This window comes from Mercurialis annua, linkage group LG2, assembly GCF_937616625.2.
Source record: "Mercurialis annua linkage group LG2, ddMerAnnu1.2, whole genome shotgun sequence".
NCBI lineage: Eukaryota > Viridiplantae > Streptophyta > Magnoliopsida > Malpighiales > Euphorbiaceae > Mercurialis > Mercurialis annua.
Genome location: NC_065571.1, coordinates 38150204 through 38220539, shown reverse-complemented (window position 1 = coordinate 38220539; position 70336 = coordinate 38150204). Strand labels below are relative to the sequence as shown.

The window sequence follows — 70336 nt, the reverse complement described above, 5'->3', positions numbered from 1 at the left end:
CTGGTCTTGGGAATATTCGATCTTCATTAATCGTCCCACTAGATGAACCTATAGATCCTTCTTCACGCCTCTTCCTTTTAGCTCTCTTTTCGGGCAATTTTGGAATATAGACTTGACCTCCCAACTCTTGCTTCGTTTGTCTAAAGGTTTTGGTTTCTGATTGCTTCCACATTTTGACTCTGTTAGCCATTGAATGACGTTTGACATTCTGGATGTTGTCTGGGCACCCAATAGAGCAGCCAAAGGGATGGCTGCATCCACAAAGGGTTAGTATATGATGTTGGATGTTCAGGATGGATGATATGCATGATATGTGTGCTTATGCAACGCAATGTTAGTTAACAAGTAGCAGGTAGCAAGTAGCAAGTAAACAGTTGATATCACAGAGACAAATTGTTCCTTCCGACCTTATTTCTCCCACACACGTGCTCCAGGAGAGGTTTGATTCCTAGGAGTTTTGGTCTGGACCCTCGCATCGCAATGCCATAGTCGGCGTTCCTTCAACGCTCTCTTCTAGCAGTTATAAGGCAGATAGACGACATTTGTCAATGCAATGGTTCTTTATCCCTTTTTGGAAGGAGTTGAAACATGTAGGGTGGACGTAAAAGTCCGTTTTGAAATCTGGAATTTGATTTAGCCCTACGGCTATATCTAGTGAAAGGAGTTTTCACTAGACTGGTTATTGGAGGTTTGATCAAGTGAAGGAGTTTCACTTGATCGGATTTGTTCTTTTAGGTTTGGCCTAACAAGATGTTTTGAAAATCTGGTTTTGAAACTGAAAAATTTGTTAGGCCGGACCTAAGACTACGATTGAAATAGTAGTTTTTGAAACACTGGATTTAGAATCATTACATTGACAACATGCCTCAAATACAAACATTATGTTGGGTATTTTTCTAGAGGGTAGTGTCTAAGCTTGAATGCATGTGGGCTGAGTCATTGGGTTTTAATAGTAACCGGTTTAAGGTTCCCACACACAGATATACCTTTGATAGGTCTCCTCATTCACGAGTACAAACAACCGAGGTACTGGGCTGTGAGTGATACTGCTCCGCATAAGACTTCTGGTCGCTGGAAGTGCAGCGCCAGAGCGTGAGATCGGCTATGAGTATCGGGCTAGATAGAGACTCTTAGAGAGTAGGTGAGAAGAGAAATTTCTAACGCAATGCAACAGGTGCGAATATGTCTGGAAAATAAAGCCGGTGATTGATAAGGCGCAAGCCATACGGTTTAGGTCCATGGCAACCATTTTCGAAAACAATTATGAAAACGTTTTTATGTTTATGTTTTAATAACAGTTGTTTTAATCCCCAATGGAGTCGCCACTGTTAGCGGAGCGGGGTTCGGGGGCCGCTCCCTCAAGGCTTATGGCTGACTTCTCGATCCAGAAATGGTTTGAAAAATTGAGTCGCCGCCTAGTTCAACTAGAAAATGCCTTTTAACCGACTAGATAGCCTTACTCGCCTCCGGTAAGACTATCGTGCATCAGACCAAAGACTAGGGTTCGTGGACCTCCCCGGGACTCTTGTGTTTGGCTTATCTGTTATTGACTTTATTTACTGGACATATTCGTTTTATATCTCATGTCAACAGTATATTCAGTTCACAAGATATGAAATTTGTAAATAAACAAATATGAAAGCAGTAAACACGTTTGACGCGCATATGACTCGATCTGGACTGGCATTTGAGGCAAGTAGCATGTACTCCTAAACATACATCTAACCTTAGAGGTTTCTACCAAGTATCATAAGTCTGGCTGGTCTGGATTGATTACATGCACAAAGCCTAAAAATCGGATGTATAAGTATGATCAATTGATTTTATTAGGTGATCTTGAAAAACCTATACATCCATTACTACTTTTTCATGGTAGTCCTACGATATCTAAATGATGGGCTGGAATTGAATTAATGGGCCAATTTTAGGTGATTAGTCCGTTAACCAGTTATTATTGGATTTGGAATGCTTTTGGAAAGCAGTAAACATTGCAGGCATGCTGAGGGGCAGTTGGATATACATACACGGTTAAGAATACTTTTAAACCTCGTTAACTTTTGAGTGCCTGACACTCGACTCGATTTGACCGTCGGTCCGGTTGGATCTGGCTCTCGGTTAAGGCACGAAAGTTGACCGGCTCGTTGATATGAAACCACTGATTCAAACCGGAGTTGATTCGGAGTCTGGTTGAACCTAAAAATTGGTCTAGAAGTTGCTAGTCAGATCGGATCTGGTTCAATGGGTCCGGTTGACTGGGCAGATTACAATAGCGGGTTTCGAGGCCCTAATAATATCGGGTTAAGCCCATTTACTATTACACGGCGTCGGTGCCGAAAGGATGAAGTGGCGGCGCCACCACCTTGTTCTGGCAGCGCCGCCAGTCTGATTGGCGGAGACAGCAGACAGCAACAATTTCCAGCATTCGTTTTTGAGCCGGTTTTAGCTCGCTTCAGCTCATTTTGAGCCGGTTTTTCATGCAAAAACAGGTCGAAAGGCATAACAAGAATTAAACACTCTAAATACGACATGTAAGGAGTATTTACATCATCACAACTATCAAATCGCAGTAGTTATTAAATTAAACATATTATGTCAAATAGACTTGTAATTAAACTAAACATGCATTCTAAGCAATTTTAGTGTCTGGATTTCTGGATACAAAAAATACTAATTCACCTATTAACATGCTTCCTAGTCAATTTTTATGGAAATCATGACAATATTGTTAAAACCAGCAATTAGTGTTTTAAAAACCAAACCGGTAGCTGAACCGCCACCGGTTATCGGTTCAACCGGCGGTTCAACCGGTTAAGCAAAATTGTCAAAGGAAACAAATTGGGCCGCATACTTATTAGCCTACCCAAGTTGAGAGTGCAGCAGTAGGATTTCCTTCTTATTTTACAAGAGCATTAAATGTAGCTCTTTTACTTATATATCCTTCATATTTTTTTCTCTCCATTCCAATCTTCTGCAAACAAGTCTCCTTCCTTTTTACTTTCTTAATTCTTTTGGACTTTTTTTTATTTCTCTCTAACTTGTATTCTAACTCATGAACAAAAACTCATCAGGATAATGAAGTTGAATTGCCAAGATTAACTGGGTCTCATAACAAAAGTGATTTATTTTACTCCATACCGAAGAGAATGCTTTAAATATGCATTTTATTTTATTTTTATGGATGCTCATTTCTTTTTTACATTTATTTCAGATCTAAACTCTCGAGAACTTGTCATATTTTATTTTCTAATCTGAAATTTCTTGAAGCTTTTAATTTATTTTTTTTGGATTTTCTTGCTAGGATCTATTTCTATTTGAATATCTTGTATTATGGAAGTTTTTTTCTTATGCCATTAAAATTTAGGTGATTAAATGTAAATTATAATTTTTTTTATTTAAGTTTTATTCAAAACCATATTCCATAAATATTTATTGCTGAACTAAACTGTTTTTATCCTTCAAGAGAAAAAATTAAAGCCAAAATTATACAACCGGCCGGTTCAGTCTGTTTTTAGGTTTCCGATTCTATCTAGTTCATCCGGTTTGTTCCGGTTGAACCGTATTTTCGGTTCATATGGACTAATTGGACCGGGCAGATTGCCGGTTCCCGATTAAACCGGTTCAACCGGTCCGGTCCGGTTCTTAAAACATTACCAACAATTATGACAAAAACAGAATTTAAGTAATTTACAATAAAATAGCCTAAACATGCAGTCTAAAAATATGAAATCTAGCAATTCTAAATAATCATGGCAAAAAGTGATGGAAAGAAAATTAGAGTCCTCAGAGATACCGGTCTGAGTCCTTGGCTCGTTGTTGGCGAAGTGGATGCGGAATCCAGCTTCGAATCTGTGTAGGGCTTGCGTTCAAAGCGTTCTTAGTTGTTTTTCTGGTCTAGAATTGATGTGATTTGTGTGTGTTTTTGGTGTACAATTCGACTAGCTTTTTGTCTAGGGTGGTGGCCGATTTTTCTGTCTGTAATTTTAGGGTTTGCGTGCCACCTTTAACCAGGCTGGCTTAAGACTGTATTTAAAGAGGAATGGGTGACTTAGGGTAAGATTAGAGTCTTCTAGGGTTTAAATTGTTAGGATTAGCTTTAAACTCTTTTATTTAATTTTCGTTTTAATTTTTGGATTTAGACTTGCTAGCTAATTTAAAATGTGTTAAAAGTCTATTTTGGTGACTAAAAGTGTTAAAAAGGGCTACTAAAGTCCTTTAGGTTTGGTTATGGTCAATTTCATTCCGTAAAACATGCAAATTGGCCCATAAACTTCTAAAACATTGCAATTAGTCCAATTTCTGGACTTCGACTACAATCTCTTTGGATTTTTATGGGCTATTTACGCCTAATTGCATTTTAATCCTCCATGTTTGCAACTGTGCACATATTGCGCCTGCTTAGATTCCAGCAAGTAAATCGAAAGCTCGTCATCCGGATGGATTTCTCTGGAAATCATCATTGGACGCTTCAGTTCCTTATCACTTTTTACCTGTCCGAAAAATAGGTGTCTTTAAATGTTAAGATGAGATAATCAAATATGTCACTCAAATATTCGAAGTGTTCGATAAGTCAAGTACAAAAGTTTTAATAGTGTCTACAAATCCGGTCTTTTGTTCCAATGTAAGGTGGTCTCATTCAAAAGCGTGAGAGATCCATCCACTTAATAGAAGAGGCATTTTCTAACTTAGTTAAGTGACAACTCCATTATTTTCAAAACCTAAAGTATGAATTGTAAAGAACTTTAAAAGGCGGTAAAAAACTATTTTTTTTATAAATATAATAAGTCCTATAAAAAGCTCTTTAAAGATTCAATAGCCGGGTTGAACGGAATTGAAGTTTTTTTTTCTCGGAAAGACATAGTATCTTCATTGATAATCGACTATTACAGTTTCGCATCTAGCCACGCCAATTTATAGTCTAAAAGTTGGAGGTTTGTTTAACCTTTAACCATAGAAATAGTGCAAGTATGTTAATTATTGAGTAAAGGATCAAAAAAACCCCATAAATTTGACACGAAGTATCAAATAAGTCCAACCTCGTAAAAATGGATCAAATCACCCTAGAACTATGCAAAAATGTATCAAATACCCCCTCCCCCACTCTCACCTTAGAGAGTGAACACACTCTCCGGTTTTAGATAGTTTTAGGTGGTTAAAAATTTAAAATAGTGCTTAATATTTATTTTATTCACAAAATTGACATTTAATTATTTTCAAAAATATTTTTTTTTTAAATTTCAAAAGTTTAAAAATAATATTAATTTTTAATTAAAAAACAAGGACTATATTTAACTTTAACCACTTTAATTATTAAAATTCTAAACACCAAAATTCATCTTATCCATCAATCTTCTTCTTCTTCTTCTCCGTCAATCTTCTTCGCCGCCCGCAACAACCGCTGTCCGCCACTCTTTAGAACGAACCCAAAACAGACCCACATGGGTCTGTTCTTTGTTTGTTTGAAGAACAGACCCATGGGTCGCCGCCGTCTCCGATTCCTTCCGTTATTGCTGCTTCTCCTACTCCGTCGATGGCTCATTTTTTTATATAATTTGTTTGTTTGATTTTTGAGTTTAAATTTTAATTTTGAATTCTTAGTTTGGGTGGTTTGTTTGTTTGATTTTAATAGCAATGTTGTAATGATGGTGTTTACTGTTTAATTTGGGTTTAATTGTGGTGTTAATGTTTAATCAAGGTTTAATTAGGTTTATTTATATTTAATTAGGCTAATTAGGAAAAAAGGCATAAAAAGTCATTGTTTTTTTTATTAATTAGAGTTTTAATTAATTAGGATTAATTATAATTATAATTAAGATTAGTAGGAGTTAATTAGAGTTAATTTTTTAGATTATGTAATCCGACTATCTTTTTTGGTTAAAAGGGTGAAACCGATCCGATTTTGCCAAATTCTGGGGTGATTTGATCCGGTTTTACGAGGTTGGGCTTATTTGATACTTTATGTCAAGTCCAGGGGATAAATTGATGGGATTTTTAGAGAAATATCCACAAAATAGATAAATATTCTCAAACATACCAGTTGACTAAAATTTATTAAAATTTACGGTTTGACCGTTTTCAGTTGCAAAACTATATTTTCAGCTTTTAAAATATACGATTTCTTCCAAATTGAACATAGAGACCAACTGTTTGGTCGTGATTCAGGAGGTTGAGTTTGAAAACAGTTCACACAATTCAATCAAATCAAATCCTTTCTCAAATGATCTTCGCGAGTTTCGTCAATGAGAATTTTGCTGCTAGCAAGCTTCTCATGTCTGATACTCATGCAAATTTCATTTACATCAGTCACTCTTATAAAATCTTCAACATCATTAATGACCAAAGTGCATTTTTTTTGATACAATGATGAGATTCTCTAAATCATAAGGGAAATTGATTTATTGTCGTGTGCGGCACATGGATTTTGATTTTGAGGTCTATGTGGAAAATACTTTGATCAATATATTTGTGTTTGTGGGAACTTGAATCATGCTCGCAATGTGTTTGATGAAAGTCCTGTGTTAGATTTTGTTTCTTAGAATTCTATCTTGTCGGGTATGTTTCAACGGGTGACATGAAGGAGGCTAAGTGTTAATTTTTTTTTATACATGTGTGTCTTGCAAGATTAGTTAGAAAATGAGTAATTCTGATGATGAAATGGTGTTTGATATTTTCATGAAGGGATTTGGGATGAGTGTAAGTACATTTGGGGTATTCTAATGGTTAATGAGGTTCCCATTGCTTTCCTGATATGTATCAAAATGTTTGGATTGTTGTTCATGGCCTTAGAGGCATTGCTTGATGGAGAAATCTTCATCTTATCACTTCTTGAAAGATGATTTTTTTTAAAAGATGAAAATAATATTTTGGTAAAAAGATACAATTTTTACTGTCAATTTATTAAAAAATAAAATTACTGTTGATTTACTGTCAGTATTATAAATATATACAAAATTAGTTTATCTTTTGATTTACTAAACGGGTAATTAACTTACGGTCTGTTATCGGTTAACTAATAGGTAGTTAACTATTGGTTTGCTATCAATATACTAACGGTCTACTATCAGTTAACTAATAGGTAGTTAACGATTGGTCTACTATCAATTTACTAACGGTCTACTATCAGTTAACTAATAGGTAGTTAAGGTCTACTCAATTTATTATATTTGTTTGTCTTTTACGATTGCGACTTTGCTGGATATTTTTCCTAAAAGATGAAATTAATATTTAAATGAAGTGGAATGAATCAATCAATAAACTTTTTGATTGATTTAGGGCCGTTAACTCGAAGTGATTTAGAAATATTCTTGTTTATCGATAGTTGGTAAAAAGATATAATTTTTACTATCAATTTGTTAAAATTTACTATTAATTTACTATCAGTTTTATAAATATATACAAAATTAATTTATCTTTTGGTTTACTAAACGAGTAGTTAACTTACGGTCTACTATCAGTTAACTAATATATTACCAATATATAATATAAAAATTTATCAAATTATATATCGAAAGTTTACTAATAGATTAATCAAATATTTACCTATAATTGTAATAAAATAAAACATATTACTAAAATGTAGTTTACTATTAGTCAACTAACAATGTACTAAATAGATAATAAATTTATAAAACTAAACAAAAATAACATTCAATATTCATAGGTTTAGAAAACAATCCTATACAACAAAATAATTCAAACAAACAACGAAAACTGAAAATCCATATACTAGACTATCACAAGATTTAAATCTTTTTCTTCATTTTTGCCTTTCTTGCTTCCACATTCGTCTTCTTAACTTCAACATCTTCGTCACTCTCAATATTTTGAGCCATCTTCATGTTCCCCTATTGATACAAAAGAAATGCAATACGCTCCCGCTGTTGATCAGCAAAAATATATAAAATTAGTAACCATTTAGTTAACTGTTAGAAACTATTTAGTAAAAAATAATATATATAATTAAAATAAAGAGATACTTTTCCATGACTGCAATTGAAATGATTCAAAAAATCAAGTTGCACATGTGAGTAAGATTTTGGAAAAAAAAATGAGCATAAAGTACAATTAAAATGACATACATGAGGAAAAAAATATAGAATCTGGTAAACATAAAAACACCATTAGAAAACCTATAGCAAACCATTAAATCTGGTAAATAGAAAAAACACCATTAGAAAACGTATAGCAAACCATTAATAATAACAGAGAAGTGAATTCAATCCCTTCACAAGTTTCACTTTTTATTTTGCCTTGACAAATATTGGCTTGGCATTAGGAACTTTATAATCAGAAGCTATCTTCAAAATTTGCTGAAATTTTAAAAAATATATAAAATTAGTAACCCTGTAGTGAACTGTTAGAAACTATTTAGTAAATCATTACTATAAGCAGTAATATAAGCACTAGATAAAGTAACACCAGAAATAAATAAAATCTCAATGAACTACAAGTTTAAAAAAGGTAAACTCAAATTTGAATCAACAACAAAAGAAGAATGAAGACCTTCATTCTAATAACTACACTATCATTCCATCTCAAAGTCAAATTCCTATAATCAAGAACTTTAAAAGAAAACAATCCAGATTTTAGAACATTCAGTATCAACTGTTATTTTAACCCTAAACATTCAGTATCAACTGTTATTTTAAGCATTCATAGCCAAATGGACTGATTTTTGCATATAAAACCAATGCAGATTAAGCAAATATTCTTATACTCATTTATAAGTTATAAATGATAATATAAATCAAATCTACAATTTGACATAATAAGCGAATCTACAATGGCAGCAAATTAGTGTGACATGTATCAAATTATTCAATTTACATTTACAAGATACCATCATTTAACAATAACATTTGAGTTAAGCAATTGTTTAAGCATTCATTTCATTTTCAATTAATAGTAAAGACTTTTAAACTAATTAGTATTAGAGAAGGACATATCAGTATGATAGTGATGTTTAAGGCACAATTCTGACTTATCCTCAAAGCCATCCAACAATTTGTACAATAAAACACCGAATCATTCATATTCTATACGATTCAATCAAGTGATAAAATAACATAGAATAAAATGGATATTGATTAAATTAATAAAAACTCAAGTAAATCACAAGAACTAACCCAAATTCGGAGTGAAACCATGCTCGCTTTCCATACCCAGTCTTCGTCTTCCTCGTCTGAATTATTCATATTTATAAGATTCAATTAATGTCTGCTTAGCCGTCGCCGGTGCCGGCATCCCAAGCTAAGGAATTGAATTGGGTGCGACGATCGGCGCCCAAAAACAAACGCCAGTAAGATGGAGATAATTGGATTTAGATCATAGTGCTATTAACAGTAGGAGCCTCATAAGAAAACATATCTCAAATTTTTTATCGTAAAAAACATAAAATGAAAACATAGAGTTGTAAGCGAAGCAAAGTTAATCGTATTTTTATAAGAGAGAATGCCGCACTGTATTAGTGAGAATATTTAGGTCTTTAGTGGTGCTGGGCCTAATTTCCTCTAAATTGATCCTTTACTCGTTAAAGATTCTAGAGTGTTCCGATATGAGACAAGCAAAAGGGCAATGAGTCGTGATCTAACGGTGTAGATTGAGTAGAAGTTTCAAGAGCAAAAAATGGAACAAGTAGCAGAATATGATAAAAATAAGAATAAAGAGCACCCGAAGATAACATAACATAGCAGCAGTGAAAGGATAAACCTCTTTGCCCAAAACCCTAATTTCTCGACAGCCACCACAAACCCTATCTGGGTCAGTTCTTTGCTCATCTTCTACTAGCTCTTTACTTTCTTTGCTTGGTCCAGTTATAATTAAGCTTCAAATTTGGTACTTTGAACTTCTTCTGCTCACTTTTTGTGTTTGTAGAAATGGGTTAATTTGGTTTTTTACTTTGTGAATTTTGTTATCTGTACTGCTTCAGCATTTCTCTGTTTGAGTTGAGACTCACTTCATTGGGTATTATTACTGTTGACCAATCTGTATTTTTTAGCTTCTTTATAGTCAATTCACTACTGTTATCTGAACCCAAATTGAATTCAAAAGTTTTATAAATGAAAAATTTAGTCTTTTTATTGGATTTTGACAGGTTTTCATATCTCAGAGGTCGAATAAATGGCGTCAAGCTTTACTGCTATGTCCTCAGTTGGATCCCTGGTTGCTCCTAGTGTGGATAAGAAGCTTGCATCTACTTCAAACAGGTTGTCATCTTTTGCCTCCATCTCTGCAACCTCATTAGATAGAAGGCACAATGTAGTTTTACGGAAATCGCGTACTCTCAAAGTTTCTGCCATGGCCAAGGAGTTGCATTTCAACAAGGATGGGTCAGCAATCAAAAAATTGCAAGTAAGTTATTGGAATTTGACTGTTGGCTCCGGCTTTCAGGCTGGTTCTGTATAGTTCTTGTGCTTATTTCCAAGTTTTGTTTCCCGCAGACTGGTGTCAACAAACTGGCTGATCTAGTTGGGGTTACCCTTGGACCTAAAGGACGGAATGTTGTTCTTGAGAGCAAGTATGGCTCCCCAAAAATTGTGAATGATGGTGTCACTGTTGCTAAAGAGGTATGCTTGGGGTTTGAATTAGGGCTGCATAGTCTGCATATTTTTCACCAGAATTATTCAGTCACAGTATTTGTTCAACATTTCTCTATGCACAAATAGTTTTTCTAAATTTGTAGCTATAATCTAGAAAGTATCCAAATGGAGAAATTCTCTCATAAATGGTTTGCTTCCTGTCTTGGTACCTGTGGGATTACTGCGTTAAGTTCTCGCACATGCTCTATCAAGATCATTTTAGAGTTTTTAATAGATGCAGATTATATTTTGAGACTATTTGTGAAATTTTTAGGTTGAATTGGAGGATCCAGTTGAGAACATTGGTGCCAAGTTGGTGAGACAGGCAGCCGCCAAGACGAATGACTTGGCTGGTGATGGGACCACTACATCAGTTGTTCTTGCTCAAGGCCTTATTGCTGAAGGTGTCAAGGTTTGTATTAAGTCTCTTTTCTTATTTACACTTTTTAGATGCAGTGGTATGTGTCTTATTGGATATGCTGTCTGAATTCTTGTTTTAGGTTGTTGCTGCTGGAGCAAACCCTGTATTGATCACTAGAGGTATTGAGAAGACCTCAAAGGCTCTAGTTGCCGAGCTTAAGTTAATGTCAAAAGAGGTAACACAGGAATATATATTCTGGTCTTCATTTTTCATTATATGTTGTTGTTTGAATCTCGTTGGATATCTCTGCAAAATCCTGTCTGGGAGGTTCTAAGTTACAGTAGTTTCGTGTTACAGGTTGAAGACAGTGAGCTTGCAGATGTAGCAGCTGTTAGTGCAGGCAACAACCATGAAGTAGGGAAGATGATAGCTGAAGCCATGAGTAAAGTGGGTCGTAAGGGAGTGGTAACTCTTGAAGAGGGAAAAAGTGCTGATAACCACCTCTATGTGGTTGAGGGAATGCAATTTGATCGAGGTTATATCTCACCTTATTTTGTAACGGACAGTGAAAAAATGGCAGTTGAATTTGAGGGCTGCAAGGTATGCGATCAATGATAGCTAATATTGTTTATTGCAGAAAATTGCCATATTTGTCAATTTATATATACTAATAGAGCAAGTGGTTTCTGCAGTTGCTTCTCGTTGATAAAAAAATAACAAATGCAAGGGATCTCATTAATGTTTTGGAAGATGCAATCAGAGGTGGATACCCAATTCTTATCATTGCTGAAGACATCGAGCAGGAGGCTCTGGCAACTCTAGTTGTTAATAAGCTTAGGGGCTCATTGAAGATTGCTGCTCTGAAAGCTCCTGGTTTTGGAGAGCGCAAGAGCCAGTATCTTGATGACATTGCAATTTTAACTGGAGGTCTGTGCAAATGCCGTATTGCTTGTACTTTTCATTCTTTATTTTGTTTGTCAGTCTTGCTCCTACTTAATACTTTTTGATGTCATGAGATTTCAGTGTCCAATATATTGTAGTGTTTTCAATTCTAGTTATTTAAGTTGGGAGATTTGGACTGGCTTACAGGAACTGTTATCCGAGATGAGGTAGGGCTTGCATTAGACAAAGCTGGGAAAGAGGTCCTAGGCCATGCTTCTAAAGTAGTACTTACCAAGGATACTACTACAATTGTTGGCGATGGAAGCACCCAAGAAGCAGTAAACAAGAGAGTTGCACAAATTAGAAATCTCATCGAGGTATAGAACACCTAGCCTCGACTGACCCTACTGTAGCTCTTTCTGGGCAAAATTTCAGGCTTTCTTATTATATTTTCATGTTTCTTTTTTCCATTTCAAAATGGATTATGATCAAATGAGTGAATTCATTGTGCAGGCTGCTGAACAAGACTATGAGAAGGAAAAACTCAATGAGAGAATTGCAAAACTATCAGGTGGTGTTGCTGTGATACAGGTAAATTCCAAGTGCCAGTCAAGAGGTTATAAGAAACTATCTTACCATTTATTGTTTAACTGATGTTCTTTGCTCAAATTATAGGTTGGAGCACAAACAGAGACGGAGCTTAAAGAAAAGAAGTTGAGAGTTGAAGATGCTCTTAATGCAACAAAGGTGACTTTTATATAAATACCATTATGGACCGTGGTTTCTATGTTGGTGAAAACTTTATCGGACCTGACCCGCATTATTATCTCAAAATGATTGTCAGGCAGCTGTAGAGGAAGGTATTGTGGTTGGCGGTGGGTGCACCTTGTTGAGACTTGCATCAAAGGTGGATGCCATTAAAGATAGCTTTGATAATGATGAGGAAAAGGTAACAGCTAATGAATGCCAGGGCTATTTTATTTTTCAATTGTCTTTTGCTGGTTGGCTGACTTATTTTTGGCACATTGCAGGTTGGAGCAGACATTGTGAAGAGAGCTCTTAGCTATCCACTGAAGCTAATTGCCAAGAATGCAGGAGTTAATGGAAGTGTGGTTAGTGAGAAGGTATGCAGATTTACCATTATTGAAGAGTTATGTGTTTTCTGCTTTCTTATCATGAGTCATAACTGGGTTCAATTTATTTCTTTAACAGGTGCTCTCCAGCGACAATCCAAGATTTGGCTACAATGCTGCCACTGGGAAATATGAAGATCTAATGGCTGCTGGTATTATTGATCCAACTAAGGTAAATAGCTAGTTTATGGACTCGACTGGTGGTATTAATGCTGCTTTTTATTTTAAAAACTGAATGGGAGTAAATTTTTTCAAACCAAACCCAACTGGTTTTGCATACCCCTAGCTGGTATCATTGATCCAGCTTCATTTCTTTCGTCTGGTATTGCATGTAACAACTAATGAATCAGAATAGTCTTGAAGAACGCTCTGTGCTTTATCTGTGGTTTCAGTGTAATTTTGGAGAGCAGTTTTGTGCTTCCATATTTGTTCATTCCTTTTACGAAGCTGACTTCCAACAATCTGGTATATATTTCTTCAGGTGGTTAGATGTTGTCTGGAGCATGCATCATCAGTAGCCAAGACGTTCTTGATGTCCGACTGTGTAGTTGTTGAGATCAAGGAGCCAGAACCAGCGCCTCTAGCCAATCCAATGGATAACTCAGGTTTGTTTTTACTTTTGAGTTCTTATCTATAGTTATGCATCTTCTTGATCTTTATTGCTGCTCTAATATTTTCTTCCTTTTTAACTCTGATACGACAGGATATGGATACTAAGATCACTAATCAGCAGCAGCAAATAAATACGGGAGTTGCAGAAGTGCAAGAATTAGTTGAATAGGGATGAGCTATTTTTGTAAATTTTAGTAATTGCATATTCTGATGAGCTAGGTTACTACTGCCTGGATTGCGGCGTGAAGTGAATTGTAATTTGTACAATTGCAATGATTTTGAACACTTGGGGAGTCCTATGTAATCAATCTTTGTTCATCATATGCTGCTGTGTGTTTCACAGGTTCGGAATCCTAATGTCGAATAGCAGTCCTCTCATCTGTTCATCCAATCGTTTGATTAGGGTGTGCATTATTTGATTAGACTAATTTGGCTTAGTTCGGTCAATACTTTTTAATTGAATCATGCTCATCCATACTGAAAGCCGGGTGAGTACTCTCTAAACCGGTGTTTAGAACATAGGATTTCTGAAAGATGCACATAAAAACTTTAATACGCATGCGCTACTTTGTTTGGAGAGGATGAGTTTTTTGGTAAAATGTTTAGATAAAAACTTTAATACGCATGCGCTACTTTGTTTGGAGAGGATGAGTTTTTTGGTAAAATGTTTAGATATAATTTTTTCATTTTTAGGCTTAATTCCTTAAAAAAAAGAGAGATTTAGAAATTTATCTCAAAAAGAAAAATAATAAGGCTTTATACCTTAAAGCGGAAAAGTCAATGAAAATACATCACAGTTTTAATTGTTTTGTGTTTGTACTCCCATGTGTTAAAGAAATTGGTATTATACTCTGAGTATAAAATGTCCTCTCTCTCTCTCTCCACGCGCATCTGTACCTACTCTAACTAATATTATGATATTTCTTTCATTTTTTATTTTTTTTATTCTTTTTTTTCATTTTTTAAATTAATAAATGTGCAAATTGTACCAATAAAGTTGCATCTTTTTTTTTTCATTTATTTAAATATTATCAATTTTTTCAATTTTTTTTTAAAACATATGCTAATAATTTAATATTTAATTTTATTAATATTAAATTTAAAAGAACAAAATAATTATCACCTTATCACATGATTATCACTGTATCATCTTATCATATGATTATCACAGCTTCACCTTAGCATGTAATTATCAGTGTATCATATTGCATTGGCGTCTTATTATCATGTCATTATCAGTTTCGTATGTATCAGATTATTATATGATAATGTGATGACACTGCTGGATAATATTAGACAAATCACAGTATCACATTATCATATGACTATCACTATATCACCTTATCATATGATTATCACAGCTTCACCTTAGCATGTAATTATCAATGTATCATATTGCATTGACATCTTATTATTATGCCATTATCAGTATCACAAATTGCAAATTATTATATGATGATACTGCTGGATAATATTAGACAAAACACAATATCATATTATCATATGATTATCAAAGTATTACATTATCATATGATCATCACAGTTTCACCTTATCATATAATTATGAATGTGTTATATTGCATTGTCATCTTATTATCATGCCATAATCAGTATCGTATGTAGCAGATTATTATCATGTCATTATCATAATCTTTCAAGTAAATTTTTTTCATGCAAATATCATATTATCATACTATTATCATTTTATTATCAATAAGAACCTTATCATACTATTGTCTTCACATTATCATCTCGTTATCATAATTTTTATGTAAATTTTTTTCTATATAGGTATCATATTATCATACTATTATCATAACTTTATTATTTAATTATCATCTAGTTATCACTGATATCATGATTTTTTTTGTAATTATATATTCACGTACGTTATCATCCAATTATCATAATCCTATCATACTTCATTGTCATCTAGTTATCATAATTTTTATATTTATCATATTATCATACTATTATCATAACTTTATTATTTAATTATCATCTGCTTATCACTGATATCATGAATTTCTTGTAATTATATTTTCACGTATGTTATCATTCAATTATCATACTTCATTATCATCTAGTTATCATAGTGTTACAATACAGCGATACTCATATGATAATCAAACTTTTTTTATAAAAAAATATTTTTTCTCTTCAGTTTTATGATAATGCAGTGATAATCAGAAGCTGTTTTTTTGCAGAAAATCGTTTTTTGTGCAGAAAATCGTTTTTTTTCATCATAACATCGTTTTTATGCAGATTTTTAGATCTAAAGTTAAAAAAAATCAAGATTAATTTATTTAGATCTGAAAGTTAAAATAAATTGTATTTATCACCACGAATTAAGAAAATATCGCTAAAATTAAATATGAAAGAACGGCGACGAAACGATGGCGGAGCAACGGCGGATCGATGAAGGAACGATGACGAAAAAAAAATAAAAATAAAAAAGAAAAGAAGAATAAAGAAGAAGAAGAAGAAGAAGAAGAAGAAGAAGAAGAAAAATGGCGGAAAAAAAGAAAGCAGAGAAGAGAAAGAAGAAGAAAGAGAAAGGAAAAAGAAAGAGAAAAAAAGAGTAACAGGTGGTATATGATTAGAGTAAAAAAATATAATTAAAGTAAAATAACAATAAGAAGTAGGTATAATTATAATATAAACATGTCTTAGAGTAAAAAAATAATTATATTAGAAGGGTGAGGTATTTTCTCTATCTTTTCTTTCTTGAGGTAGGAAATCATATTATTTTTAAAAATAGAGTATTTTTCCTAATTTTCTCTAAAAAAATCAAGATTATTAGGTATTTACCTAAAAAAAGAGAATAATAGGATATTCTACCTCAATGCGTAAAAGATATTACACTTACCTCAAGAATTTTTTTTATTTATTTTTATACTCTCCGTATCAAAATATTTAAAATTTTACTCTCAACTGACAGTCTAGCCTAACCTAGCCTACTCTCTCTCTCTCTTATTTTATTTTGTCAATTTTTTCAATCCTTAATTTCCATAACCACTGAAAGATCATGGATTCAGTTTTGAATCGCAAGGAATCTGCTCCGATGGCACCCCCTCACAAATAGTTTCTCCTCATCCATTAATTTCAGTCTCAGATCCGGTCTGATTTTTGACGGTAAAGTTATTGGCGGCAAAAGTAGAGCCAATCTTCAGCGGCGCAGGCATAGCTGATCTGCGGCGGCGCAAGCAGAGGCGATCATTGGAGACAGCAGTGGAGGCGATCTTTAGCAGCGGTGGAGGAACGAGAAACAGTGGATTGATGATAGCTTTGGTTACATCGGCAATATATTTAGTTACATCTATAATTTAGATTGATGATAGATTTTGCTGTTTATTTTGGTTTAAAAAATTAGTAAAAATTGTCATCTGTTTATGTAATTTCTCGTTAATGTTATATATTTACTAGTCCTAGTTCTCTTAGTGTTCATTTTTCTTTTTGATTTTTATTAGCAGATTTAGCTGTAAAGTTTATAATCAATGGTTCTAAAGGTGCTTCTTTTTTGTACTTATCAAGTTATTGGAACTTATGGGTTTCTTTTAAAGTTTTGTTTATTGTTCAAATGTTCAAGTTTTAGAGCAATTGGATTATAAAAAATTTGCCATCTGTTTACTTTCAAAATTCAATCTTGCGTATATATGGTCTTCCTAATAGACTTTAAATTTACAGCCTAAAAGATCAAAATAAATTTGTTTTGAATTACATTTATATTATCATAATATTATCATTAAATTGTCATAATATTATCATTACATTATCGTAGCCTTATCATAAAATTATCATAATTTTATTTTATAAATTTATTTTACGTATTTTGCCTTAATATTAACATTATCATAATATTATCAATTATCATAACTTTATCATCACATTATCATAATTTTATCATGATATTATCATAGACCTATATGTTATTATCATAACTTTATCGTAATATTATCATAACTGTACAATACAAAATTATTTTACATGATTTATCATAATTTTATCATAATCATATTATAAAATGATTATAATTGCATTATAATATTATCATAACCGTATAATACAAAAATAATTTATATACTTTATCATAATATTATCATAACATTATCAATGATATTATCATTAGCCTTATCATATTATTATCATAATATTATCATAACTGTATAATGTAAAATTATTTTATATACTTTATCATTAACCTTATTATAATTTTTTTTACATATTTTATCATATCCTCTTCATAATATTATTATAACGCTTTCCATGACGTTATCATAATATTTTCACAACCTTATCATAACCTATTCATAATATTATCATAATCTTAGCATAAGATTATCAATAACCTTATCATAATATTATTACTGAAATTTATTTATATACGTTATCATAACCTTATCATGACTTTATCATGACTTTATCGTAATATTATCATAATATTATCATAATATTTGTATAACTTATTTTACGTAATTTATGCAGAATTATATCACATTTAGTTCATAATATTATCATAACTTTATTCAAAATTATCATAATTTTATCACAAAATTATCATATAATCTTATCATGATTTTATTATAATATTATCATTAATTTATCATAACTTTATCATAAACTTATCATAAATTAATTAGATATTAAAAAATTATCATAAACTTAATCATAGATCAGTTACCATGCACCCCACAAATAATAAGTAATCAGCACTAAGTAAAACATATAAGCTATATTTAGATGAGAATTATAATTATAGCATTTCTTGAATTTAACCTGTTCTGTTTGTCCAAAATTTGCAAAGAGGACATAATATAAATTTATATCTCATAACCATGATCATGTATAAAAATTACGCATGAAGCACACAAACTACAAATGAAGAATTGGATAACAATTCACAACTTTAATAGAAATACAGAATGCTTAAAGAAAAGGAAGCCTCCAATTATGTTAAAAATTGTCAAACGCTATCACAAATGCAATCAAATCTATCATCCACCCACAGCTTTCCCGTTCTACAAACGGCGCCGTTAAAGATCGCCTCCGCTGCGCCGTCGAAGATCGCCTCCACCTCGCCGTCGAAGATCACCTCCGCTGCGCCGTTAAAGATCGCCGTCGAAGATCGCCTCCACCTCGCCGCTTAAAGATCGTCTCCACTGCGCCGTCGAAGATCATTTCCACCTCGCTGCTGAAGACCGCCTCCACTGTACCACCAAAGGTCGTGTGCCTTTTAAAGAAACAAAAGAACTAGAAAAAGAGAAAGATAGAGTAAAGGAATAAATGGACATGGTATTTGTATTAAATTAAAAGAGTAAAAGAATAATTAATTTCAATTTTGAAGTAAAAATATAAAACACAGAAAAAGCGAGAGTATTTTATGTATCTTTTTGATCCTGAGGTACGTTTTACAAATATTTCAAAAATTGGAGTATTTTTCCTAAATTTTTCAAAAAAATCCCACCTTGTATTTTTTTTCGTTTATATCCTGACCTTGTAAAAACACCATTTGTACCCAATTTTGAGGTTTTATGTTTCATTTCTACCAAAAGCATTAAATTGTACTTTATTCATTTAAAAAGAGTTTAAAACAATCCTTCATTTTTATTTTATATACTAATTAGATATTAATGTTATTAATTGTACAAAAATACTATCTTTTTCAAAAAAAATTAAAAATAATAATAATTTTTTTAATCTTTTAAAAAAATATTTCCGACAAAAAAATTAAAAATAATAATATTTTTTTAATTTTTTTATTATGTTATAAAATTAAAAAAATTAATTAATTATTTGGATGTATTTGATTATTTTTTAAGTTTAAGGATTTATTTATATATTTTAAAATAGAAGAAAGTATGTTTTAAACTCTTTTCCAAATAAAAAGAGTACATTTTAATGCTTTTGGTAAGGGATGAAACATAAAAATCCAAAATTTGGTATAAATGGTGTTTTTACAAGGCCAGTGTATAAACGAAGAAAAAGTGCAAGGTGGAATTTTTTTAAGGAATTAAGCCTCATTTTTATAAAAAATTTATTTAAGAACTATCAAAATTTTAAAATATGATATACACCTTTTGATTAATGGAATACATACATATTATTAACTCTTTCAATTATATAATTTTTACAATTTGAAGTACTATATAAACAAATGAAACAATAAACATAATTAATTATTGTTATTAATTTGGCCAAATAACGAAAAAAGGTTAACTTTTGAAAAAAAATTCACAAAATTCCAAATCTTTTAAAAGTATCTGTATCGTTTCGAAATGCAGGTTTTCGTTTCAAAAATGTCCAACTCTCAAAAGACACACTTTTGCTTATGTGGCGCCTATATGGCGTGCTACTAATATGCCACCATAACAAACACTAGGTTAAATAAGCTCTTAAGTTTTTTCTCTCAAAATGTTTTCACCCTCAAATTTTAAATCGTTTCATGACATTTTTAAAACAAAAGCCTAAATTTCAGGACGATACAGATACTTTTAAAAGGGTTGCAAATTTTTGAAACGAAAACCTGCGTTTGAGGACGAAACAGAGACTTTTCAAAAGTTTAGACCTTTGTGAAACTTTTTTAAAAGGTTTGGCGTTTCTTCATTACTAGGCCTTTTAATTTTAAAAAAGCTAAATAATTTTATTTTTTAAAATTTAGTTAATTAATACATCGCCATAATTTTTTTTTTAAAAGTAACTAAACCATATTATCATTTGGTCTAATTTTTTTTTAAAAGCATAGCACATGCCATTTCGTCGAAAATTTTAAGTCATGGTTCCGCCCCTAGATGTTGGAACATATTTATGAACAAACTTTATGCAGAAGAAAAGTATTGAATGTTGGAACATATTTATGAACAAAGTTTATGCAGAAGAAAAGTATTGACAAGTGATATATGATTAGTGAAATTGAGTTATGCCTCCTCATGGATATATTTAAAAAGAAAAAAGAAAAGAAAAGGGTAAAGGCATTAGATACACACATGAAAAACTAATTCAAAAACAAGCTTAAGAAAACAGAAACAGAAATATGTGAGCTACAGCCTACAGTACTATATCTTCTTTTCTTTTGAACTCACCATCTGTTACACTAATTACAGTAATCACAGACTTCCCGATCGACGCGTCTTCGGAGACCTGCAGAGGCTCCAATGAGTCGACTATGTCTCTCATTAGAGGCCTCGCTTTTGGATTTCGGTTCAAGCAATGATATGCTAGCATTGCTGCCTTGTGAACTCCTTTAATAGGATAATCTCCCTCTAGTCTTGGATCTACTATGTTTAGTATTTTCTTTTTTTCTTTCAGCAATGGGACTGCCCAATCTGTAAGGTTCTGCTCTCGAGCAGGTAGCGATTTCTCCAACGATTTTCGCCCTGTCACAAGCTCAAGAAGAACCACACCGAAGCTGTATACGTCGCTCCTAGGCGTCAGATGGCCTACATCAAAGGCATAACATCAGTTTCCTGCTGTTTTATTTTTCAGAAAATGATCGCCACAATTAGGGACGTAATCCAGTCGAGTCAACTCGCGAGCTACTCGAGATTGAGTCGACAAACACTCGATATTAATTGAGTTTCAACCTTTAAATTTTACAGTCGATTCGAGCTCGAATTTGACAGAATAATAATGTTTTTGGAAAAGATGATTTATCATAATAAGGTGGAGTACCTGTCATTATATATTCGGGTGCTGCGTAGCCGTATGTTCCCATTATACGTGTGGAAACATGAGTTTTGTCTCCCATTGGTCCATCTTTCGCGAGACCAAAGTCGGAGAGCTTTGCATTATACTCCTGTTTGTGCATAAACTCGTAAATGTAAGCAATCTTCCAGAAACATCTAACAGTTCTGCTCTGCATAAATTCTGTTAAAAACATCAGAAATTGATGCACTTCATTTGTTACCAGCCTTCTTTGATTACAAGTAGGAGTATGAAAAAACCAAACCAACCCGAATAACTGAACTGAACAGACAATTTCAGTTTGATTTGTCTTAACAACAATAAAACAATTCGGTTTCTTAGCTCGTTTCGATAAGGTTTTGGACATAAAAAATTTCAGTAAATTAAGTATTAGTACAAATCCAACCAAAAAACCTATTAAGTTTGGTTTGAAATTTTTTTAATCCTATGAAATTAGATTCGGTTTGATCAGTTTAGTTCAAACCAAACACACACCCTAATTATAAGTAAGACAAAATGGGATATTAATGCACTGTATGCATGTTGATTTAGCTTCTGCAATAACAGTATATTGCGAGAACTTTCATTTATCATGGAAAAACAAGTGCCTTCATTTTGGTTTCAGAAAATGCTTCTAAAATTCTGAAACTTTATATTTATAATATATTCTTATAAACAATACACAATTTCGTCGTATTTTCCTTTACAACGTTTTTATTTCCATGCAATATAGGACAGTAGGATGCAGTTTGAATGAACTAACCGCATCAAGCAGAATGTTAGACGTCTTAAAATCACGGTAGATAACAGGTTTTTCAGCTTCATGGAGGAAGGCAAGTCCTTTTGCTGCACCAAATGCAATCTTCATTCTAACATTCCATGGAAGAGGAAGCAATATTCCTGCAGCAACAAAACATTACAATCATATATACATCATGATAAAGATAAATGTTTGGTGCATTATATTATATACTTATGTACTAACTAAGGTCATATGCTGCTCGTTACATATCTTTACTATATTATCTACGTCGCACGAAAATAAATTGTAAAATAAATTGTTATGCCATTATTTGTTATGGCTTTTCCGTTTCAGTATTTTCATTTTTATCTCCATGCGAAATAGTAAGTTATTAAACATAAGTTGTAAGAAAGTGAAGTTTATTTGGGCACATCAACAAGGAAACAAAAAAGCTTTTCATGATTCCAATACATTAATGTAAAGATAAGAAGGCTTACTTGAAAACAGATTGTTTTCAACGCTACCCCGAGCCATATATTCATATATCAAAACGCGATGTTCATTTTCACAGCAATATCCAATCAGTTTCACCAAATTTGGATGAGACAGCTGCCCCAGAAATATGACTTCTGCCTACAAAAGAAAAACGAATCAATCCAATCCTATCTATCAAGAATATAAATGGAAATAAAGAAAATGACATAGCAATGTCTGTTGAATTTGATTTGGATAGCAGATGCGGGCTTGGAGGTCATGGAGCAATGGAATTCTCTTGAACTGATTAAAAGCTCATAGAGAATGTTTTCTCTTTTGTTTTTCCAATTTTAAATGCTTTTGAATCAACAAATTGTAAAATAATTAATTTTCTAATTATTCTTTAGATCAACAGAAACTATATTATGTAGCGTTCCAACGAGAATGAATGATTTATATTGTAGTTTAAAAGAAGATGTTATTACCAGCCATTCCCTGTGGCCTTGGTAGCTATTGTCACCATCATGAACCTTGACAGCAACCGGAAGTGGCTCAAACCCCTCTCTTAAATCCTCCGTAATGATGCCCTTATAAACACTTCCGAATCCACCTCCGCCCAGCACGCTGTCTGGCCGAAAGTTTGCAGTGATAATCTTTAGTTCATCATAGGTAAATGCAATCAATGGATTTGCTGCTGAATCGCGACGCAGGTCTTCTACTTCCTCAGGATTTGATGGCAGCTTTCTATTATCATTTCTTGGTTTCTCATCTTTTGGAGATTCTGGGAGAAACACATATAGTTAGTATGGTGAAATTTAGAATTCTAGTAAGCAAAATAAAGTTATGAATGGAAAGTAATGTAGTAGGATAACGGAAATACTGAAATGTAAAACGTCCAAATAGACGGATGACGTGGTAGATTAAGTCTACGTAATAATTTGTCATATTATTACGCCTATACTTAGAAGTGGAAGGGTGTTCCATGCAAGATAAAAGGAAACACAGGAATATTTATTAAAGAATGGCACTGAATGAGTTCATGATATGTATCTTTTCCAAATAAAATGCTTCCAAATGTTGAGGTTTAAGAAGATTCATGGCCAATAAAAGAAAACAGAAATGAGTTTGGAAGATATAGATGTTCCAAAGTTAAAAAAAAAAGGACATAATTAAAAAATGTCCGAGAAGTAAAGATAGAAAATGACTAGAAAAAGCAATACAAGTAAAAGTTGGTGTGAAGATAAGTGCGAACCCACCCACTTTATATCAGTTAATGGGAAATCAACTAAACTTAAAATACAAGTCTAGTACAGTAAAAAAAAAGTGCAGCAACAAGGATCTAAGATGCCAGATTCAACAAAAAAACTATTAAGCTTTATAAGTATATGAATATTCAATCATCTAGTAATAATTCATGCAGACGAGGAGTTCCCTATGAAATCTGAGCAGCCAAAGAGCAAAAAAGTATAACTTACAGAGCTGAAGCATAGGAAAACAGAGCATGATCATATCAACATTTGTAATACACAACAGTGAAGCAGAGGGAGAAGAAAAAAACCTGATTTTGCATTTGAAGAGACTCTGTATATTGAAGGTTCCCATCTACACCAACAATTTCCCATTACAAAAATATAAATTTATTCTTTCTTCACCAACAGCAACTACAACCCATCACCTGAAGATCATAGAATAGCAGAAAAAGAGATTAAATCAAAGTGAAGTGAGAGAATGATGAAGAATAGGTGTTGGCTATGGAAGAAATGGGTCCACATTAACCAAAATATGTCTTGTTTCTTTGTATTTTTTGATTTTTAGGAATTCCTAAGAATATAATGGGAGTGAGTGTTGATGTTAATGCGCTTTCCTTTTAGTGCGCACTTTTCATCCCCACCACACCACAACACTATATTGTGTTTGAATGTATCAAAAGTATTCCCACTTTTACAAGAAAACTTTGTCTGCACCCATCTTCCCTACTATTACTACTACTATCACTCTTCCTAGGCTTAAAATGAACTCGACATAGTCGAATTTTGAAGTGTTCACGTTCGGTACCTCTGTTGAATTTTTAGCCGATTCACGAACTCTTTACCGAACTTATATACGAGCCAATTCATGAACTTTTAACGAGTTTATGTACGAACTAATTCAGTTCGTTTAAATAAATGAATATAAAATCATGTTCGAACTTGGTTTGTTAAGGATACAAATGAACGAGAACCGAATTCTATAGCAGATCACTTGAACTATATTCAAGTGACCATGAATCAGTTGTCAAGTATGAGCATAAAGTTTGACATTGAGGTGCTCACTCTCCTTGTACTCGCCTCTCTACCTGTCCTAGGGGACTCTGAAGATATCACTAACATGTTATGCAACAAACGGAATAGTAAATGTGGTAGTTGTTAAAAGTGACATCCAAAATGAAGAGAGTAGACGAAGAGCACAATTCGCTGCAGAATTTAGGGGCTGTAGTGAAGTTAGGGGTCCAAAACCTCTAATCAAAAGACGAGTTGGGTGATTGACATTGCACTACCATTCTTGCTACATTTCAGAAGGAATTCTTCTCATCTTACACATTCAGCAATTTTGATGATGTAAGAATGGAATATGAGAACTTTGCAAAAGCCGGAGGCAAAGGTGGCGTCTCTCTAGAGATAGAGAATGGGGCGCAATTAGTCAGGGTTAAGTATTTTTTAGGTCACTGAACTATAGTGTTTTTACAAAACGATTATTGAATTATAAAAAGTTACAAAATGGTTATCGAACCCTTGTGTTTTTATAAAACGGTTACCAAACTATAGTGTTTTTATAAAATGGTTACTTGAATTATAAAAAGTTATAAAATGATTATCGAACTATAAATTATTACAAAAAGGTTACCAACTATAAAAATTACAAACTGATTACCGAATTGTTTTTTTTTTTACAAAAATGTTATCTTACTAATAATTTTCTTGTCCACATCATCAAGATGGTAACCCATTTATAAAAAAAATAATACTCCAGTAATTATTTTGTAACTTTTTATAGTTTGTTAACCGTTTTTAAAAAAAGCTATAGTTAAGTAACTATTTTGTAATTTTTTTATAATTCGTTAACCATTTAGTAAAAACACTAGATGACTGATAAATGTATATTTTACGTCATTTTTAGGGCATTTATTTTCTAGTTTGTAGTACTTTATTATGTAAAATATATGCTTATTTATTTAATTTTACTTGTTTGTTATTTTATATGAAATATGTAAATATTTAATATTTTTGAAGTATTTATGAATAAAACAGAGTAAAAATGCAAAAATAGTCAGAGCCAGAAAGATTCGGGCCAAGTTCCAAGCCAAACCAGAACCATGTCGGCGTATTTCATGAGTTTTAACTCATTTTGAAGCCTTGTGTGACCATGATTGAAGTATAGTAGAATGTGGTGCGAAGATCTGATGAAAATAGACGTTAAGAGCAAAAATGCATACTTGTGAATCTGACCCCGCTATAATGATTGAAAGTTTTGGAGCATTTAGAGACCTCAATTATATTTGTGTTCTTCACAATAAATAAAGTAGACATCTTAAGCTTTCCGTAGAATCAAGAACCAGCTCATTCCGACGTGTCTACAAGGAGTTATGAGGTTTTGAAGTTAGAGTTTTTGCAGCTGAAAAAGTGTCACGCAGAAGCTCGGCCGACCCTTGGCCGGCCCACGACTTCGGGCCTGCCCTGAGGCCTGGAAAAATTGCATTTTTTCCATTTTTGAAGGTTACGGGAGTTTTGGTGAGCACTCATAGACCTTCCATAAGCGACACATCTTTGATTCACACTCAAAAAGGGATCTTCCTTGGCTTGCACTGAAAGATATGAGATTTGATTACAACAAAGCTCATTATGGAAGAAGAAATCAATGTGGACTTAAATCAATCCTTTTTTGGAAATTAGATAAGTCAACTTTGATAGACTTAAGTTTCTTTTGGAAACAAGATAAGTCAACCTTGATCCTCCGAAGCTCAATTTGGAAGTACTTGATTAGCACTCAAAGTATAGATCAAGATGAGATTGAATCAAGCTATCTTTGGAAATGAGATAAGTGAACCATGATTCACTCAAGATGGTTATGGAATAACTTGCTCCCTACTCCGCTCTATATGGAAAGAAGAGATCCAAAACTTGATCATCACTCAAATTCCATGAAGAGAAGAGAGATTCTTGACTTGAGCTCCACTGCTAGCAACTCTATAAATAGCTTGCATTTGTGTAGAGAAAAGACGTCTTCTTGTGGAGATCACACATCCTTTTTGGACCTTAGACATCTTAGAGATCACACATTTTGTAGTTTACATCTTAGTTCATAGACAAAGCCATTAGAAATAGTTTATTCTAGAGTTTTGTTTATCATTTCTACTCTATCAATTGGGATTATTACACAAAACATATCGGGATTCTGAAGTTGAGGTACAACAATCATTGAGAGATCAATTACTGTTGTATTCATCGAATCTGACCAGTGAAATTTGTTCTAAGATTTCCCACAGACGACACCCAATGATAGATCCAAGAGTCGGTTGTGGTCAGTGACTTGGGATCTTTAAGTATCGGAATCTGGATATATGTTAAAGTGTTAGTGAGACAAATGGTTTAGCATGTGGAACATTTGTATAGTCAGATTGCGTGTCCCCTGGACTTATGGGTTCGTGGCCCTTTTATGGTGTTTGTGGCGGCGTCTTGTCTTTTCCTTCTTTTCTGGTCGATGTTGGATTTGTGGTTCCCTCCTTTTCCCTTTGTTTATTTGTTTATTCCATCAATACCTATGTGGATTCCCTAAGATTCCCGTAGTCCTAAAAGTACACGACCTCTGACTCATCCATACGAGTATGCTTCCAATTGAATCCTCCAATTGAATCCTAGCCTTAAAGTTATTTGCTCGAGTTCCTCTTGTTGAGAAACCCAAAGCTCAACTCTTGTTATGATCACCTCCTTGATCGGATGCTTGAAAACTTCTTCTAGTTATTGTTGGCTTATGTGATATATGAACATGTACAAACTTGTACTTGAACTTCCTTCAAATAACCCTAACTTTCTCAAAGCTAGCACTTGAACTACTTCAAGTTGTGCTTATAAATTGTTGATTAGATTGGTGCCATTACAAAACTTAACAAGCATATATGAATCCCATTCATATCATTTGATTCTTAATCAAAAAAAAAAAGATTGTCGATTAAAAATTAAACCCTTGCACGTACATAGTAGCTCTCCTTTTATAGGCATGAGTGAATGGAGTGTGTAGAGGAAACTCCACTCCTCTCCTCATGACACACACCTTGCTAAGTGTTAACACATTTCCATGCCTTAAGACATACAACTTTCTTATGTGTCATCAAAAGAGAAACTTGTGTGTCTTGACTAAGACATAGTCTATGTTCATAATTCACATGCAATTAGTAGATAAACAACATGGATTATTCAATTAATTATAGATTAGTTCTTAGTGTCATTAATTCCATTAATTAATTACTTTTAAGCCACTAACTTCTAAACTTGGCTAAAGTACAATTAAATTCCAGCAAATTTATAAATTAGTCCTTAAATTGAACTTCGTTTTCAAATTAGATTAAATTTAGAGATATGCTAGTATCCATTTCAAATTTGACCTTTCATAAAATAATCGGTTGCACACCCTAGTATATGTGACTAGCTAGGTTCACATCTAGATGGCAACAAGAAACATAAGAAACGATTTTCTTATCTTTGATAAGTAAAAACCCCCATTTAATTATTAACTTTCGTAAATTGTTGGTGACGTCTAGAAATATATCATGACTACTCAAATGAAATGAAGGTTCGATGCATTCTAATGAACCAATGTTCATGATTATCGTACACCGAAAATCCTTCATTATAAGATTCTGATTTCGACTAGTATCATGGTTTGTCAAACACTAAATGTCTCGATCATAAGACCTCGCTCTCAATTCCACTAACTTTATAGTATTTAAAACTCCTTCTAAACAAGTCATCTTCTCCTATTTAGGAATCCATCCATCAAGAACAATTTGAGATAACATAAAGTCCTATCCCTGTTCATCTACAGTAATGAATCCTTTCTAGACTAAGTACCTATCTTCATATACAACTAACTAGAGCCAACATATCCTGCGACCCTAGCTCATGAAAGATCTAGGGATAAGGATACTCTAATCACCTATACACAAGATAGTGTCACCACAAGTCTAAGGACTTATATGTACAATCATGAACTAGATGACATTATATTGATTTATATGAAATACCACGCAAAATTCATATAGCGTCACTGTTCGACTGACTCAACCATTGAGTGTTTTGATGCTTATATCGATCAACCCATAAAATAGCATGAGACTGACTACCTCGCTTCATTAGTAACTCTTTACTAATTGAGAAAATAAACTAAGGTTACGATCTTGTATGATGCCCTTATTCATAAGACCCAATTTGATTGCGGACGATTATATTGTTCACTTGTATAAAAGAATTTGTTAACAACTTCATAGAGCCATACATCATACTCATCTTGTTGGGCTGTTGTCCTGACATGGCTGAATTACCCTGAGCTCCAAATCTATTCAGCGTTTGAGTATAATCGGCCTTTCCATAGCTTTGTTTGGCTATAGCTTATCCTAAAAAAAGCGTACCCGAATTGTCAATTGCAATCGTCAAGGTGTTCAAATTGTTTTTGATCTCTCTCTATACGACAACGTGATCGGACATTATCGTGTTCATTGCTGAAGTCATTTGTTGCATAGCCCCGTCAAACATCTGCCGATTTTCCTAAGCAATTTCATCCCTCATGATGGTAAAATTGACTTGTGACAGGGACGTTCGAGTTGGTGGGAGATCTCGCAAATATTTGTCCAAATATTTTGCAACATCAAATCCAGAATTGTTGACTACAGAACTAGCATTAATTCCTTCAGAAAGGGGGGGGGGGGCGTCAGTTGTCCTTTTGGGGGCTGTGAAACTTGTTTATCTTTAACCATGATTTGTATAATGTTTGAGTCTAATTCGTCCGTTAATACACTCTTTATTTCCAACTGCGCTCGGTGTTGAGACCGAGTTTGCTTATCAGTTTTAATGCTAGCCATAAACGGGCCCCTAGTGTTGTCAAAAGATGTCCAAAGGAATAAATCTCAATCTCAAACCTTTGAATATGTATGAATGAAAATTGTTTCAATTTGATACTTTAACCAAACTGATTCAAAAAAACAAGTAAGATTAATATCAAACTACTCATAAGTTAACAAACAATCTGAAAATTATGGGATAAAAAGCACAGAACTTGGTTTTATTTGATTGATTCGATATATAAAAAATACAATTCTTGTTCTCAATTATTATTTATAGTGAGAAATTCTATTTAATATCCAATTGCAATTGAAATACTATTTTTAATGAGAAAAATATTCCTAATGATGTTAAACCTTATTCAAGAAAACTACTAAATAGTAAAAATATCATAAATACTACGGCAGCTGTAATTCAGGCCAAAACACCCGGATCAGCCCATATGTCGTTCTTGGACCTTCTATTATTTTGGACCGGTGTAAATAATAACATATCATAATATTTTTATTGAACTTATAAAAACTAATGTTAATCAGCTCCATGCATTTAACTTTTAAAGAACACATTTAAAATAATTAAAAGACAGTTATTCACCGTTATCAAAATACTTATAAAATAATTTATGTTTAAGCATTTTATTGAACACTTTATAAGCATAAATTTATGACAAATTTATAATAAAATAAAATGTCATAAATATTAATAAAAATCCACAAATAATACAAAAATTCAATATAGAACAAATTGTAAACGAATGAAAAAAGTTCATTATAAATCGAACAAACCATTGTCGTCGAGTAAAAAAAATTGTCCACGTCGCAAAAATTAAACTGTTGTAGTTGATAAAAATATATCATCGTTGAAACACAAAAATTTAGATATTAGAGATTTGAGATAATAAAAAACATGTTTATAAAAACAAAAGAGAATAAAAAAAATTTAGGTTAATTGTTAGCGGAAATTAGCAAAAATAAAAATGCACTTTTCAAATTTAAGTCAGTCAAATCATGACAAGAGGAGTATTGGAGTTCAAACCCCTGACTTCATGCAATGGAAGGACTTAATTATTAGGCCAAGCCTTCACATGCGAATAAAAAACATTGAAACCTTTAAAACTATATATTTTTTAAAATGACACTAGATATTTATCTTATTAAGTACTCCCTCTATTTTTTTAGTTGTCCATTTAGCTAAAATTGTACATATTAAGAAGGCTTAATGCCTAAAAAAACCCCGACCTTTCATCCTCATTTCAATCCTACCCTGATGTTGAAAAATTGTCAATTTTACCCCATTTGCATTTTTTTTTCATTTCAATTGTACTGTGAAGCATAAAATTGACCTTTATTTATTTGACAAAAGTTCAAATTATTAAAAGTTAATTCAATGCAAAAAGGGTCAATTTAGAGAATTTTTGCCAAATAAAAAAAGGTCAATTTTATGCTTTAAGATACAATTGAAATGAAAAAAATACAAAATAGAGTAGAATTCACAGATTTGCAGCGTCAGAGTAGGATTGAAAAGGGGATTAAAGGGCAGGGTTTTTTAAAACATTAAGCCTATTAAGAAAGTGAGTTTTTGTCTTAAATTATGGAAGTAAATATTCAAATAACCCTACTATATAGTAAATGCTTTTGTAAGTTGAGTCATAGAGTCAATTATTAGAGGAGGGATTAATTTTGAAGATAATAGCTAATATTATCTTAAATTCCTAAAAAGACAACTATTGATAAAAAAAGTTACATTTACCTAAAATGACAACTAAAAAAAATAGGAGTAGTAATTGTCAATATTAATTATAGGAAATATTTTGGAAAGACAATAAAAATTACTAAAAGATAAAGTTGCCACTATACTAAATCGGGACAAATTTAGTACTCTTTTTATGTATTAATTTATTTTAGAATAAATGATCACTTTCACCCTCGAACTTGTGTCAAAATATCAAAAAATCCAAACCTTGAAAAAGGGATCACTTATAAGTTATACCCTGAACTTGTGTAAAACGGGTCAAAAACCCCCATTCCCACTCTCACCCAAGAGAGTGTAATACACTCTCCGGTTTTCCATAGTGGTTTTGTTGCCCAAGGTGGTTTTTGATAGAAAAAAGTTTAAAATGGTTCTAATTTTTTTTAAACATTATAAATTAAGACCTAATAAATAAAAAAATAAAATTTAATCCTTATTATTCTAAAATCTAAAATAATAAATTAACCATCTAATTTTTAATATATAACAAATTAATCCCCAAATTTTAAAATCTGAATTAACTAATTAACCCTCAAAATTTAAATATCAACAAATTAACCCTAATTTTTTAATATACACAAAAAAATTTAGATTTTTTTAACTTTTTTTTAAAAAAATGCAGACCCGCGGGTCTGTTTTTCCAGACCCGCGGGTCACATATCCTCAGGTGAGCCTCTGCTCCTCCGATGAGGAGCAGTCTGCTCCAAAAAAAATTAATTTTTTTTTCGGGTAATTTTTTTTTTAATTTAATTAGTGTTAAATTGTAATTAATTAGTGATTAAGTATGATTAGTTAGTGTTAATTATGATTAATTAAATATTGATTTAAATTTCACTCTTTAATTAGAGCGCCACGTCAGCAAAGGGGCTTTTTTGATCCGGTTTATACAAATTCAGGATATAAGTGATCCGGTTTTCTAATTTTGGACTTTTTTAATACTTTACCCAAGATAAGGGATGAAAGTGATCCTTTATTTATTTATTTTATCTAAAAAACCTAAACATTCTTAGTACACGTGTTTGTCCTAATCTACCTATTAATACGGGACAGATGAGTAGATATTAATATCAAGAAAAATTAAACGTAAAAACCTTATAAAAAAACGGAAACTACTCCCTTTGTTTTTCTTGTTAAGATATTTTTTTAATTAAATTTGGTGTATTTTGCTCATTAATTTATGCATCCCACCCCACCTTGAATTTCAATTCTGCACGAAACCAAGATAGATAGACGGAAAGACAAGATGAGATTAGAGTAAGCTTAGTGAGGTGGCAAAATGTGTATGTTGATCTGCATAGGAATAGAAAAGTAAAAAGCGAAATTGGGGCAATCTGATCACAAAAATAATGGGTTTGAGAAGAAGTGGAATTATTAGGCTTGCTGCTTCAATTTGCAGACCCAGACAGTTCTCTTCTCAAGGACATGGAGAAGTGGGAAAATCAATGAATCTTTTCTCTGCCATTAATCAAGCTCTCAATATTGCCTTGGAAACTGACCCTCGGTATTCTTTTCTTCTGTTTTTATTTCTCTATATCATACCACCATTTTCATTATTATCAGTTTCATATATTTTGGTATTAATTTGTTAAACGAATGTTTATTTGCATGGTTTAATTAGTAGCCGTAAAGTACACTTTTATTTTCTTTGCTTAAGATTGGTTCATCATCTTGAGATGACTTTTTTTTTTACATATTTATATATTGTTATCTCTGGCGAAAAAAAAGTTTAAACTTTTAGTGTCTCTCTCAGTTGTTATGTATTTGGAGAAGATGTGAGCTTTGGCGGGGTATTCCGCTGCACAACCGGACTGGCCGAACGCTTCGGCAAAAATCGAGTTTTTAATACTCCTCTTTGTGAACAGGTAAATTTATGACCTTCTTGTGATTCTTTTTTATATGATTTTGCTTTGTATTTCTCATATTTACATGATGTTTAGGGCATTGTCGGATTTGGCATTGGTCTCGCAGCAATGGTGAGTATTCAATCCGTATATTCTTTATATGGATTCTCTCTACATTGTTATTGAATCATCATTTGCGACAGGACAATAGAGCCGTAGCAGAAATTCAGTTTGCAGATTACATCTATCCTGCTTTTGATCAGGCAACAACCCTCTTCAATTCTATGTTTTTTTCACCTCCGCAATTCCCTTAAATGATCAACATTTTCTACTCACAGATTGTCAATGAAGCTGCAAAGTTTAGATACAGGAGTGGGAATCAATATAATTGTGGAGGTAATAATCCTTTTTTTTCTATTCTTGCTTACGTTTTTCGGTATAATGATTTTAAAGTGACTCTCCAGGTTTAACAATTAGAGCACCCTATGGAGCTGTGGGACATGGAGGACATTATCACTCACAATCCCCTGAAGCCTTCTTTTGTCATGTTCCTGGTATCAAAGTATATCTCTTCCCTTGCTTCATTTGCATCTCCACTTCAGGGTCATATCTGTCTTTGACCAACACTCATCGGAAGGAAAATAAAAGGATAAACAAAAGGAAAATAAAATATAAGAATACTCGGAAATCTAATTATCTAAACCTCTTTAAAATAAACCATGGAAGTATGTGGAAAATTGCTCAAACGTAGAATTGATTCCATTTGAACATTGTGTCATCCAAACAAGCTGTCTATTCAATGGAAAATTATAATAAAAGTTGAAACAAATGTTACATAGCAATAATGAGATGCATGTAATTTATGCTTAACCAGTGAATTAATCTATTTTTGTGCCATTGCATGTTATTTATTTCATTTGTTAATCTACCCAATACTTTCATTTAACTTTGATTAGACGAGCTCAACAGAAAGCTGCTAAATCTTTTGAAATTCCTTTTTCACATATGAGAGTGTCACCCTAATTTAATGTTTTTTTTACAGGTGGTTATACCTCGAAGTCCCCGGCAAGCCAAAGGATTGTTATTATCATGCATACGGGATCCAAACCCTGTTGTATTTTTTGAACCAAAAGTATGTTCTTTTTCCCTTTGGTTGTAAATCAACTGGTTTTGTGTGTTGATATTAAAGTACTGTTGGTTTTCAGTGGCTTTATCGCTTATCCGTAGAAGAAGTACCTGACCATGATTACATGTTACCATTATCAGAGGCAGAGGTATGCTACTTCGAATGGGGAAAAATTTGTATTGCGGGAATCCGCATTGAACTGCGCTCGGGCTTGATTATTGCTTTTTAAGTTATGAATTAAGTTTAATTGTTGTAAAGACATTTGCAAACCAAATATCAGGTGATCCGAGAAGGCAATGACATAACTCTTGTTGGTTGGGGAGCACAACTGGCTGTCATGGAGCAGGCCTGTATTGAGGCAGAGAAGGTTAGTTTGCTTAGTCCCTTTAGCTATAAGTTCCAGAAGAACAGAATGATTATTGGTGTTTCTGTAAGGTCAACTAACCCAAAATTTAAGTTAGAGCTTACCCAGTTAGTTAAGGACCCGTAAGTGGGACAATTTTCGTGCATCTCTAAACGTTTCTGACATTTTAATCCTTCATGCTAACAATAATACGGGGTTATCATAATCTGCTTACTATAGTGTGTGGTTATTCTGTCCTAATCCTCCTCTGACCTTATATCAAGCCAAAATTACTTCATTCATTTTTGTTGGCACTGTGACTACAATGGTTTATAACTCGGAAACCTACAATGCTTGTACAATAAAAAGCTTCTTGGTGTTTGTTGGCACTGTGACCTGGAAAGCAATTTGAGCTTATCAACATGAACGAAAACGATGAAATAAAACACAGTTAAATGATTTTTTTTATTAGAATATGTATAAATATAAGGTCTTGGAGTTTCAGAAGCATTTCCAAAAATGAAAACGTAGAACTCAACAAGTGTCCTTTTTACTTTAATTCATTCTATGTTTTTCATTTGTTATTGCTATAAGCTGTGATGATTGTTATAGAGAAATTTTGCAGGAAGGAATATCCTGTGAACTTATTGACCTGAGAACGTTACTACCCTGGGATAAGGAAACAGTGGAGGCTTCGGTTAGAAAGACCGGAAGACTTGTCGTAAGTTGGATAGATTCCTGAGAGTAGGTCGTCAAAATTACTATAAAATTTTAAAAAATCATTATATTCCTGGGTGTAGATCAGTCATGAAGCTCCTGTGACGGGAGGTTTTGGTGCAGAAATCTCAGCGTCCATTATCGAACGATGTTTCTTAAGGGTGAGCAACTAATCTCATAACAGATTTCTGTGTGGAGTGGCTAAACAAGTGAAGATGTTTTGCAGTTAGAAGCTCCTGTGACAAGAGTATGTGGTCTGGATACACCGTTTCCTCTAGTTTTTGAACCATTTTACATGCCCACAAAGAACAAAGTAAGTTTTGAATTATTAGCAATATTTGTTTTATCATTTATGGTAGATTATGATGGATCCATATTTCCATGTAGATTCTGGATGCAATCAAATCAACTCTCAATTACTAGGAGCTGGCTAGCTCGTTTGGGATTCAATCATAAGTGGGAAGAGTTGCAAAATTCATCACTGTCAACTGTGAAAATCCATTTAGAGTTGCATGTATTATTATTTTCTATTTCATGTGGTCTTTAAATATCATTTTCCCCAAAAATACTACTTTTACTCTAAATTTTTGACTATTTCATTACGTGGATTAGGACAAAAAATCCAGACAAATAAATTGCACACGTTTAACAATTAAAAAAAAGGCCTAATGCCTTAAAATAATGGGACGATGACAAAAGTATCTAAAATTTTAAAAATATTTACAAAAGTACCTGTAATTTTTTTTTTACAAAAATATCGACTGATTTAAATTAATTACAAAACTACCAAAAAATGAAAATTATTTACAAAAGTACGATGTGTATAATGTCGGTATAATTAAGGTATAGTTTCGGAATATTAAACCTATAAATCAGATAATTGAAAAATAGTATTTGGTTTATTATTGATAATTTCAGTATATTTTTGGTATATAGATTATAAAATTTTATATATATTTTCTAGTTGATATATTTATTAATTTATTTTTTAGTATATGACATGATGTAATTTTGGTAAATTTTTATTTAATATTAATAAAATCTCAGTATGCATAATGTTGGTATAATTTTTATATAATGTTGGTATAATGTTGATATAATGTTAGTTTATTAGTATACTGACATTATACCCACAGTATACACCGTATGTTTGTAATTTTTTTTTTTTGGTACGTTTGTAAATATTTTTAGGATTTTTGTAAATGAAAAAAGTCAACATGCAGTTTTGTAATTTTTTTTTTTTGGTAAATGGTGTAATTTCCTCAAAAAAAATACCGACCTTTTAGCCCCCTTTTCGATCTTACCTTGACGTTAAAAACTTGTCAATTTTACCCTATTTCACACTTTATCAATTCAATTATACCCCAATTTTTGTCAGTTTTGTTATTTAAATGACGAAATCATTCAATAAGCCATATTTAAATATACAATTAAATTCATATCCACTTAAAAAAGTACAAATATGTTATTTATTTTTAAAAACTAACTAAAAAGTATAATCAGATCAAAACTAATTTAAATTTTAAATTAATTTAACTAAATGTAAATAAAATTTTAAACATGTACAATTAATATATGATATATATGAAGAACGTTTTTGAATTTTTTTTTCCAAATGAAAAAGACGTCAATTTAATATTTTAGGTAGTATTTTAAAAACTGAACCGATGACTGAACCGGCGGAATTCGCGATTCACAGTTCCACTGGTCCGACCGGTTCAACCACCGGTTAAACTGGTTGAATGAAATTATTAAATTTTTTGTTTTAGTGGTTCAACTATTCAACAGATTATTAAAAGTCCCATCCAGTGTAATTTTCAAAACTAGTTTTAATTGTTAATAAAATGGGTTACTCTTTTGGACCGGTCCAGCGAAAGGAGAGACAAATATTATGATGGCTCAATAGACAAAACTGACATGTTACCTAATGAATAGGTTGGGGCAAAAATAGTCCACACTTACTAGCACACTTTCATAAAACAAGAGAGTGAAAACACTCTCCTTTTAAATAATTAATTGACATGAATAAATTTAATTAGTTAAATATAAATATTATTTAATATACATTTTTATTCATTAAAATTAATATGCTATAAATACTATATGTTTTAAAAATAGATGAACATCAAAACATTTTAAATTTATTAATATTAAGTTTTAATAAAATATAAATTTAATTATATATTATAAATTTTTTTAATTTAAATATATATTTTTTAATTTATATTTAAAGTGATATATTTTATTAACTGTTTTAATTGATTAAATATACACGTATTCGATTGCGTCGTGATTTTTGTTCATTTGGTGTAAATGTATTATTTTTAATTTACTTATTATAAGTTCAACATGTCAAATTATCTCCACCTTAGAGACACACACACGCAAACGCACACGCGCGCGCACACACATATATATACATACATATATATACATACATATATATATATATATATATATATGCAAATGTAAATTTAATAGTTTTAAATTTTAATTTAAATATACGTCGTTTTTATTGGTTTATAATAAACTATTTTATTCGAATAATTCAATACGCGTTCAATTTCTCCATAATATCAGTGTGAAATTTATATATGTTCAGATTGTGTATTTATGTCATAACTCGTTCCCCCGACGTCAGATTTCATCGATTCAAACGTTCCTGGAAAGGTAACTCGAATACCTATAACTTTCATGAAGACGTCCGTCCGAATTCGTCCTCTAAGAGGGAAGAAGTGACACACCCGTACTCTAATGTTATATTATACATTCATTATCATGCACTAAAACGCTAGAGTTTATTTAGCATGTCAATTGAAATGGGAGTTCGTCGGTAACTAAGTTAATTTCGTGAGTTTGAAACGAATTGAATCTTTAAGGTTTCAATTGAACTCTTGGAATTGTTAAAGTACTAAAGGTAACATTATTCATTTTCTGATTTTAAACATTATAAATATCTTAATATGTTATATATAAGGATAAGTGTTTAGAGTAAGTTAAAAAGCACCTCTTTATTCTTACATATAATGAAACCTAAAACCTAAGAGAGCAAATTCGAAATCCTTCAATCCCTAATTTCATTTCAGAAGATAAACCTCAATTATCAATGATCTAATTATAAGGTGTGGGAAAATAGAATTGGTAAGTTCTTTCATCTATTTATGCTTTGAACTATAGCATACCTAGTTGTGGTCTTGTTCTGTTTTGTGACAGAAATTGTAGCTTCTGTATTTTGCACATAAGTCGAGTTATATATCTCCAAATCGAGTAATTCTTGATTTCACAGAAATTTTAGAGTGTCTACTACAACTTGTATTCATCTTTGAGTGTGATCTGATTCTGTTGTTTTGATATTGAAAACGACCGCGACATTTTATTGCTTAAATTGTGAAAGCAGTTTGACCCGACCTCACTAAAACTGGTATAACTTATTGCTTAGATATTGAAATTATGAAATTCCTTTTGCTTTGGATTCTAGACTCAAAGGGCTAAATCTTCACCGAAAGGTTTGTTAAAATTATGTCTAGACTATTCACAGTACATGTTTGATTTGAAGCTTAATGTTCTGCCTACTTAGGCAGATTTGTTGCCATGTTCATAATCATGTATAAACCATATAGAAATCCATTTGTAGGATCTGAATTTAGGTCAAATGAGTATTGGATATCTGTATAGGTATGTATATATGATTGTGATGGTGTTTTGTGATTTACATTACTCATTTAGGTGCTCATTTTGGCAACGCCAGTGCAAGTAGAAAGTAAGGCAGCTTGTGACGTGATTTTGGACTAGTTTTGGTTGTTGTGTGGTGAGTAGATATACTAGCCCTTGCTACTGAAATCAATATGCTATTTTAATATTCAAAATGTCAAGGTTTATTGTGTTTTAAATGGTTGTTTTGGAATGCACGAAAGGTGTTCGATGAAATGCCTTGTTTAAATATTTCAAATACTACCTTTGGCAAATGTTGTATAAAATGAAAGAAGTTTTGAATTGAATCTATATAATTGTTTGATTTTAGTAAAGCTTTGATGCTTTTGATCTAATGAGTATTTGTTTATGAATGTGTAATACCTTCGGCAATTCAATAGTCGTTTGATTTGGTTAAGTTTTGAATGAGAATTTGAAATGGTTTTACTATTGAATTGTATTGCGTTTTGATGCAATGATTTGAGATTTCTTTTATATGATATGCTTACTCTGTAATGGTACATATTTGAGTGGTGCTGAGTTGTGATATGCACCTGGTTATGTGCTGAGTTAGTTATATGCACATGTGAGATATTGTTAGTGTCTATGCGCATTTGACACAGGGCACTTGATTGATGGTCAGTGAAGGGAGAAGGGCTGAGCCGTGCTAATGATGGAGAAGGGTTAGCCATCAAGTGTTCCTAGATATGTTGATTAGACTGTAGATCAGTGTTGTTTTCCTGATTACAGGTCTATGGTGTATATTATTGTTACAGGGTAATATATCAATGTTATAATTGATGATTAATACAAACTACATTTCATATTTAAAGTGAAATTGTTTTGATATTGTTTATATTTGTAAATGCTTTTGAGATGAACTTTAAAAGTATTTTGTGTTGTAAGTATTCGTTACTATATGATATACTTATTTTAAGTATATAAATGTTTTATGCTTGTTATGTCTATTCACTGAGTTTTCGCTCATTTTAGTTGTTTTAAAACCTTTTCAGTTAGCAAGGCAATCTACAATACAATTGACTAGAGAGGGAGTTGGGCTTAGAATTTGGGCTTGAGACATAGAGGTTGGTCACATCTCCGAGTTTTGGGATGCCTTGATGTTTTGGTTTATAATAAATATATTTGTGCTTATAGATATATTTTGAATCATATATATAAAAGTTTGTAACAATATTTAGTTTTCATACATTGGTTTAATTAAAATGTTGTATAAAAAGTTTTTTTATATATTTGTGCTTAATTATTTATAGAACACGTTTTAAAATGTTGATTTGGAGATAAATATATTTTAAAAAAACCATCAATCTCGTGCTAAGTAAGGCGAGGTTTGACAAGAAGTCTCTATTCAATTAGCTGCATGTGTGGAGACATGGTCAAATCTACGCGCTATCTCCAGGACTATCCCGTAGATTGAAATTTTACACATCTTATAGCCGTATATATCCATCTTTTTTGGAAAAAGGTAAAAGTATCTTCCAAAACCATAGAGAGGGGGTTTATATGCTTATTTTGTCTTTTTGTCCCCATTGACTAAATACATGGTTTAGTATTATTTATAATTTATTAAATTAAAATATATATTCAATTATTTTAAATTAGAATTTAAATATACCTCATTTTTCTTAATTTATAATAATCTATTTTATCCGAATAATTCAACACGCGTCCCATTTTTCCACGTTATTTTATTTAACTGAAATTTATTATTTTCAAGTTCACTTTCTAATAATGAGTAGCTTCAAGTGATACAAAGGGGATAGAACTATGTTGTCGAAAACCAGCCCGAGTATTTTTGTCATAACTCGGTTTTCCGACGTCGGATTCAACCGATTCAGACGTCCATAGAAAGATAACTCGAATACCTACTTTTATGAAGACGTCTGGTCCGGATTCAACATGGAAAAGGGACGAAAGTGCCCTTAAAGCTGATGCATGTGTGCAGTTTTATGAAATCTACACGTACGTAGTCCGAGTATTTAATTCGTAGATTGTTTTTTCGACATGGGATTTCATCGATTCAAACGTCCCTGGAAAGGTAACTCAAATACCTACAACTTTCATGAGGATGTCCAATCCGGATTCGACTTAGAACATTGACGAAAGGTGTCATTAAGCTGCTGCATGTGTACATCAGTGTGAAATTAATATAAATTCAGATTGTGTATTTATGTCAAAACTCGTTACCCCCGACGTCAAATTTCATCGATTCAAACGTCCCTGAAAAGGCAACTCGAATACCTACAATTTGCATGAATACGTCCGGTCCAGATTCAACCTGGAAAAGGGACGACGGTGCCCTTGAAGCTGCTGCATGTATGCAGTTTTATGAAATCTGCATGTACCTATTCCGAGTATTTAATTCGTAAATCGTTTTTCCGACTTGGGATTTCATCTATTCAAATGTCTTTGTAAAGGTAACTCGAATATTATTGATGTGTTTAATATTTTTTGTTGCCTGGAAATGATTTGTTTTTTAGATTTAATGATCTCAATTATATAGTAATAGCTTAAAATATGATTGGATTTTTATTAATACATATAGTGCTATTTTTTGCTAGAACTAAATAAAAAACAGTTGTGCTATGAACAACTTCTTAAAATGTTTATATAATATAAATTTTTCAATGTTAATACAGTAATATGTTAATAATGTAATTTTCAAATATTAATATAATATTATATTTATAATGTTATGTTATTTTGTACTGTGAATACAATGATATGTTTTTATCATCAGTTCTTATACAATAAAAATAAATTTTAATTAAATTATATGTAAAATATACTAGGGGTGAGCATCGATCGGTTCGGTTTGGTGAAAATATTTTCAGTATTTTTAGTTTGAAAATTTTCCAAACCGAACCAAACTTTTAATTTGGAAGTAAAAAACCGAACACCAAACTATTATTATTAATTTATATATCAACAATAATTAAATTATAAAGACAAAAAGCATACAAATATAAATATATATGAATATTATTTTTAAAAAAATTATATATTTTATATTAAACATTGGTTCATTCGATTTTTTTGGTTTTTTAATTTTCAAAACACCCAAACCAAACCGAACACCAAACTCCGAATTTTACCTAAAGTAGAAACAGAACCAAACCATTTTTACCGAAAAATCAAACCAAAACACAAATTCAGTTCAATATTTCGGTCTAATTCGGTTCTTGCTCAGCCCTAATTACTACTTTATCCTAAGCATTATGGGGGTTTTTTCCTAGTTAATAATATGGCAAAGTAAATAAAATTTTTAATTAGCACCTGAACAATTATAAAATATCTCCACATCTCACAATTAGCACCTGAACAAATGTGAAGGTTATTCTTTTACTTAAGTCATTTTTGCTTTTGTTTCTTTAATAATTTCAGAATTGACTTAAAAATAATCTTATCTATACTATATATAAAAGTACGGATGGGGGGACAGGCAAATTTACAGAATAGTCCTTTTTAACCTATTACTAAATAAAGGCATTATGGTCATTAGTTAATTGATTATTTAATTAATTATTAAAAATATATATTATAAGTTGAGTCCTAATTAAAACACAATTATTTGATATATTGGCTAATACAAATCTCTCTTCCTAAAATATTTGCTGAGACTGATTTTTTTAAGGAAAGAACAAAAACTAAACACTTACCTATTTAAGTATTAGAGTTGGACTGATTTGGATAAATATTGGAAACCGATTTTCGCACTCTATAGTTGATGCCTGCACTCCATAATTTCTTAAGATAGACCATAATATCCTTAAATTCTTATTCCTTTTCTCTCCATTTGATGTACTCTCCCAATATATTCATTACAATTGATTTGGTACAATTTGACAAAATATATATTTTACCTCTTGTACTTAATTTATTTTGGGTAAATACCTCTTGTACTTAATTACTTTCAATTTTAGAACATATATATATATAAAAAAGTAAATCTCTTCATAAAATAGATGTCAATTATATTTTAAAATATTTACACTAAATGCCTATAGTTTTAATATATATACATCTACATCCTTTTATTTTATTTATGATCAAATAAATTTTTTATCTAAATTTTTTTTATTAGTATTATCTTAAATATTGTTGAATTATTTTTGACTAGCTTCATTTTCAAAATAAAATATTTGGTCCAACAATAATTATAATTTATTTTATATGTTCATATTTTTTATGAAATCAGTGTAAAATTTATTTTAAAACTAAAATTTATATATATATATATATATATATATATATATATATATATATATATATATATATATATATAAACACTAAAATTTACCAGATATTATTATAGTTAAAAACATAAACATATTATTAAAAAACATATATCTACAAATTAAATAAGGTTAATTATTTAAAATTTGTAATTTTTTAAAACGAAATCAATGTAATTGAAGTTTTACCACACTAAAATTTTATTTTAACATTTTTGTTTTATACATTATTATCAATATGTTAATAATATCATATTAATAAATTTCATTATTGAATGAGTGATATATATTATAATAAAATAATTATATGAATAATATTAAAATTAATTGAATTCATTTTGAAAGCCATGATTTAAATAAATCAAATAGGACTATTCGCATTAATTAGGCGATTGTATTTAATTGTATTAATTAGGCGATTGTATTTAAAAAAAAATAACAATTGTATTAATTAGGCGATTGTATTTAAAAAAAAATAACAATTGTATTTAAAAAGTGCGGGAGTTATTTTATATACTTTTTACCTAATAGTAAAAGAGATTTAGATCTGAGTTTATTCATAAACTTAGAGTAGGTCTTATTTATCGTGTCCATTATATTTAGTAGGGAAAATTATTAAAACTTAGTACAAAAATAAAATAAAGTGGAAATTGAATAAAATTGTAAAGTAAAGTAAAATCCTACAATTTTGACAACAAAAAAGTAAAATCCTAAAAATTAGCGATGAATACGAAAAGATGGATGAAAAGAAGAAGAGAGTCAGAAGTAGCTGGTTGAGTCAATCATAAGGAAATCAGTGGGAATCCGTCTGTTTTCTTTCATCATCCTCTCTATTTCTTCTTCATCACTTTTATTTAAAACAGAACTGTACATGCCCTCTAACCCATCATCTTTCCCACTACGTAAACAGGAAATGGGATAAAGGGCAGACGCTATTTCTTTCGACTTATCAAAATAAAAAGAAACTTTTCTATAGCCTAACCATAGATTCATCGATCCATTTTCGAAAGATCTACGAAATTGCAAAATTAGGCTGCTACTAAGAACATAAAAAAACTAATTATTATATACTGCGCTTTTGCTTTTGCTGTTGTGTTTGTTAAGGGATTCTCCGCTCAATATATATACAGAGAGAGGAAATGTAAACCCTAACACACACAGATACATGAGAGCAGCAGCCACCCACTCTCTACGGGCCTTCTCAGATTGGGCCTGCTATTTTTTACACTTACAAAGTAGAGAAAATTAACTATTTACCAAAAAAAAAAATGACAATAATTACAAAATTACATATTAATTTTTTTCATTTATAAAAATATCAAAAAATAAAAAATAATTACAAACATACGTTGTATACTGTTGGTATAATGTCAGTGTACTAATAAAATAACATTATATCAACATTATATCAGCATTATAACATTATGCATGCTGAAATTTTATTAATATTAAATAAAAATTTATCCAAAATTATATCAAATCGTATACTAAAAATTAAATTAGTAATTGTTGCTGGCGTTTTTGGTGAAAACCGTAACAACAAGTGTGTGAATGCGGGCATGCCAGGAAGCGGATTCCGATTTGTGAACTTGACTTATTAAAACGAGCGATTAGGGCTTGGTCAACCTTATAACAAGTACTCCAATCAAGTAATGCTAAAATAAAGAAATCCAATTGTAAATGTGTTTACTAATTGAATACAGTGAAGATACAAGTGTTTGAGTAGAAAATGCAAAAGTTTAATCGTAAAGTTCTTTACTGATTAAAGAAAATTGAATTGCTGGGATTGAGTGTTTTTTGCCTTTGGGCTAGTTTTTTGTATGGTTGATATGACGTCGAAAACTTGCTGCTCTTGTCTTATTTATAGCCTTCGTCATTTGTGAAAACTGTCGCTTCTTTCAACTGCACACGTTCTTCTCCACCATTGAAAAACTGTCAATCGTGTCTATGTTGCTTCTGCACGTGTTTTTTTAACTTTTGTTCTCCTGAAAATAACTTTCTTGGGCTTATGGGCCATTTAAAACATAATTTAATGGCCTTGTCAAATACAGGCTTATTTTTCTGAAAATGGACTTGGGCCTTCTGACTCTTCTGGGAATTACTTGGTCAACCTCTGGAGTCGACCTTTGGCATCAACTTCTGGAGTCAAATGGAGTCAACCTCTGGAGATTAACTTCAATTTAATTAAGCTAACTTCTGGAAATTAACTTCTGGAATGGAACTAGTCAACCTTTGAAAACCAACTTTTGGAGTCAAACTAGTTAACCTCTGAAAATCAACTCCTAGAGTCAAACTAGTCAACCTCTGAGAATCAACTTCTGGAGTCAAACTAGTCAACCTCTGAAAATCAACTTTTGGAGTCAAACTAGTCAACCTCTGAAAATCAACTTCTGGAGTCAAACTAGTCAACATCTGAAAATTAACTTAAGCCAATTATTCACAGTAGCTTTTTCTATCTTTTACAAAAGAATATGGGCTTTATGGGCTTTTAGACATATTTTTAATTTTGGAGCAAACAATGCCCCTATATAATTGGCTTTTTAGAAATAAAGCCATGTATATATATATATATATATATATATATATATATATATATATATATATATATATATATATATATTCTTTTAGCCAAAAATAATTTTTTTTCGCTTTCACAATGGTTAGGCTTAAGGTTTTATTTTTGAAATTGATAAGGACTTTTGGAGATATGAAAATCCTTTAGAAACGATGAATTCAAAAATTGTAGAGGTAGACAAAAGTTCAAAAGGTGAGGGTTTTTTGGAAAACAAAAAAATTCAAATTTTCCTTCTTCCCTAAAAACCATAGCACAAAATCCTAAATCCAAAATTAAAATTGATTTTTCTCCTAATCCTTCAACCAACAATCTCCAAGATATGTCAAAAATTAGAGAGGGAGGACAAGAACCGACGCCGACCACCACCACATCACTGCAGTCAGTGCCTCGCTGTCAGCCACCATTGCGTTACCAGTGTACACCGACCCGAATGCCTCTTCCTCTCCAACAGCGGGCGTTTCTCCTTCACCGGCGACAGCAGGTCGTTCTTCGCCCAACAACTGCTCCACGGCGGCAACGATGGCGGACATCAGCTCCTTGGCAACGGCAAAGACGAACGGAAGCTCCTTGGCAATGGCGAAGACGGACGGCAGTCCCTCGTCGTTTTCATCAGTGAAGACGGTCGTTACCAGCAGCGGCGGCCAGTCAGCTCCTCTTTTTCTGCCGGCAACTCCTCTGCTCGTCGGCTTCAACACGCTGGCGAATGAAACCAACGGCTCCTCCAGCCGTAGCACGCCAACCAAACCAGCCGACTCCTCTTCAGCAGCTGCGGTGTCCCTCGCAAGCCAGCAGCGTTCCAGCGGCAGCCAGCAGCTGAACGGTGGCCGCTCTACTCCGGCGACTGCAGCATGTAAGTTTTCTCTCCTCCCTCTTTTTGTTTTCTAATTAATTAATTGTTTTTTATTAATTAATTTATCAAAAGAGAAATTTGAAACATGGGATTTGAATAATTTTGGGTGATTTCGTGTTTTTACTTATTAAATGAGATTAGAATTTAAGATTTTTCTATCACCAATAATGCCAGTAGGTTTTGATGTAGTGTTGTTAATTTTAGATTCTCCTACGGCTAGAGTGGTGACTCCAAGTGTGATGGATCCGGCGATTTCGTCATTTCCCGGTGGCGTTCCTTCATCGCCAGCCACGGTATCAGGTAAAATTCACCTAACACAATTCAAATTCTTGAATTTTAACATGTTGTGATGTGATTTCATTTGCTAATGAAATCCTTATCCGCAGCCGGCAGTTTGCCAACCGGTCTGGTGGCAGCAAAGACGGCCATAACAGTAGCTATGACATCTGTCGTTAGCTCTAAGGTGTCAACCTCTAGCTCGATGATTCCAAAGGCAACAACTTCTCGCTTTTCGGCAACCAACAATTCAGGTAAACTCTAAATTCCAACTCCTAAAATTTTAGTCGTTGTCATGTGATTTTTGAATTCATTAGTTTACCTAAGATTGTGATTTTTCCTCGTGAATTTAATTTGACGCCAAATAATTGAGTTCAACTGCTAATAATTTTAGCGTCAATTTCAGACTCTACCACGGCTTTTTCATTTCAGAAGTCGTCGGTCTTTTACTTTTTAGACGGGTCAATAGCTACTCCGCCTTTCAGACCCACTATAGCAACTAATCATTTGCAAGAAGATGTAATCCAATCAACGGATAAAGATTAAATTTCAGAATCTTTGATGCTATTTTGTTGTTGATTTTGAATTTTGGAATATGTTTGTATTTCAATCTTGCAGAATCTCCTAAATTGGCAATTATAAGCACCAATTTCTTTGTCTTTGCGGCTCAGAAGCCAGCTTTTAATGCTTTGCCATATGATCCACATCCAAACTTTTCACAGGTACAAGTAAGCGAAATTGAGTTTCGTTATAATTGCCCCTTTTTTTGGATTGGTTGGTATGGATTTGGTATAGTGTTGTTTGTTTGGAATGGATTTTCATATGCAGGTGTTGTTTTTAATGGTTTTTAGGATACCATTTGCAGTATTAGAAATCTTGCAACTTCCTCAGGCTATGAATTTAGTTAAGTTGCTTTTAGCCTTTAAAAGTCACAAAATCCCTAAATAGCTAAGTTACACAGAATTTAAGGCCATATGGCATTTTGGCCTAATTTTGTCTTCTGCATATACCATGTTCACTCTAGTTTCCTTTGAACCATTTAAAAACCAAATTGGTCAAGTAATTAGTTTAGATTTGCTTGTTTTGAAATTCATAAAAACCAATTACTTTGCTTATTTTAGCCAATTTTGAATAAATGTGCATATTGCTTAAAAGTGGAGTTTATACTTACAGGTTATGGGTTAGTCACGCCAGTTGTGACTATTCCAATTTCTCCTCTTCTGGAAGGATTTGCCAACGAGAGAGAAATTGTTGAGAAGGTATACAACCGTGACTTCATTTCTTTATACATGAGGATCATGTTTGCTCACACGGCCTTCGGGCCATTACTTGCTTGTTGTGACACGTACACTTTCACATATTCACTTGTACATGCATTGCATTATAGAGACGCCATTCAGGTACTTTCTAAATTACAAATGTCTTGGTGTGAAGATGGCTCTCCCGCCATCTGTTGGCTTTTTATGTTCCACACCAAGATTTACTTACAGGTACAGCCATGCATTGCATTACACTATGTGTTTACATTCCTGGTGTGAAGATGGCTTTTGCCATATACTTGTGTAGTGATGTGATGTCCATATCAGAACTTGTTTCACAAACAAAGCACATGTGTCACTTACAGCCATGCATTTGCATTTATGTGGCCGTTTTTGTTTGTTGTTGAATTTTCTTTTTGTACTTTCAGCTTAGGTAGCCGAGCAGTAGGATAGCGGAAAAACAAACTAAAGTTTTCTAAAGGTTAGCCATTCCTTAGCTATCACTTATCCCTTTCTCTCCTTCACATAGTCTTCTATAAATCTTTCTGCTAAATGAGTTTTTATAGGGATCTCATGGCAAATTTTCTAGCCAATTTCGAGGTGTCCTGAATGGTCTTTTCCAGGTGACTATTTCCACCTTTGACCTCTGGAGTCAATCCTTTAGAATCAACTTCTGAAATCAACCTCTGGAGAGTCGACTTCTGAAATTATCCTCTAGAACTTCTAGGAGTCAGCTTTTAGAATCAACCTCTGGAGTCAACTTCTAGAATCAACTTCTGGAATTAACTTCCCAGAGTCAGTTAATCATAGCCTCTTATTCTTAGAAGAATGGCCAGAGGTCATTTAAATTACATCTTAAGAAATGAAAAACACTGGTTTAGCTAAAACAGCCAAACTTCTAGAACTTTAATTATCAAAAATGGCTAAAAAGCCATCACATTACAACTTGTGCCAAAATGGAAATTTAATGAAAAAGTACAAGTTTAGCAAAATAGCCAAAATCCTAAGACTTTAATAATACACTTGGCTAAAAGCCATAAGGTTACAACTCATGTACTGACATTTCTATAAACAACTTGCATAATCTGCAGTACATGTATGGCTAAAAGCCATTAAGTCATTTCTAAATTGTATTTCTCCAATATGGTGGGAGTGTATTTCTTCAAGTACTTTCCATTGATGAATTTTTTATGAGGCTCACCCTCTAGACTTGATAGCCAGTATGCATTTCCCTTCATCATCTTGTGGACCAAGAATGGCCCTTCCCATTTGGTGGACCATTTCCATACTCTATGTCTTTAGTACCAGGGGGTAAGATCAACTTTCATACTAGCTCATCTTTTTGAAATGTTACTTCGGCATCAAAATCCTCTGTCGAATTGCTCTCCTCCATAATCCCTTCCATAATATGCTGCATACATTCCCTCAAAATTGCAGATGCAGCTGCTGCAAACTCATTGAGGTGAGCTTAATCGTGAATTTTTTTAGATAGTGATGGAGGAGCACGACATGTTGTATGGAACAATAGCCGTTGATCCCAATATTTCTTCTGCTTTCTTCTTAACCTCCTGATTAATTTCCAGAGGTTTACTTTTCTTTGGTTGGCCCTTTTTATTTTTCCAAGTGAACTTGATAAGGCCAACACATGAATCATAGTAACGAGCTTCAACCATGTTGGTGGCAGTGGTGAATGGTTTTGTGTCTTCCCATACCACCTCCACCTCATTTCCCTTTCAAAAGAGTAAAAATTGATGCAGAGATGAAGGAACGCACCAGTTGGCATGGATCCAATCCCGCCCCAAAAGTGCTTGGTAGATGGCAAAAGAGTTCACTACAAAAAATACAGATAGAGAAGTTTTGCTTCCAACAGTTACCTCTACTGGGAGAATACCAATAGTTTTTGTGAGTTCTCTAGTCTAGGCAGATACACTAATCTCTGTTGAAATGAGGTCTTCTGTAGTTTTTCCCAGAAGGTGTAGCATTTTGAATGGCATAATGTTGACTGCCGATCCATTATCAATCAGGACCCTAGAGGTTGGCCTGCCATTGAAGTGAGCTTTAATATACAGAGGCTTGATGTGTTTGGTCATCGCCTCTACTGGTTTGTAAAAAATTACCCTCTTTGGCCCTCCATTAGTCGCCTCTTGTATAGTAACCTGACTGCGACACTCATCCTTTGGGAATTTAGGTTCCTCCCTGTGAATTTCCTCTACCTCATCAGAATCATTTGAGGTTCCATGCACATCTGGGCCTTTAAAATCAGTTGGCAGAATTAAAGTAAAAGAATTGCAAGTCAGGGGGATTTCAATTTCACCCGCTTTGATGGATGTTTGCTTCCCGCCTTCTGTGTCTGATTCTAAATCACCATTTTCTAAGGATCTCCTCTGAAATTTGGCGCTTTCCTTGACTGGAGTATCATCAATATCTTCTTTCAAAAGGTTATTTAGTCTCATGCCCTCTTGTAGGATCTCCTCATCCATCAGATCATCCAGCTCCATGTCATCTTCTAGGAGGTCATCTAAGTTCATGTCACCTCCTGAAAATTCCCCTTCCAGAAAAGCTTCCAACTCCATATCTGAAATTTCCTTCTTCGAAAGCCCGCGAGAAGTTTTATTTTTAACTTCTACTGCCTCGAAAGATTTTTAACTTCCAGGTTGCTCCTTCTGGATTAAGATCTCTTTTGACCCTTTATTCTCAACAGCTTTTCTGGGGTTCTCCAAGTGTCTGGACTGCCACTCATTTCTTACAGCAGCCCTCAACCTCTGGCGCCTCCTCTTCTGAGTTCTTGTCAGTGGAGGCCGGAACTCTTTGTGATAATTGGTGTGCCACCTTGGACTAGGAGAGACCAATGGCGGTACCATAAATCTTTGTTCTTTCTTCCGGTTTTCAAAGGTTGATGGAACTTCTAGCTCTTTTTCTCTAGGTGCCAAAGGAGTTTTTGGCTGTTCATCTCTCCTCCGCACAAAGGATCGCCTCTCCGGAAAGACATGTCTTTCTGGCCTTCTTTGATAGTAAGAGGCCCTGTTTTGCTTTTTCAGAGGTGCACGGTTAATAGAAACAAAACTGTTAGAGTTTCTAGAATCAGATACCTGTCTTCTCTCTCCTCTATAATCTCGCTTCACCTTTGATCTCCTCTCCCTTTCAGCTTGCTCTCCTCTAACTCTTTGATCATTTTGTTCTCTGATCCGAAGCTTTCTTTTTATATCCAACAACAACCGCAAGTCAGGCTCTAAAAAGTCACTAGCATTCATAGACGCCACTGCTGGGAAAGGATCTTCATCTATCACAAGTGCCTCTTTCTGTTCTAGGAATTTCAAGACTCCCTTGGCGATTCTATCCTGTATAATATTTTTGAACCCCCAACATGAATTGGTTGAGTGGTTCCAGGAATTGTGGAACTTGCAATATTCTCTGCCTTTCAACTCCTCCTTTGAAGGCATTTTATGATCAGGAGGCAGAGTAATGAATTTCTCTTTCAACAAAAAGTCAAAAATTTCTTCTTTTTTTGATACCTCAAAAGTGTACAGAGGTTGGGCATTAAATTTTTTTTGTTTCTTCCAGCCATCAGGTGCCTTCTTAATCAACATAGGGCAGGTGCATGAACCGGTTGCCATGAGGTCGGCTACTGCGGTTTCATATGCTCCCACCTCCTGATAGTAAGTACCCATTGCCACCTTCTTCTTGTGGCTCTCCTCTCTCAAGAGTTCTTCATATTCCGACACTTTGGCAGCTAACTCATAAAAGTCCCTGAACTCCATCCCTTGGAACTTTTTCCGGAGCTCAATGTCTAAGCCCATCTGAGCCATTTTCACATACTCAGTTTCTGGGAGGACAATCTTGTACTTGTTTCTCATTTTCTTAAAGCGGTGGATATACATGTCGGTGTCCTCTCTACTTCGTTGAAAGATTCTAGATAATTCAGCAATACAAATCTCCGGCTCAGCCTGGTAGAACTGGGTGTGGAACAACCTTTCCATCTCCGCCCATGTTAACACTGAGTTCCTTGGTAAGGTGGCATACCATGTAAAAGCCGTACCTGTTTAGGAATTAGGAAACAAACATAACTTGAAATTAGCAATATTATCAAGGTTGGCCAAAACCCCACACTGAACAGTAAATTTAGCAACATGTTCAATAGTGGAGTGGCCATCCTCTCCAAAAAACAACAAAAAATTCGGGATCTTATATCCCCTAGGGTAAGGATGTTCCCTATCAATATAGTCTGGATATGGTTTGTGGAACTGAGGTCGGTCTACTTGTCTCAGACTTGGACCATACAACTCCTGGACGGCCTCTCTCACTGCCTCCTTGTCAATTGGCCGTGCTGCAGGTGGGTGTGGCAGAGGTTGGTTCCTCTCCTGGGGAAAATAGTTGCCCCTTGTGCCTAGAGGTTGAGTGTAATTTTGATTAATTTCTGGATCATCCATGAGAGAATGATTAACACCTGCATTAAACGGCCTAGAATCTCGGCCAGTTTGATTATTAGTTTTAAATGAATTAAAAAGAACAGGTTCATCTCTTTTGTGAGGAGGTACATACCTTTCTTCAGAGAGTGGGTTTGAGATTGGCACATGACTAGTGCTCCCAATTTCCTGGATTCCTCCAGATGACTGCCCCCCGAGTCCGTTAGGATCTTGTTTGGTCGTGTTAACAGCCTCCGGCACTTCTCCATCATGGGATGATAATTTGACAGCAACTATTAATTCTGCAGAAGTTTAATCGTAAAGTTCTTTACTGATTGAAGCAAATTGAATTGCTGAGATTGAGTGTTTTTTGCCTTTGGGCTAATTTTTTGTATTATTGATCGGGCGTTGCAAACTTGCTGCTCTTGTCTTATTTATGGCCTTTGTCATTTGTGAAAAATATCGCTTCTTTCAACTGCACACGTTCTTCTCCACCTTTAAGAAACTGTCAATCATGTCTCTATTGCTTCTGCACGTGCTTTTTAACTTCTGTTCTTCTGAAAATAACTTTTTTGGGCTTATGAGCCATTTAAAACATAATTTAATGGCCTTGTCAAATACAGGCTTATTCTTCTGAAAATGAACTTGGGCCTTCTAACTCTTCTGGGAATTACTTGGTCAACCTTTGGAGTCAACCTCTGGAGTCGACCTTTGGCATCAACTTGTGGAGTCAAATGGAGTCAATCTCTGGAGATTAACTTCAATTTAATTAAGCCAACCTCTGGAAATTAACTTTTGGAATGGAACTAGTCGACCTCTGAAAACCAACTTCTGGAATCAAACTAGTCAACTTCTGAAAATAAACTCTTAGAGTCAAACTAGTCAACCTCTGAAAATAAACTCTTAGAGTCAAACTAGTCAACCTTTGAAAATCAACTTATGGAGTCAAACTAGTCAACCTCTGAAAATCAACTTCTGGAGTCAAACTAGTCAACCTCTGAAAATCAATTTCTGGAGTCAAACTAGTCAACCTCCGAAAATCAACTTCTGGAGTCAAACTAGTCAACCTCTGAAAATTAACTTAGGCCAATTATTCACAGTAGCTTTTTCTATCTTTTACAAAATAATATGAGCTTTATGGCCTTTTAGCCATATTTTTTATTTTGGTGCAAACGATAATATACCAAAATTATACCAACAGTATACCAAGAGTATATACATCAAAATATACTCTTGGTATACTGTTGGTATAATTTTGGTACCTAAAATTTTAAAAATATTTACAATAGTACCTGTAAACTTTTTTTATTTACTAAATATCGACTGATTTAAAATTAATTACAAAACTACCAAGAAATGAAAATTATTTACAAAATTACGATGCGTATAATATCGGTATAATTATGGTATAAGGTTGGTATATTAAAACTATAAAGAGAATTTAAAAATAATATTTGGTTTATTATTGGTATAATTTCAGTATATTTTTGGTATATCGATAATAATTTTATATATATTTTCTAGTTGATAACATGCTTATTTTTTTATATGTATTTTTTACTATAGTTGGTAATGAACTAGAGAATTTGTATATTGTTGGTATAATTTTAGTATATTGCTAGTTTAATTTTTAATATACAATGTGGTGTAATGTTAGTGTAATTTTTATCTAATAATAAACTTTCAGTATATTTGATGTGTATACTCTTGATATACTGTTGGTATAATTTTGGTATATTATTAATTTAATTTTTAGTATACGATTTGATATAATTTTGATAAATTTTTATTTAATATTAATAAAATCTCAGTATGCATAATGTTGGCATAATGTTGGTATAATGTTGATATAATGTTAGTTTATTAGTATACTGACATTATACCAACAGTATACACCGTATGTTTATAATTATTTTTTATTTTTTGGTACTTTTGTAATTATTTTTAAATCAACTAGGATTTTTGTAAATAAAAAAAGTCAATATGTAGTTTTGTAATTATTTTCATTTTTTTTGGTAAATGGTGTAATTTCCTCTACAAAGTAGGCTTCATTTCAAACAAATCAAACAATAATTACAAAAATACTTAATTTATTATTTGTTTAAGTATATATTTAATTAGTATAAGTATATATTTAATTAATTTATAAATATATGTATATTTTGATGCGTTTATTTTTAAAATAATATAAATTTAGTTTTAGTATATTTTATTAAATTATCAATTTTTTATTGGTATAATTTTGTATATTTTTAAATTATACAACGGATTTATTAAAATTTTAGTGTGTATTAATACATATAAACAGTATAACTTTTTTTATTATATAAATGTAATAAATAAGTATATATTAAAGTTTAAAATTTAAGAATTGAATACACACCGAAACAATATTTTGATGATTTAGTTGGATTTCTTTAACTAGTGAGTTTCTTTAACAAGTGACTTATAATTCAAATGATATACAGACCTGCTGAATAAATGTTCGCTTTAGGTCAAGAAACGAGTGCATAATATCGTGGAATAATAATTATTAATATATGAATATATATCTCTAAAAAGAGATTTGAAAATTTCGAAAAAAATCTTCAAATTTCATTCATTAAAGCATAAGGAAATCAAATGATTTATTAAAAAAAAAAAAGAGTCCAGAAATGTTGCGAGTGAGGTGGTGGTCGTCGTCCACTTACTTATTCATTTTCTAAATTTACAAAAACATTTCTTCTTCTCTCATTTTTAGAGCAAATTTTCTCTCAAACCTTAAAATTATCCTTAACCCTAATCTTACTACAAAACTTCTTAAAGCTTCAATCTAATCTCATATTAAATTATAATTCACCTATTTAGAACACGAATTGACAAACGGTTTTCGAAACCGTCGAAATTAGCCGATCAAACATCGAGAAGCTTGACGTTTTCTCAAAAATTTTATAGATCAGTCGGGCTAAACATAGTTGCAAATATCGTTGAGGTAACGAATAAGTGATTTGGGTCATCTATTTTTCAATGAATTTTTAGGCCTAGGACGACGTATTAGTTTTGAAATTCAAAAATTGTTATTACGATAATTTAAATTAATTATTTTAAGAGTAATATTGATATATACTGGCTGTAATAATTAATATATGTCGGAATCGCGAAAATCGCAGAATTTTATTAATTGGTAATTTTAACGAAAACATCGATAAATCGCCAATTTCGAAGAAACGCGGGATAATACATAAGGAAAAAAAGAAAAAAAATATTAATGAAAATGATTTGATAGTGTTACTTAATTTGGTATTGTCGGTTTTAGAGCTCCGAAGAATTTATTAACATTTTTATAAATATTTAAGTTTTATATTTGAAAGTGAATCACAGTGAATGGAGATATAGAAAACCAAGCCTAGTATGTTTATGACATAAGAATGTAAAACCTAAAGTTTACGAATTCGGTCGTTGAGAACGTGAAAAGAGTTTTCAAACCGGAGCTCAAATCGATAATCAATTATCTAATTATGAAAAGAGTATAAAAGTTTGGCGATGTTTGTGGTATTTAATAATTTGTCTGAGTCAAAGTCAACTCTAGAGTCGGGCTATTTTTTATTTATTTATTTTTGCATATGAATTATACTTAGATCCAATGAGTTTATGAGTCTCAGGATTGGTGCAACAAAAGCAGTAAAAGGAAAGTGTTTTTGTGGATTAGCAAAAGACTGTGCCTTTGTATATATTTACTTTTGAATATATAACAATGTATTGCTTTAAATATATTTATAAATGTTTTATTATTTGCATTGCATTTAATATTTTTAAACAAGTATAGATTCGATGAAACATGATACCTATCGGGTCTCAATAGGTCTGCGTGCACACTAGAATTCTGACCTAGTCAAGATAGTAGATGTGAAATTTGTATATATATTGTAAATGTTAGATACAAGGTTAACTCGGTAGAGGCTCTCGGGACTGGGATCTCAGTGGAGTCAAAATTTTAATACCTGTATCTAATGAGTTGACTCGGTGAGCTATGAATCTCCCAGGATTCACAATTTGAGATTAAGAACTGGTTGACAGTTAACTCGGTAGAGCTCTGAATCTATGGGGACCGTGCCATTGGACGATTAACTCAATAGAGCTATGAATCTCTTTGAACCGCGCCAAAAGGAATATGTTAGATCCATATTATACAGATATTGTATACGAAATTAATGACGAAATTATTAGTATATACGAGACTTACAACTATTTCTGGATATGGAACTTATATCTACTTGTGGATTAGGGTTTCATTCGGTTCTGTATTTGGCAGTATATGCATACAATATTTATATTATGTTATTTTAAAATTTTAAATTAATATTCATTACTAATTTATGCGAACTTACTCAGTTTATACTCATTCGTTATTTCCAAACATATTTAGAGGTTTATAGAAGTTTGTGGAGTGGACTTTCACATCTTATTCTACAAATAACTCCCAGATTTGTCTTCTTCATAAGTCATAATTCACACATTAATCCCTCTTATTTGAAAATCAAACGAAACAGTCCTCTATTTTTACTTTCTTAATGATAACTTGTATATCACCCGGTCGGTCTTTGAGTGGTGTGATCTAGCTGAGTCACCTGAAGAAGGGAAACACACCCGTTAGAAGGATGCCGAAAGGGAATTCCGGCTAACCTCTTTGACGGTCGAATTAGTCTTTTAGTGAGAGAAAGAAGTGAGAAGTGAAATAGTAAAGTGGTGAAAAGAATATTACCCGTTAATTTCCTTTTGTGTTGAATATTTATACATGTTCGACTTATTGAGATTTGGTACGAGGTAGGACAGATCTGTAATAACCCGTAAATTTTTAAAGTATTAGATCGTGTCACGTGTCCTAAATTACAAACTTTAGGTCAAGTAGGTCGGAATTGAAAATCGAGTTAAGAATTATAGTCGGATTAAGTTTATTAAGTTGATCGCGGAATAATAATTTTATTTGATAATTATTATTCGTTAGAGCAGGTATTAGCGGGACTAAGGAAAATCTAAAAGAATTAAAATAAAATAAAATGTAGGTCCCGAGCTAATAATTTTTATGCCATCGTCCGTAAAATATTTTTAAGAATTTATCGGTAAAGCTTCGTGTAATTCCGATATTGTTTTAAAATTGGACGCGGACGTTAATTAAGGAATTGAGTTAAAGTACGAGATTGAGCTGCTTGAGCCTAAATGTACTTTAACCAACCTATATAACCTTCATCATAAACTTCAAAATGAAGTTTTAGAAGCAAATTTTCATCATTTTCACGATCATACAACGGCTAATCTTAGGTTTATCGTTTCTCGTCCAAATTCGACGGTTTTTGTTGCAAAACGATCCTAGAACAAAGGGCTATCAAAGTAAGCTAGTCGTTTTAAGATTTAAATGGTTTAGTTTGATGGGTTCTTGGATATAAATGTTAGGTTACAGAGACACCGTATCACGATTATGTATTTGATTCGTTTTAAGCGTTTTTCATATACTATAGATGGATTTAGATGTTGTTTTGATGTCAGATATGTTCGGGAGTGTCTCAAGCATGTCAGAAGTGGATTGTGTGAGGTTTTGGAGCAGCAAGGGCTGCTGCCCCCGACTTCACATCGCGCCAGCCTTGGGTCCGACGCGAAGGCTTCCTTCGCGACGCGACACACCTTGGCACGACGTGCCAAGGCCAGACCCAAACTGCCTAGGTCGTTTTTGACCCCTTCTGATGCACGGAATTTGGACTTGATAATCAATAGGAGCATCCAGACATCGTTTTAAATGGACGTATATCATATCGTTTGACGGCGAGGTTTGAACCTATAGTTCGATATTAAGAATTTGTTTTAGGAGTAAACCTAAGGTCTACATCAAAGTGGTATATTCGTATCAATAAGTATTGAAGGAACAAAATGAGATTAGACGCGGTTAGAACTAGACGAGTTACGTTTATGTTTATATGTCGAGTCTGGAATGTCTATAGAGTTAGATTCTTATTCGAGTTATGTTTGTCTGTTTCCTAGATCCGGCGAGTCAACCAGCTACCGGACAAGGAGCTTGACGGGTGTCGTGTGATCAAAGTTTTTGGAATAAAAAGAAGTGAGTTTATATAGACCCCTAAAATAATTAGAATTTAATTGCGATTAGTTAGTGTTTAAGTATGATTAATCAGAGTAATTTAAGGTTAATTAGAAATCCACTCTCCAATTAAGCTGCCACATCAGCATAGGGGTGTTTTTGTACTGGTTTTAACAAGTTCGGGGTAAAACTGATTCAGTTTCACTAATTTGGACGTTTTTAATACTTTGTGCCAGGTTCAGGGGGTAAAGTGATCCTTTTTTCCTTTATAAATGTTTACTTTTGATGTATTGAGAATGCATTGTCTTTTAAATGCAAAATGATTTATATGAATTGCATGGCATGATTTATTGTCGAAATGCTTTGTATGAAATGCCATTACCTTGAAACCAGTATAGATCCGATGAAACATGTTTTCCTATTGGGCGGCAATAGGAACTACGTGATCACTAGTTAAGATCGAGCGATATACTTCTTTGTTGTGTGTGAATTCTATACGAGGCCAGCATGATTGAACTATCCCGCGGCCTGTATCTAACGAGTCGCCATGGTTGAACTATCCCGGGACTCAGATCGATTGTTGGATTTAAGATGGTACGAGTCACCATGGTTGAACTATCCCGGGGCTCTACCAGATGGTATGGTTGACATGGTTGAACTATCCCGTAACCTACCATCAGGATTAAGTTATTAGTTTGATTGTAAAAAATATTCAATGAATCAAGGATTAGGTTTCAATCAGAAGTTATATTCGGATGCATATGAATGAATGATTTACACCATTGTTTTGTTTTATAGAATACTCACTTGTAAACTATGAACTCACTCAGTTTCGACTGACCCCGTTGTTTTAACAATTTTCAGGTAAATAGTATTTTTGATGTGACGGACTTCTATCCTTGCTTCATAAGTTTGTTTAGAAGTATGTGCAAAGGAAGTGTTTATCAATAGAGCTGCATTAGTCTAGTCATAGACGTTATGTAATTTTGTCAAATGGTTTTATGTATATAAATACTCTGATATTTTGTAAACTTGAATAGTTTATCTGCGCTTTAAACCGTTTGCTTTTGATGTGCGAAATAGGGCAATGCTTGATGTGGTATCGCATTGTAAGACCCTATTTTCTATGTATATTTTTCAGAATGTGTATATATGTTTGACATCATATCGTTTTAAAAGTTTTTCTGAAAACGCTTGCCTGATTGCTATTTGATTTAGATCGCGAAAAGTTTATAGTGGTTTTAGGCTTGCTACGGGTTTTGGAGCTACCACTCCCATTCCCTAGCGCCGGTCTCGGCTCGAGATTTCGGGTCGTGGCAAAGTTGTTATCAAAGCAATGGTTAAGTTTCCTAGGCCATTGCCTTATGTGTTATGTGATACGTGATCCTAGGATTGTCAAGTTCACTAAGTTGAACTGAGAACTACTGCAGCTATAGGATTCAAGTCATGTCATTGATATGTCCTCATTTGATTTCAAACTTTTAACTCTCCTCTATAGGATGTGAGTCTGTTATGTGAGTGTGATCGATAGTATGCGATTAGATTTGACTGCGTATATGATTAGTTTTGAGCTTGAAGTGAGCACACCTTTATCATATGGTTACTGATCGTGGCGTTGTTTGCTTTGGTCAGGATGGCGGACCAGAGACAAACCAGAGCGCGTGTCGCTGTGGCACCAGAAATAGCACCATTAGTGGCACAAAGAGTGTTGCCAGGAGTTGCACCAGGAGTGGCACCAGGAGTGGCACCGGAGGTGGCATAAGAAGTAGCCGGAGAGGCTCAGGATGAGTCTTCTGTCCATGGAGGACAGCCATAACCGGTTGGAGTAGCAGGAAGTGGTAGAGGCCGAGGCAGAGGCAGAGGCCAAGCTGCCAATGTGCAAGAACCAGTGCAGGCACCAGGTACACCTAAACAAAAAAATCCTATCGGATTCAATATGGACCAGTTTCTGAATGGAATTGCGACTATGGCGACAGCTCAATAAGAGAACCAGTATGAAACGGGAGCAGTTGCTACAGCAGCAGCAGTGTTTGTTAGTTAATGCGGATAACGATATAGTTTTGGCTTACATGCGCCTTAAGCCAACTAAGAACTGTACTGGAGATGCATTGGATTTTCTGGAAGAAGTGGAGCGTAACGCTAGATGTCTTCAAGTTTATGAGAGGCAGTCTATCTTTCTGGTGGAGATGTCATTAAAAGGACCAGCGAAGGATTGGTTTCAACGTGAGATTCAGTCGACTATGGGTCAGATGACCTGGGCTGAGTTTGTCGATCGCCTTAGGGAGTTCTATCTTCCGTATTCAGTGACAGAGCTGCATCGTGATCGATTGCTGAATCTGAACAAAGGAGATAGATTGGTGCAAGATTATGTTACGGATTTCAAAAGATTGAGTAGATTTGCACCGGACTTGATGGTGGACCCGGTTCGAGTGAATACGAGGTTTGTGAAGGGCTTAGGACCCAAGTTCGTAAGTCTGATATCAAGTGTGAACAGGGATTTGGTTCAGTTGATTGATAGTGCTCGACAGATTGACATTACCCTGATTAAGTGTGGAAGACTTCCAGATCCTTCTGGTCAAGTGCTGATCAGGAGTGAGATTGTACAGATGGTACAGAGTTCCTGTATCTTGCCAATAACTCGGTAGAGGCTCTTGGGATGGAGATCTCAGTTGAGTAAAACTCTCGGGACTAATAATAATGTATTGCCTTAATAATGAACGTACGAAACCTTTCTGAATAACATAACAAACTTAGGGTTTTCAGTTCCGTGGTTGCATATGAACATGATTATTGTTTTTACTTAATACTCAATAGTAAGTTATATGAACTCATTCAAATTATGTTTGACCCATTGATGTTTACTCCTTTTCAGTTTTATAGTGTTTTTATGTGACTAGGCTTCCAGTCTTGTTTAGAAAGTCCATCTTTTGAGTAATGTAAAGAAAACTATTGTTTTCTTCTAGAACTGCAGTAGTCTATACTAGTAGTCCCAATTTGTATCCAACAGTTTTATATATTTTGTTAACTTTGATACTAATGTTTTATACCTATAAATATATAGTTTGATTACTGCGCTTTGTTAACTGTGTAGATGTTTTACCATTTAGTATATGTTGAACTAGTTTATATGATATGAGTATTATGTTTGAAATAGGGTAGTTTATGGTACACGAGATACGTGTGAAAGGCCCTGGTTTCTAAGTACGCAGTAACAGTTTTCAGAAAATGATTTCAACAAATATTGATATGTTCTATAATAGAGTTTCTGAACAAGTAACTTATATGTTCATGTTTTGAAAGGAAAAAAATTCACTAAGGTTTAGGCTTGCCACGGGTTTTAGAGCTATCACTCCCATTTCTTAGTGCTAGTCTCGGAACAAGATTCCGGGTCGTGACAATAGGAAAGAAACTTGCTGGTCCAAGTACAAATTCTACTAGTGATCTTCATAATTATGCCTTTGCAATCAAGCTTAGAGATTCTAGAGGAGATCAGAGGGATGCCTAATTATATAAGAGGTAGGATACCTTCATTGAACCCTAATTTGGTACTAATACTATTCTTGTCAATTTTATTGATGTTACATGATGGTTCTGCGAATGGTAGGATCTTCTCTTGTCAACCTGAGATCACGAACACAGGTTAGAATGAGTCGGACGTTTGTGTCCGACCACACTCCGATGCCTAAGTCAGATACCTTGTAAGGTTCAAAGATAAATGACGTAGTTTAAAGAGAATCAATTAGGGTTTTACCTTTGGTCTTTGGTCTATTTATATAGAATCCTCTCTCAGTAACCGACTCCAAGTCATCTTCTTGTGATTGTGTTTAATTCGGACTCATGCTGGAAAATAGGGATTATGTTAATCCCAATCTTTCCGGATTACTGAAGATCATATCAGTTAGAATCTGCGTCTGCGGACTAATGACCACTCTTTGGTGTCTACTGTCTTCTGCTCTTGTTTGACTATATGCATTGGGGTCAACTGCGTATCCATCATTAGCCCTCCCCTCTCTATTCCGTAGCGCAATCATTTATGGTTGTTTGAAATAAAATCCGTGTAATTTTAATGCCAAGTCACCTTAAGTAGTTATCCCGTTTCACGCCGCGTGTTCCATTATTTGAATTTTCGAAAATTTGAAAATCAAAATCAAAAACCCGACTCTGCCGTTTCTCCTATGCGCCCTCTCTCATCCACGTGTCCTTTCACGCATTTATAACTTCCTCTCCTTCCTCATTTTCCAATTTATTCTTATTTTCTGCCATCTTCTTTCCTTCTTCTTCCTAAAATTCCTTTGTTATTCGCGCACATTCCTTGCTCCTCTCTTTATTTTCTTTGGCGATCGTTCTTCTCCATACTTACCAGGTACTCTCTTGCCTCTTTTTAATTTATTTTCCTCGCATCATGACTCGCACTCGTTCTAGTGTAGCTACACCTTCCTCTGGAACCATCGTAGACTATCGTAGGGATTTGGTTGAGTTTATGTCTAGGATTGACGACGGTATGCTTTCTGGCATCCGCGAAGCGTACGACATCCCTCTTGACTATACTTTGTACTCTTGTGATCCCTCCTTTAGTGCTAATTTTCACCCTGAGGCCAATCGTGTCGTCGTCTATAAGGAACAACTTCGAGGCGGCCTTCGCTTCCCTCTAACTACTTTTCTTCGTGATTTCATTATTACCCACAAAATTCCTCTAGAGCAAATTCACCCAAATGCTATTCGATTGTTGTGCGCCTTTGCCGAACTGATTCATACCAAAAATCTCTTTCCAACCCTTGGCCTATTGGCTGAAGTTTTTAATGTTTCTAGACGGGCCAACGAATTCTATCTGTATCTTCCTTTTGTCCGGGGTAAACGACTGCTTGCTGGTCTCCCTAAACTTAACAAGGGCTGGCAAAACCTGTTTTTCTGTGTTGGTCATGAAGATGCTTTTGCCTCTTTCCCCCTTGCCTGGTTGGACAAACCTTTGAAAGTTGCTGTTACTAAACCCTCTAAGAAAGATCTGCTACTTCTGGAACAACTCATTGGTGCTGCGCGCATCAAATGTTTCAATGCCCCAGACTTAGTTAATAATTATCTGGCTCGCCTGTTTCCTGAATATGCTCCCCTTGCGGATGATTCTGATGACTCCCCAGATCCTAGTGCGGGTAGCCAATCTGTTTCCCATGAACCCACTGAGTCTGCGTCACTTATGGATCTAAGCTCTTCTGAAAAGGGTATGCTAACTTCTCTTTTTTTCGTAATTTTATTTAAATATGCTGATCTGTTCTTGTTGTGTTTACAGAAATGAACTACTTAGATGATATCAAGATTGTTGTGGAGGAATTGCCCGGTGCAACGCCTTTTGCGTCTGCTCCTATTTCCTCTACCCCTACTGTCTCCAGGGGTTCTCAAACGATGTCTGCTTCGCGGACTGCGCCGAATAAGCCTCCTATGCGAAAAGGGGATGCTTCTTTTAAGAAGGTTTCCGAGCCTTCTTCCCGGTTGAAACAGGGGTCTGCGAAGCGCCGAAAGCTTGACCTGGAATTATGTCCTGATCCTCGTGTTTGGATTGAAGAGCATCTTGGCTCTGCGTCAGTTCAGGATGCGGATGTATCTGGTCTGTATTCCCAATTTCTTCAATTGAACGGTGATATGGATGCTTGGAGGCAAATACCCGCTGATGATATTTTTGACAAGTTTGATGCCTCTTTGATGCATGTAAGTATGCTTTGTTAATTTCTTTCCCTTCTTCTTACTTTGCTTGTTCTGTCATCGTGACCTGTCTACCGTTTGTTTAGGTGGTTCAAGGTGTTTCTGTTCTACGTCAGCAGAAGAACCATTTGTTGGAAAAGCATGAACAAGAACTTGCCTCTCTGCGACGATCTACTCAAGCGGAGACGCAGAAGTTAAAAAATGCCTTGCAAGCTGCTGTAGATAAGGGCAAGATTTTGGAGCGAAAAGTTGCTGATCGCGACGCTTCTCTTCTGGAGGCGCAGAAGGTTCGCGATAGGTTGTTGTCTGAGCAAAAAGAAAATAGGAAAGATGTGAATGCCTACATCTCTGGTTGTTTAACCGACTTCTGTGCTACTGCTGTTGGGGTGGTTCGTCAAGATTATCCCGACTATGATATTGGGAAGTTCCTGGCCATTGACATTCGTGCGTTGGGTCAACGTGTTATGGCGAAGACGGTTGCTAAGAAGAAGCTGTCTGGGGAAGCTTCTGTGGACAAAAAGACATCTTCTGCGCCGCTTACACCCCGATCCACATCTGGTGCTACATCGACTTCTGAAGATGGGTTTGCTTTTGACAAACCTCCTCCCTCAGAGACTGCGGTTATCAAGGGCGCAGATGACATCGAAGGAGAGAACCCTGAAGAACTTCCAACCGCTGATCCATCTGCTGTTGTTGAGCGTCCTGCTGATGCCGTTCCAGAAGATACTCTTCGTGTGGAAGCTGCTGCGGAGAAGGTGCCGTCTGCTGAAGAGGATGGTGTTTCTGCTAAAGAGACTGCCCCTTCAGAGGATGAAGTTGCTTAGGCTGTTAAGCCTTTCTGTTTTTTGTATTTGTTAAGCTAGCTTTCTTTTTGTAATTGTCTTTGGGACAAAAACTTCTTAGTTCTTTCTTTCATTTGGGGCACTTATGTTTTATTTGAACTGGCCCACTATTTTGAGAACTACTATTTTTCTTAAGTACTGATGCTTTTTATGCTAAAAGAAAAAGATGCGATGCTTTATTAAAATTTCAAAATGGTAGCAATTACATCTACTGGAAATACTTCTTCATGTCATTGATATTCCAGGTTCGGGGGACAATCTGCCCTTCTAAGTGAGCGATTTTGTAAACCCCCTTACCTACTACTTCTACGACCCGAAATGGTCCATCCCAATTGGCTCCCAACTTGCCAACTCCTGCTGCTCCTTTACCAATTTCTGCCTTTCGGAGTACCAAATCTCCTACTATAAAGCTTCTTCTTTTCACCTTAGCGTTGTGGTATTTAGCCATATGCCTCCGGTACGCTTTAGCTTTTACTGCTGTCTGGTGTCTTCTTTCTTCCAACAGATCCAAACATAAGCGCATGGATTCTTCATTCTTTTCTTCGTCAAAAACTTGAACTCTGAGTGAAGGCATGCCGATTTCTACTGGTAACACGGCTTCTGCGCCATACACCAGACCAAAGGGGGTTTCTCCGGTGGCCTTTCTGGGTGTGGTGCGATATGCCCAGATGACTTTGTATAGTTCATCGACCCATCTTCCCTTCAGATTATCGAGTCTCTTTTTTATTCCTGTGAGGATAGTTCTGTTTGTGACTTCTGTGAGTCCATTCGTCTGCGGATGGGCTACTGAGGTGAACTTCAGCTTTATGTTCAACCCTTCACAGTATGCTCTGAACTTGCGGCAATCGAACTGCTTCTCGTTGTCAGTGACTAAGGAATGTGGTATGCCAAACCTGCCCATTTATATTAGCAACATGCAAATCTATATGAGTATATAATAAAAAAGAAAATGCTCTACCTTCCCATGACTTCTCTTGATAGCCAAGTTTGAATCTTCTCCGTGGTGATCGTCTTCATTGGCTCTACCTCCACCCATTTGGTAAAGTGATCTACGGCTACCACGATGAACTTTACTTGTCCCCTTGCTGGGGGGAAAGGTCCCAGTATGTCTACGCCCCAAGTCATGAACGGCCATGGACTACCGATGGGGTGTTGCTCAGATGCTGGTGTTCGTATTACTGCGCCGAACTTCTGACACTTATCACATTTAAGTACTAGGTCTTCTGCGTCTTTCTTCATGGATAGCCAGTAGAAACCTTGTAAGGATGCTTTCCTAACTAGGGCCGCTGATGCCTCATGGGCCCCGCAGATCCCTTCATGGATCTCCTGCAGAACATATAGGCCCTCTGTCTTCGTCAGGCATCGGGACCATGGGTGCGTAGCCGATGCCCTGTAGAGTACTCCTTCTAGGACTGAGTACGACGCTGACTGTCGAACTATTTTTGCTGCTTCAGCTGTGCGTTCTGGAAGAGTGCCTTCTGTTAGGTATGCCAATAGTTTCTGCATCCAGGTGTCTACCTCTTCAATAGGTAGCACTTCCTCCTCTGCTTCTACGGAAGAAGCCGAGCGCTCTTCTTTCATTTTCATCTCCATGAAACGCTGGTTCTTTGCGGCCGCTGCTTTGGCGATTGCATCTGCGGCTGCATTTTCTTCTCTGGGTATGGGGCAGATCTCCCATTCTCCTCCAAATATCTCTATGTCATTCAAGAGCTCTTTTGCTTTCTCCATATATCTTTCCATCCTTGCCTCTTTTGCTTGGAACTGTCCTCCTATTTGTCCTGTGACTAACTGGGAATCGCTATGGACTCGTAGGACTTCGGTTTTCATTGCTTTCGCAATTGCCAATCCTGCTATGAGAGCTTCATATTCTGCAGTACTATTAGTTTATTGCGATAAACGGTATTTATATTTAAATGATGGACTGATATCATACCTGCCACGTTATTGGTTGCTTTGAATGCCAAGTGTACTGCATACTCGATTGTTATTCCCATCGGTCCTTCCAACACAACACCTGCTCCAGCTCCGAGGTCGTTGGACGCTCCATCTACGTAGAGATTCCAAGTAACTGCTTCTCTGGGTTCTTCGGTGTCTGGTTTCTCCGTCATCTCTATTACAAAGTCTGCGAGTGCTTGTGCCTTTAATGTTTTCCTCGGCTCATATCGTATATCATGTTCCCCCAATTGGACGGACCAGCTAACCATCCTTCCTGACGTTTCCGGTCTCTGCAATGCCTTCCTCAGAGGTTGGTTAGTGCGTATAATGACCGTATGCCCTTGAAATATGGCCTTAACTTCTTTGCTGCTACTACCACCATCAATGCCAACTTGTCAATTGTTGGGTAATTTAACTCTGCGCCTTTCAACGTCCTGCTGGAGTAGTAAATGGGCAGCTGCTTTTCTTCTTCCTCTCTTACTAGTACCGACGCGATCGTTTCTTTACCTGCTGATAGGTACAAGTACAGAATTTCTCCCGCCTTTGGCCGACTGAGTAACGGCGGGCTGGTTAAAAAGACCTTCAATTCTTCAAAAGCTTTCTGGAATTCCTCATTCCATTCAAACTTTTTCATGTTGCGTAGTTGTTTGAAAAAGGGGAGACATCTCTTTGCAGATGAAGAAACAAATCGCCCCAACGCTGTCACTCTTCCGTTCAATTTCTGGACTTCTCTGATGCTTCGTGGTGCCACCATGTCTAGGATGGCTTGAATCTTTTTTGGGTTCGCCTCTATGCCTCTCTGACTCACTAGGTACCCCAGGAACTTCCCTGCCTTAATGCCAAATGCGCACTTCTCCGGATTCAACTTCATGTTAAATCTGTTCAATACCGCAAAGGTTTCTTCCAAGTCCTTAGCGTGCTCTTCAGGTGTACTGCTTTTTATGATCAAATCGTCCACGTAGACCTCTATATTCCTCCCCAGTTGGTCTTTAAACATGAAATTCACCAGCCGTTGGTACGTTGCTCCTGCATTTTTCAGCCTAAATGGCATGACATTGTAACAATACGTTCCCAAGTCGGTAGTGAAAGCTGTCTTCACCTGATCCGCTTCGTTCATTGGTATCTGATGATAACCCTGTTTTGCGTCTGCGAGACTGTACAGCTGGTAGCAGGCTGTTGAATCTACTAGCTGATCGATATTTGGCAGCGGATAGCTGTCCTTCGGGCATGCTTTGTTTAAGTATGTGAAATCCACGCACATACGATATCCTCCACTTGCTTTTTTTACTAAGACCACGTTAGCAACCCACTCCGGGTACATTACCTCCCTTATGAACTTGGCTGCCTCCAACTTCCTGACCTCTTCTTCTATGACCTTCCTTCGGTCTTCTGCAAACCGCCTCTTTTTCTGCACTACTGGTTTGGCATCTTTGTAAACAGTCAATTTATGGGAGGCTATTGCTGGGTCTATTCCCACAACTTCTGAGGCATCTGCGGAAAAGGCGTCTCCATTCTTCTGTAATACGCTTTTGATCTCTACTGCCACGGCCTCTGGTATTTCTGTTCCAATCATTACTGTCTTCTTCTGGGTGATCTGGAATTCTACCATATTACCTACTGGGGCATTCCTGTCTCCTTCTTCCTCTTCTGGATCTTCAGGGAATGCCTCAATGTTCAAACTTTTGCCTTTTTCTTCAGTTACCAAATTGCATTCTCGTGCGGCTAGCTGGCTCCCTTTCACGGTTACTATCCCTTCTTCGTCAGGAATCTTAAGTGTCAGCCATCTGATGCTGGTCACTGCACCACACTGGTATAGGAAAGGCCTTCCCAAGATGGCATTGTACGCCAAAGGGATATCCACTACGTTGAAAACTGCTGTCATGGTCTTCAGTGGCCCTTCTTCTGCTTCTCCCAAAATTATCTCCAGTTCTACCATTCCCTTTGGCCTGATAGGCTTTCCTCCTAAGCCTACCAAAGGAACGGAAACCTGCCTGAGATCCGTTACCGATCCCCTTATCCCCCTAAAGACTTGCAAGGTTAGGAGATTAACTGCACTTTCTTCGTCCACTAGGATCCTCATTACTCTGAAATTGTTAATCAATGCTTTGATTACTAGCGCGTCGTTGTGCGGCTCCTGCACATGCCTCCCATCTTCTGGCCCGAAAGTAACTAGTGGTAGCTCTTCTGCGGGTGTTCTGGTACTTATCGAGTATACGCCTTTGCGAATCTTCTTCTTTTGTGACTTTGAATAGGGTTCTCCCCCTTCTATCATGTTGATCACACCCATGGGTTCTTTGAATCTTTTATTCGCCTCTTCTTTTTCCACATGCTCGGGCTTTCTTTTTTCTGCGTTTCCTTCCGTGCGTACGAACTTCTTTAATACTCCCGACTGGATCAGTTGTTCTATCTCCCGTTTCAGGTCCCAACATCTGTCTGTGTCATGGCCATATCCTTCATGGAATCTACAATACTTGCTCTTGTCTCTCTCTTTGTCTGGGTGCAGCTTTCTGCGTGCGTTGTACATGACTCTATTGTTCTTCATCCAGCTGAATATTTCGACAGGTGCTCTGTTCAAAGGCGTAAAGTCAAACGGCTTATTTCCTCTTCCGAATCTCTGCGTTCTATCATCTCCTCCTCTACTGCGGTATTTCTCTGGTTTGTCTTCTTCATATTGTTTTGTCAGCGTTCTTCTTGCTTCATCCAGCTCTACGTATTTATGTGCTATCGCCATTAACTCCTGAAAAGTGGAAGGCTTTTTCATTAGGATCTTGTCCCTCAGTCGTTCAAACCTTGTTCCCATCTTCATAGCTTCTATGGCTGTGTCATGGTTTAGGTGCTCTATCTGGACAGCTTCTTTATTGAACCTGTCCATGAAGTTCTTCAACGTCTCGCTTTCACCTTGTCGGCATTTTCGCAGATCACTTGAGTTCTTCTGCAAAGGGATGTTTGTGCGAAAACGCGCTTTGAATGCCGTTGCCAGTTCTGCAAACGTCCCGATGGTATTGGACTTCAGTCCGAGGTACCACTTCTGCGCCGATCCCTTGAGTGTGGCAGGGAATACTCTGCACAGCATCGGATCTGAAACATCTTGAAGCATCATTATCGTTTTGAATTTTGAGATGTGGCTTTTTGGGCCTCCAGTTCCATCGAAGGGTTCGAACGTTGGT

The 70336-nt window shown here is 34.4% G+C and overlaps 3 protein-coding genes and 1 non-coding gene across 9 annotated transcripts; 2 read left to right on the top strand and 2 right to left on the bottom strand.

Annotated features, from left to right (window-relative positions):
• The first annotated feature begins 9649 nt into the window (after positions 1–9649).
• On the top strand, positions 9650–13913 carry LOC126667484 (chaperonin 60 subunit beta 2, chloroplastic). Of its 4 annotated transcripts, none has more exons than XM_050360463.2 (15): positions 9650–9756; positions 10091–10347; positions 10437–10562; positions 10849–10986; positions 11075–11170; positions 11293–11535; positions 11628–11862; positions 12025–12194; positions 12331–12408; positions 12493–12564; positions 12662–12766; positions 12849–12941; positions 13030–13122; positions 13432–13555; positions 13654–13913. In XM_050360463.2, exons 2-15 carry the CDS (start codon positions 10117–10119, stop codon positions 13665–13667), a joined length of 1818 nt encoding a protein of 605 aa, XP_050216420.1. In that variant the 5' UTR covers positions 9650–9756; positions 10091–10116; the 3' UTR covers positions 13668–13913. The 4 variants fall into 4 exon arrangements, with proteins under 4 accessions (XP_050216420.1, XP_050216423.1, XP_050216421.1 ...); XM_050360466.2 differs by having other exon boundaries at positions 9660–9756; positions 10106–10347; XM_050360464.2 differs by having other exon boundaries at positions 9685–9831.
• Positions 13914–20444: 6531 nt separating this feature from the next.
• Positions 20445–24341, bottom strand: LOC126670251 (probable serine/threonine-protein kinase PBL16). Of its 2 annotated transcripts, none has more exons than XM_050363938.2 (6): positions 24017–24341; positions 22944–23239; positions 22482–22617; positions 22006–22142; positions 21231–21414; positions 20445–20998 (listed from the first exon to the last, which is right to left on the bottom strand). In XM_050363938.2, exons 1-6 carry the CDS (start codon positions 24078–24080, stop codon positions 20607–20609), a joined length of 1209 nt encoding a protein of 402 aa, XP_050219895.1. In that variant the 5' UTR covers positions 24081–24341; the 3' UTR covers positions 20445–20606. The 2 variants fall into 2 exon arrangements, with proteins under 2 accessions (XP_050219895.1, XP_050219896.1); XM_050363939.2 differs by having other exon boundaries at positions 21231–21354; positions 24017–24337.
• Positions 24342–32383: 8042 nt separating this feature from the next.
• Positions 32384–35909, top strand: LOC126670080 (2-oxoisovalerate dehydrogenase subunit beta 1, mitochondrial). Of its 2 annotated transcripts, XM_050363739.2 has the most exons (13): positions 32384–32799; positions 33049–33160; positions 33236–33271; positions 33343–33402; positions 33478–33535; positions 33604–33701; positions 34182–34271; positions 34345–34413; positions 34546–34632; positions 35234–35329; positions 35409–35486; positions 35552–35638; positions 35713–35909. In XM_050363739.2, exons 1-13 carry the CDS (start codon positions 32645–32647, stop codon positions 35746–35748), a joined length of 1062 nt encoding a protein of 353 aa, XP_050219696.1. In that variant the 5' UTR covers positions 32384–32644; the 3' UTR covers positions 35749–35909. The 2 variants fall into 2 exon arrangements, 1 of the variants encoding a protein (XP_050219696.1); XR_007638645.2 differs by lacking the exon at positions 35713–35909 and having other exon boundaries at positions 35414–35486; positions 35552–35568.
• Positions 35910–44022: 8113 nt separating this feature from the next.
• On the bottom strand, positions 44023–44099 carry LOC126670842 (small nucleolar RNA R12). Its single transcript, XR_007638836.1, has one exon. It is a non-coding gene; the product is annotated as a small nucleolar RNA R12 (small nucleolar RNA).
• Positions 44100–70336: the final 26237 nt, after the last annotated feature.

What these genes read in the sequence shown, in the direction of transcription:
- LOC126667484 (XM_050360463.2), top strand. Translation starts at nt 10,117, where the DNA reads ATGGCGTCAAGCTTTACTGCTATGTCCTCAGTTGGATCCCTGGTTGCT. An exon ending in TTGAATTTGAGGGCTGCAAG is followed by an intron (nt 11,536 to 11,627) that starts GTATGCGATCAA and finishes TGGTTTCTGCAG; the next exon opens with TTGCTTCTCGTTGATAAAAA. An exon ending in GTGGTGTTGCTGTGATACAG is followed by an intron (nt 12,409 to 12,492) that starts GTAAATTCCAAG and finishes CTCAAATTATAG; the next exon opens with GTTGGAGCACAAACAGAGAC.
- LOC126670251 (XM_050363938.2), bottom strand. Translation starts at nt 24,080, where the DNA reads ATGGGAAATTGTTGGTGTAGATGGGAACCTTCAATATACAGAGTCTCT. An exon ending in CTAACATTCTGCTTGATGCG is followed by an intron (nt 21,415 to 22,005) that starts GTTAGTTCATTC and finishes GAATTTATGCAG; the next exon opens with AGCAGAACTGTTAGATGTTT. An exon ending in ACCCGAATATATAATGACAG is followed by an intron (nt 20,999 to 21,230) that starts GTACTCCACCTT and finishes CCTTTGATGTAG; the next exon opens with GCCATCTGACGCCTAGGAGC.
- LOC126670080 (XM_050363739.2), top strand. Translation starts at nt 32,645, where the DNA reads ATGGGTTTGAGAAGAAGTGGAATTATTAGGCTTGCTGCTTCAATTTGC. An exon ending in CCTGTATTGAGGCAGAGAAG is followed by an intron (nt 34,633 to 35,233) that starts GTTAGTTTGCTT and finishes GAAATTTTGCAG; the next exon opens with GAAGGAATATCCTGTGAACT. An exon ending in ACATGCCCACAAAGAACAAA is followed by an intron (nt 35,639 to 35,712) that starts GTAAGTTTTGAA and finishes ATTTCCATGTAG; the next exon opens with ATTCTGGATGCAATCAAATC.